Here is a 70181-nt window from a genome sequence, read left to right on the forward strand (position 1 = left end):
CTAGGGTAATGATAAAGTGGGATATCAAATCCAAACTCTTCTTCTACCAGGAGATTGAACCTTGGACTGTCTGTATGCAGAGCATGTGCTCTCTCACTGAACTACGGCTCTTTCTGAGTCATCGAGTGGCCATCAAGTAAGCATCCTTCTGAAAGCAGCTAGTCTAATGCTCGAGGCTGGTGATTTCATTCTGGTTTTCTCTTATCTGTTAGTACCAGGTTCTGAAGGCCACTGGCTATTGCTGTTTTCATGTTACATTTCAGCTTCATTGGATTTCTGTGTTATAAACTCATTTGGTTATCTGCCGTAATGAAAGCCAGTGTAGTAATTTAAAAATAAATAAATGTGCATGGGTGATCCAGGGAAGTTCTACAGTGGAACCTTGGTTGTCAAAAAGCTTGGCTCCTGAACAAATTGGCTCCCAAATGTCACAAACCCAGATGTGTTCCGGTTTGCAAACGTTTTCTGAAAGCCGAACGTCCGACACAGCTTCTAATTGAGTGCAAGAAGCTCCTGCACCCAATCAGAAGTCAAGCCTTGGTTTTCGAATGGTTCTGGGAGTCGAATGGACTCCCGGAACGGATTAAGTTCGACAACCAATGTACCACTGTATTTATCTTTGACATAATCAAGAGGGTATAGGATGAAAGTTGCCTTCTAATAATAATATAAATAGTCCACCTGTCCAGCCATGCACAGCTATACTCACCTCTATCCAGAAGTCTGTTTCGAAAACTTATCTTCTCTCATTCGTTGCTCTGAATATACAACTTCCTTCCTTAAATCTCATCTCTTCACCAGCTCCCTGTCCATTCTGAGATCATTGCAAAACTCCTTATCCTGACCTTTAATACTCCCCTCCCTGTTTTATCTCTGGTCCCATATCATGATATATCTCTGCTCAGCAGGAAATGCAGCCCCACCTACCCCTGATCTACATGATGCCACCTCTGAAAAGGCTCTCCCCTTAGTCACTACCCATCCCATTCCTCTATCACATAGATAGAATCCGCTACCCCACGATGGCTACTAACTTTAGGTGGCTTCAACTATAACTGAGAAAAAAACAGCCGTTCATAAGAACTTACATGTTTCACCTCCCATTGACTCAGACAACTTTGTGGCAGGGTTACCTCCATTCATCAACATGATCTCTGTGGACGCTATCAGTTGTGCTGATATATTCCTTTCCCTTATATTAATCTGTAATTGGCAGACAGGGTTTTTCTTGTAGTTAATGATGATGCCTTCTTTCTTATTGACCACACAATTATGAAAACTCAATAAAAACTTTATTAAGTGTGACAAGTTATCTTTCAGAAAGGAGAGGGCAGCTGATAGGGTGAAAGTTTTATTTGTCAAGACGAGGGGCTCCAGGTATTTCTTTTCTTCATCTCTGGCCATTGGCTATGTTGACTGGGGCTGATGACAGTTGGAGTCCAACAACATCTAGGGAGCCACAAATTCCCCACTCCAAAGCTCTAAGAAGAAGAGTTTGGATTTGATATCCCGCTTTATCACTACCTGAAGGAGTCTCAAAGCGGCTAACATTCTCCTTTCCCTTCCTCCCCCACAACAAACACTCTGTGAGGTGAGTGCGGCTGAGAGACTTGAAAGAAGTGTGACTAGCCCAAGGTCACCCAGCAGCTGCATGTGGAGGAGCGGGGAATCGAACCAGGTTCCCCAGATTACGAATCTACCGCTCTTAACCACTATACCACACTGGCTCTCTAAGGAAGAAACTGTACCAGTATTTCTAATTTGCTAAACAATTATCAAAAATCAGCATAAAAGATAGATACTTATAAATTGCCTTTGCATCCCAGGAGCGCAGAACTGCATAGCTGACCCCACCCCACCCCATTTTGCCCTCACAACAATCCTTTAGGCTGATAGCTAGTGATTGCTCCAAGTTCACCCAGGAGCTCCATAGCTGAGTGAAAATTTTAAGCCAGATCTTCCCAGCCTTAGTCCACAAGTCTAACCGCTACATGTGTATTGGGGTGATTTAAAAAATAAATAAACTAGTGACTTGTTTTTTAGAAAATGCTACTCTAAAAGGTTTAAAGGTTCAATTTCCAGTGATGAAACTCCCATTTCATGTGTTGCTGGACTTATGTCCCACTACGTTCAATGGGACTGTCAGTCTCACGCAAGTGTTGAAAGCCAGTGTTATAAATAAGAAAAAACTGCTCCTTTTCCCTTATGAGGTATCCAAGAGCCTGTATAGTCCTTAAGTGGGTTTCCTATTGGTAGGAGAAAATAACAGAGGCCAACCAGAGTATATTGAGAAGCAAAGCAGCTAGTAAGCCTGATCTTTATTGCAATAGAAAACAACTGTTGCAACAGGGCCCCCACTCCCCACACACAGGAGGCAGGAAAGAATCCAGAAAGAATGGTGCACAAGCCCTTATATAGACTTTTGAAATTGCCCACCCTGTAGCTCAAGACCACCTGCAAAACATCATACATACATCACAGAAGGAAGCAGTGTACAGCAGAAATCCTGTCTACCAGGATACCTGATAATGGTCACTGATTGCTTTACCTGGGCAGCCTAGCCATTGTTTTGTGATGGTAAATACTTTAGTTCCTGAATCCAGATCACAGGCTCACCCTATTCATACACAAATACGCCCTTTAAGACAGGATTTGCAAGCAAAAGACAATGCGAAGGCTTTCCCCATTTTCCTCCCTTACTGCAGAAGAATATTTGAGGTCATTGGGAGAGTCAACATGACTTCAAGATTGCTCTCCTGTACTATTTCAGACACATTGTTTATATATGTATGTGTTTGCCTTGTACATTTCTGAACATTTAATTTATATTTGAGACCTCAGAATTCTTATAACGCCAGTGTGGCATAGTGGTTGGAGTGTAGGCCTAGGACCTAGGTGACCAGGGTTCAAATGCCCACTCGGCCATGAAGCTCACCAGGGTGAGCTTAGGCAAATATCTCACCCTCAGCCTAGCCTACCTCACAGGGATGTTGTTGAGGATAAAAATGGCAAGGAGAAGTAGAAGTATGTAAGCTACCTTGAGTTCCTTAGAAGAAAGGTGGGATATAAATCAAATAAAGAATTTATTACAATTAGCATGCAGCCTTACTTGAGTGGAAAATAACCTATCTCTATCAGAACAAGCAGTCATTTCCTTATAAGTGAGCCTATATTGACATCTAGTGGTAAGAAAGAGAAAGAAACAGTAAGGCTTATTATCTCAAGGCTTATTTGCCTGACAAACTTCTACCGGTTTCATAACCGTCTTAACAGTTCTGGCATTGCTGTTCCCCCGAGATTCCTGGAAATTGATGAGAGATTAGTGAACTGACTGACCAGGACCAAGAAATTGGTTTCACAATAGGAAACACCACCATTTAACTTTAAAACAAAAACAAAACAAAAAATATATTCAGGATGGTTATTATTATCATTATTTTACTAAGAGAAGGGAGAGGGACCCAAAAAGTGGAGGGGAAAAGAGAAAGATTGTAGAAGACAAGAAGAGATAAATATGCACTGTTCAAAAATTAAAATTTGCTGTTATGTTGTAGGTTCAGGTTATAGGCGAGTCCCTGGTCCAAATAGACGGGAAACTATTGCAATGCAGTCCATCAAAGCTTATCCTACAATGCAACCCCTCCCAGAATTACAATACTAAGCACACTTGTCTGAAAGTAAGTCCAATGGAACTCGGTGGGGCTTTCTCCTGAGTAAACATTTTACAAGATTGCACTGTAATCTGCCAAGGTGGTGCAAGACCCTCTTTCTCTTTGTCCATTGCACACAGCTTTGAAGATTATAGCACTTTATCTTGGCATTACTGCCTTATAAGCTAGCAGAGATGCTCCTCTGAATACCAGTAATTGTGTGTTCTGTTTAACAAACTATCATAGTCCTTATTAGGTCAGGGCTCCTTTCCAAGAGCTTATTCTTAACAGACTCTGCTATTACTCCCCACCCACCAGTCACCTCCTTTCCCCTCCAATGCAAACTCTTTAACATTTAAATTCAAAATAACTCCGCCTACAGTCCAATCTGTGCCTCCCCATGACCAGCCAATGGGAGCTCGCGTCCCAGATCTATTGGCCAATGAAAGTGAAGCAGGAAGCTGGCCTGGGAGAGAAATACCAAAGAAATATAATGCCTAGAACAGCCTAGAGGCAAAACATTGCCAAGCAAACCGACGACCCAGTAATCTGGAGGGCCAATAACAGGGATAGAAAATTATACAGATCTTCAGTGAGGTTTGCTCCTAGGTAAGCGTGCAACTGGCACAGGCAAAACCCCCTGGGCAGCGGCACTTCCGGCCTAAGAACTGATTTTCCATAGAGAGAAGTCCAGAGCGGCAGGATTATTTTTTAGCCGGAAGTTCGGCCTCGACGTCTTCGTAGATGAAAGGGAGAAGGAATCCGCTCTTCTGCCAATCAAGGAGTTAGCCAATCAGAAGAAGCCGAGCGCTGTCGAGTAAAAGGAAGAGGAGTCCGAAGGAGCTCGCGAGAGCGGGGCGGAGCCTAGGAAGCCACCCGGGCCAATGGCGAGGGAGGCCGCGAGGCGCCTTGAAGCCAATCAGAAGAGCGGAGAGGGGAGCGCGCCAGCAGTTCGACTGAGGGATGCGCGCAGGAGATAATGGCGGCGGCTGCATAAGAAGCGGGGGGCCTGTTTTTATTCTGAAGCCGTGGAGCGGTTGACCCCGAGGGGGCTTAGAGAAGCTAGTGGGGCCCTTTTAAGAATTGAAAATAGCAGTTAACCAAGTGCTCCTTTAGTATTAAGCTGTTATTCTTGTTAAGAGCCCCTTTTTAGGGAGGGTTGGGGGGAGAAGGTGGCCGTGAGGGGCGTGAGAGGAATTCGCTGGGGAGGTTTGTTAATGCAGGAGGAGGGGTGGTGGAGGGGCAACAGGGCTTAAATCTTAAGGGAAACGTATTATTGGCGTCCCAGGCAGAATAGAAAACTCAGTTTGGCTACAAGCCTGGCCCTAAGAATGCTTGCTTGGAAGTAAGGTCCCCCAGTTGCCTCTTCAGTGGGGCTAATCTTTCTTAAGGAAGTGTATCCAGGAGCAGCCTTGGGATGCTAAGGCAAGGAGGCTGAGCTGGGTTTCTCCTTAGATTGCTGGCTGGTTTACAGTAATCTGCTGCATTTTCGTGAGCGCCGCCCTGGACTGCCGGAACGCAGGCACCATACAAAAAAAAAAGCACTTTCTGTAGCGTCATGACTTGCTCCTACAATGTGGTTTTCCTGTTGGACACTGCCAGTTCTGAGCGGAAGATTCACCTTCACCTGGGCACCTTGAGGATCTTGAACTACTTGGGCTGCAAGTTTGGCCTAGCTAAAATCCGGTGGGGCTTCAAGTTCTTTGACTCCTCAGGCGCCCGGGGCAGAACTTCGCGAGTGGGCAATTTTCGTGAGCTTGGATCCCGCAGTTGGGAAGAATTTGAGGAGGAGCTGGATGCAAAGTTTGGAAACCAGGACTGCAACCCAAAGTCATCTGGCTCGGTACCCCGAGCCACACTCACTCAGAACATACTGAAAGAATCGTTACTTGACTATCAGTGGGACCGGCCTGAAATTGCTTCTCCATCCAAACCAGTGTTGAGGAACCAGAAAAGCAAGTTAACTGTGACCCTGAACAAACCTCCAGGGAGTTATATTCCTTCTGAGGGCTTCGTGAATGCTATTTTCCTCTTCTCTCCTTGCCCTCATTCCCAGAGGGAACTGCTGCAATTTGTTTCTGGAAGTCTTACTCATTTGTCTGATGAACTGCTTGCTTCGCGTGATCTGACAGAAAAGTTCATCCCTAAGAGAATCCGGGAAATGATGGCTAGCCAGAAAATCTCATTGTATTGGGTGGACACTGCTGACTGGTTCAAGGTAATACGAGAGAATTAATCATTAGGGATGCTGCATCGCAAATGATTACCCTGCCATCTTATGTGGCATGTTGCTAATTGTGTTTGTTTCCCTCTCTTCCCCAAAGAAGCACATGGTGTCAAATGCTGGGCTTGCCATTTTATCCTCTCCCAACCTGGTAATGTAGGTTAGGCAGAGAGAGAGAGAGAGAGATTAGTGGTGCCATGGTGATGTTGTGGGCTTTATGCCTCAATTACTATTTGAACCCAGATCTCACTGGTCAGGGTCCAATAATATCTTCTACAACTCACCACAGATAGTGGTGACACTACAAGGGTGTGCTTGTATAAGTGTGCAGTCCACATTACGAGATGTGCATATAGCTTCTGTTCATGTGGATTACCCATTCTCTTCAACAGAGATGACAGCACTTGGCTACATACGCAAATATGCATGCACAGAGCTATCTCCTGCTGAACCTCAGACCCATTAGGGTGTGTAGGGAAGCAGGTGGTCTTTCAGATGCTTCCCCTGATTGCCTGGAGGTAACTTTTTAGAAGCCTGCTTTTAATATATATGCCTTGGTTCTTTGCTAAAAACAAAAACAAATCACCTGAGGCAAATGTTCAACCAGCACTGAACAGTTGTTTTCATAGCAATATTTAATAACAAAAATTGCATAATTTAAATCTCTCAGACCATAATATTTCTTTTCTCTCTGCTTGTAGACAGAATACATTTTATCATTAGCCTTTGGTCACCTTACTAATATCACTAACCTGAGCCTTTCTGTTGCCTTCTTTCAGCTTCTTGGAACATCAGACCACATTGGCTACTGGATGTTGGTTGAACTGATGCGCTTATTGGGGGGCAACATCTTGCCATCTGAGACTTTAATTCAGTGTTTGAGTCACCACTGTACAGGGGGCACCCCTGACTTTCCTATGGAGCCTGTGTCCTCTGGGCAACCATTCACACCATGGACTACAACCCTGCCTTTTGATTCAACTTTGAACTGTCTGTTTACCTCGCCTTCCTCATTGCAAGCGTCCTTCCCTCATGTAGAAGGAGTGTTGTACCTCAAATCTGATGGTAATGAAAGTCTGTTTGTTTTGGCAACCACTCGTAGCCGAGTAAGATTGTGTTCCATAAACACGGTTTTAACAGTGAGGCCATAAGTGACCGTGGAGGCCAATTCTGGATCCACACGTCCTTCCACAGTGGGGAGATAGATTTCCGGGCGGGTGTTGATCACGGTGAGGGTTTGCCAAACGTGCCTTCCTCTTAGCACGTTTTCCCCTTTTGTCCTGAGTTCGAGCGTCTTCAAAGCCCATGACACCTTTGGTAAAGGCTGTTCTCCAGTTGGAGTGCTTACAGGCCAGTGTTTCCCAGTTGTTGACCACCAGCATGACACTTTCCATTTTTAAGTTCAGAATAGAGTAGTTGCTTTAGAAGACGATAATCAATAATGATGGTGATGAAAGTTATGCCTGGTTATAGCCAGCAAGAAGTACTTTTCCCTCTCTGTACAGCTTAAGTGCTGTGAAAAGGATACATTATTCCAGTGCTGGGTAACTTGTGGTCCTCCAGAAGTTGTTGGATTCCAGCTTGCAACAGCCCCAACCAGCATGACAAGTGGCCAGAGATGAACTGTAGGATTTCCATCCCTGGTTTATTCTTTTAAGTAGTTGTACAGTGGTACCTCGGGTTACATATGCTTCAGGTTACAGACTCTGCTAACCTAGAAATAGTACCTTGGTTTAAGAACTTTGCTTCAGGATGAGAACAGAAATCGTGCTCCGGTGGCGCAGCAGCAGCGGGAGGCTCCATTAGCTAAAGTGGTGCTTCAGGTTAAGAACAGTTTCAGGTTAAGAACAGACCTCTGGAACGAATTAAGTACTTAACCCAAGGTACCACTGTATTTTCAAACAGACCAGTTAAATCGTTTCCCAGTTGCAGATGTTTCTAAATTCTTCAGCAAACAATTAGGGTAACAATGAAGTTGTACTCTGGAAAGCTGCTGTCTTGAGTCTTAAATGTGAGATTGTTAATCTTTTAGCTAAAACATGTAGCTTATTGCTGAGAGCATCCTTATAAGAAGACTGAGAGACAGCAAATGTAATACCTGCGTTAGTATTATTTTTGAAAGGGGCTTGGTGTGTTAAACTAACATTTGTCTCAACTAAAGTTGTGAGAAGCTATTCCTAGTTATAAGGATCAGTTCTATGCTTCTCAACCTAGTAAATAAAGTGTAAATCTCTTTATTTTTTTCATAGTTGCGGAGTTCTCAGTTAATTAATAATTTATTTCCTGCTTTAATTAACTATTTCTTTTTCATTTTAAAAGCTCTTAAACCTTAACGGTTGTGTTTTCCCTTAAACAGGAGTTGAAGAGGCACAAAGCTGTGGTGTGGTCTTAGAGCCTCTAACTCTAAGCCAGAGGCACCTCAAAAGTCCAGTCACTATTACTCTGAAATGCACTATGAGCAGCTGGAATGCAGTGCATGCTGGGAGCTTTCATACACAGAGCTGGATACTGCGGAGCACATTGTCAGGACTGTCAGTCCAAGAGACTTCATTGTTTCAGCAATTTGTAAAATCCCTCCAAGCACAAGGGCTACACATGGTAAGGATTGTGTCTGTTCAAAATAGCAACTCTCATTTAGCTGTGAAGAGCTAACTAGTTTTCAATATTTATTTGTCACATTTATGACTCATTCTACTTGTTGAGCGTTCAGTAGTACATGTATCACTTTTTCCAGGGGATATCTTGTATTAGCCAGAGTTGCACCTTGCAAAACCTCAGATATAGAGCTGAATCAGATATTTTGGCACCATTCTCTAGTCCAGGGATTATCATACTGTGGTCTGTGAACTGCTAGCGATCCAAGACCTTCATTCAGGTAGTGTGTGGTGTATCTATAAAAATATATTTACATATCCTACAGCATCTAGCACAGAGTGCATTACCCTTTCCACAACAGACAGAAAAGTCATTAAGTGATTTACCAAGATTCTGAACAGTTTTCAAGTGGTCCATGTTTTCTGGTCTATGCACTACAAATACTGAGGGTTGTTCTGAATACTGAATAGTGTTTCCTTTCTGAGCAAAGGTAGAGCTGCCTACATGATATATATATATTTTTCTTCCTTACCTTTTTAAAAGGTTGCTGAAGTGTCTCCATCTGGGGCCTATTGTCCCTGTACTGGGATTTTCTCTCCCACCTCGAATAGCACTGCAATTCTTTCTTTACTCTGTGCCGAGAGAGCACCAGATGTTGAGAGAGCCTTCCTTCAAACAGAAGGGAATCTTTCGAAAGAGGAGTCTAGCCTTCCAGAAATCGTGAGCAGCGTGGTAAATCAAGTTGGTGATGACTTTGATCTGGCAAATTCTGGTACGTTTACATGTTTGCTTGCTTAGAACTTTCCAGCGAACCTCACCCATATTGTTTCATCTGCTGAGGAATCCTCAGGCCTGCTGTGCCTCTTGTTTTGTTTTATTTATTTATTTAGATTTGTAGCCTACCTTTCAATCAACTGGTTTACAATGGATTACATAATAGACATAATAGACACACAACTTTTCAGCCCTGAATTCTCTCTGGCTGGAGCCAAGGCACACTTCCTTCAGCTGTTCAGTTGGAGCTAAGTGATTTCCAGGAGAGTGTGGGTGGGGAGAGAGCAAGCTCCCTACAGCTGCTCCTTCTCTGGTCAGTGGATGGGGCCAGAGTGGTCTTCCCCTTGCCATGATGTTTTTCCTGGGTGGAAGGGGATGCAGTCTCCCAATGGCCCTTGGTCCCATAGTTCCAACAGAAATCAACCAGAGTTGCTTCCCTTCAATTCTCCACTACCAGTGCCCTACCTGAATTGAGAAACATGCCCTTAAAACATAACCCACCTTCTCTTGCAGCTGCACATTGCAGGGGAAGGTTGGTAACGAGGAGAAAGGCATCTTTAATCAGAACTTCTCATTGAGAAACCCCAGATAACCATCCAAGAAACTCCAGTGTTTGCTGGAATATAGCTTTAAAGCCACTGATCTAAAACAGCAATGCCCTGCCTGTTTAAAGCAGTTTTCTGTATCTAATGTCTGTGGTGTGTTTGGGGGGGCGGGGTGTTTGAATCTTTGCTCTGGTTAGTTTGCTATAGACTCATCCATATTGTTGGAAAGTAGAATTGCATGCAGATGACTTGGAAAATAAGGTCTTTTGAACTCTGGGGGATTAATTTCTAAGTAAATGAAATAAAATACCACCTTGAAGTATTGTTTTTAAAGAAAAGAATGGTATAATAAATAGCTAAATAACTAAATAAACATGCATAACATTTGCAGCAACTTCATTCCTAACTGTGGGATAGACTGCGGCCGATATAATTCTTGGATGCTTTTATTCTGTCTTTGCAGACCCAGCAGAAACTCTGATTCCAGAGTGGGCACAGCAGGAGCTGTCCTGCACCCATCCCTGGAGTCCTGCCGTGATTGAAGGCTGGTACTCTTTCTCAAACCTCTGTGGAGCAAGTTCTCACTTGATGGAATCATTCAGGTGATTCTTTTTTGCTTTGCCTTCAAAGCCAGTTTAATTTCGGGAAGAGCAGATCTGTGGTGTGGAGGATTCTATAATCAGCCTTACAAAATATACAGTTGTACCTTGGAAGCTGAATGGAATCCATTCCAGAAGTATGTTCGACTTCCAAAACGTTCGGCTTCCAAGGCGCAGCTTCCAATTGGCTGCAGGAAGCACTGCCGGATGTTCTGCTTCCAAAAGAACCTTCACAAACCGGAACACTCACTTCCGGGTTTGCGGTGTTCGGGAGCCAAAACGTTCAACTGCTAAGGCGTTCGTCAACCAACGTATTACTGTATTTGCATTGGCTATGCCTTATCAGTTTTTTTTCTTCTTCACATGATCTTTCCATGTTAAATAAATGCAAAATTAGAATTATATAATCCTAAGCATCTAATAAAGCCTGGGCAACAGACAACATGAAGGCTTCTTAGTGAGGATCAAAACACATAGATTATTTTCTGTGTTACAGTTACGTTATAGCTTGTCTCAGTGGTTTTGAAATGAATACCTAGTTTTGAGTGGTGAAATAGACCTACTCAGTAAACAGTCCCTTTACTGCCTGGCGTCAGGCTTGGTCGTTGTCCTCTTCAGATCACCACACAAACGCTTCTTATTCTTTTATAACTTTTTATTGCGTATTAACAAAACAATCTTATAAACGGTTCTTAAATATTATTCCTCAGAGTCACTTATTTTAGATACCTTCTGAGCTCTGCTTCTCCGTGACCAGCCACTCTCAAAATGGCGAAGGCGCCCTTCCCTTCGCTTTCCTGCTCTTTTTTCTAACCTGGCTAGAGCTGGCTTGTATCTCCCCTCCTCCGAATCTGAACTAGAACTGAACCCTTGCCTTTCCTGTGAACAGCCAGTCCCTCCCTGTTGTTCCTCTTGCTCCCTTCTATTAGATTCACTGCTCTCCTTCCCCCCTTGGGGAATGCTTTCTCCCTCTGAGAAACTGAAAACTTCTAACTCTTCCCTGACACCTGGTTAGATGGGTGAGGGTACAGATATATGAGGGAGGTTCTGATGACCACTTTTTCAGGCTGAGGGAGGGTTCTTATGAGAAATGGTCCCATCCCATTCTTGCCTTGGGTTATGGCATCAAGATTGCAGGGAGTCGGAGTGGGGGGAAACATAAGGCTTTTATTATGCCTGCTCCCTGGCAAAAACTCTTCAAAGTTCCCCAGTGGCACTTGGCTGATAAGAATGGGGCTTGGGTACCTGGGTACGGGTGTCCGGTTAATTTTTTCAAAGTCTAACATGAGTCTAAATGACAATGCAGCAGCCTAGACTGAATTAGCAAGCATTCCATGAAGGTGGTCCCAACCTCGTTGTAGAGACTGAGCTATGAAGTAATGAGCAAAAATAATATTTACTCAGTAATACAGACCAAATTTAAAATTGAATAAAAAAGATACGGTTTTCAGAGCTTCACATTTCAACATGAATGAATATGTCCTATTCAGACAAGAGTTTGGCCTCAGGTCTAGAATGACTAGGAAGACTTGCAGAGTTCAGCGGAGCTAGTTAGACATGCTACATATTGCAAGCTTTCAACTGTAGTGGAAAGGAAAATCTCTGCCTTTGCTGTCAAAATAAGATTTATAAACAAGCAATCTTTCCCTACACAGGTTGCTGCAGGCAGGGTCTTCTGCTGAGGAAAAGGAGGCTCCAAATCATGAAAGGGAACTTACCCACTGTCTGTCTGAATTTTACCAGAAGAAAGCCTCTGGCATCTCTGCTACATCCCAACAGCGGGATCACAGGAAGAGACGTATGCACATTCCACTGTCACTTGTCCACCCTCTGTTCCATTCTTCAAGATAGCTGTCTCTCTTGTGCTTTAATAAACACGCTGCTTCTACTTGATTTTTTAAAAAGCTCTGCTTTATATGCATGTGGTATTCTTTTCTTCTGTTGGATGTGGTTCACTATGATTTCTCTAACTCCAAGTTATGCCTATGTCTATTGATTTGAGCAGGCGGAGTTCCCCGGACTCCCGTTAGGCAAAAAATGAAGACCATGCCTCGTTCCCTTCAAATGCTAAACGCGGCAAGGCTGAATGTAAAGGCTCAAAAGTTTCAGCCAGATGGAGAGCTGCCAGTCAGTGAGAATGTTTCCCAAAAGCTATTACCGAGAAGATTGAATGATAAAGTGGAAGAAAGGGGGGAAGCAAAGAAAACCAAGATAGGTATGTACAAGATAAAGTCCTCTGCCTGCCCTGTCTCTTGGAGAGTGCAGAGAGGCTTTGTAGGAGAAGCAATGGATTTTGCAATGGATTTGGAAGTAGAGGGGGAAGAAAAATGTTTAGGATATTCTGGCTATAAGAGCCTGAGTAGAAGGCACTGTTCTAAATGTAGTAGAATTGTGGAGTATTTCTTGCTACTGGTGGCACCAGTATGGGGACTACTGCAATCTGTGAGCCAAGGTATAAGAAACCTGCAATGGTAGAATTGCTTTTTTATTGCTCCCTCATTGGAAAAAGCATTTATGAAAGAACGTTCTTTCATGTGTGGTGGACCTGTAAAAGGGTAAAAGAGTATAGGGAAATAATTTATAATGCATTTGAAAAAATGTTTAAAAGCACCTTTCAAAAAAAAAAACCCAGAGTCAGACTGAAATTCCCAAGTGTCATAAAAGGTTATTTATGTATGCCACTACTGCAGCCCATGTTTTGTTAGCCCAAAATGGAAAACGAGCGAGGTCCCAACCAAAGAAGAATGGCAGCTTAAACTGATGCAATATGTGCAGCTTGCGGACCTAACATACAGAATAAGAGAACAAGAAGAACATGAATTTAGAAAAGATTGGAAAATGTTTATTGAATATATGGGGGGAAATTGTGTACACTTGAAAACACTGGCAGCATTAAGAAATATTCAACAGTGTAAACAAGTTTTGATGGAAGTAATAATGGAATACTGAATGGTTTAGTTTATATAAAATCTGCAGGGATTTATGCTGTGTAAAATGAAGCATGGAAAGAAAAGAAGGGAATTCACTTACGAATTAAGGTTGTATAAAAATACATTTTTTTAAAAAGGAGAAAGCATTTATGGTTGCCTACCCTGTAGGTAGTCAACACGGTGTCCTCCCGCTGTGGTCATACTTGAATTCCCTTAGCCCCAGCCAGCATGGCCCAGTGGTTGGGGTAATGGAAGTTGAAGTCCCTTCTACACCTGAACGACACCATGTGGCTACCCCTGGCCATTCCTTTCTTTTACCTACTAGAGCTATGTGTTTCAAATAATCCTTTAGCACTATTCTTTAAGTGTTTGATTGCATGAACTGTTCATGGCAAGTTCTTGATTCCCCCCCCCCCCACACACACACTTTGGTTTACCTATGTGTGCATTTGTTTTGTAGGCTTCAGGACTGAGGAGGAGATGCTTTCTTTTATATCTACAAACTACCAGAAGGCGGTGACAGGCGGAGAGAATTTGTTTGCGTATGCCCAGGAGACGGTGGCAGCTGTTAATGCGTTGCAGAAATCAAATGAGGTAGGGTAGCTAGACATGCCTGGTTTTCCATTTAAATATAAACATATAGTAAGGGGTTTGGGGGTAGGGAGAATGTACAACAGATTCTTAAAACATGAGGTGATTTCATGCCATTTTAGAGTTGGAATGGAAATGGAAGAAAATGCTGGATATTCAGGCAGCAGCACCAATGAGGCCTTTCTTTACAGATCTCTGTGTGCCTGCAATGAGCAAAACTTTGTGGGACACAGATGTCTTTTGCTGTAAAACATACAATCCATTGACCTCTTTTGGCAACATGCTTTGGGGAAATTTTGCTGTGTTTTTTTCTTTCCTTTTTTGCCGGTTTGCATTCCTTCCTCCCGCCCCTCTAATAATCAAAACAAGGAATGTGTTCTGGCTCAGTCCTAGATTATTCATCCAGAGCAGGGTTTTGGAATCTGTTGCTCGGCTACAACTCAATCAGCACCAATCAGTATGGCACACAGTTGGTGGTGATGGGATCTGTGATCCGCCAACATCTGCAGGGTCAAAGGTTCCCCACCCTAATCCAGAGCAATAAATTGCAGGAATTGTGCTTCAAGCACAGTAGCAACATTCCCAGTGTTGGGATATATTTCCTGGTGAGAATCAGTGTGTTTGCTAAGGTCAAATTAGATGGCATGTTAAATGCATGGCTCCACTTAATGTCTGATTTGGTTTGGTGCTAAATCTTGCCGGCAGTGGCAAATACACATTTTTGTGTTGTACATGCCCTTTTCTTAATAAATCAATTAAAAACCTTTAATCCTTGAACCTAGTTGTTTGTCCATTGCTATTTGAGTTTATATGCTGGGTGTAACTGCACTGAACCTAGGAAATACTTAAAAAAACTGAAGTTGGTAGGAAGCCTGAAGGTAAAGATCCAGTGTTAACATTTTATATCCTAACACAAAACCCCCTAGAAGTCTTAACCCTGTTGCTCATGAATGTCTCCTTGACACTGATCATTCTGTCCGCTCAAATATTTCATTTTGCCCTTGCAATTAAACAGTTCAGCTATTATTTCAATGCATTGCTTCTAAAGTTGCTGTCTGTCCTCGGAGCGTTACATGCTTTCTGATTTTAAATCTACAGGCAGCTGGTGTGGATACAATCCGAAGCAATCTCCTGAAAACCAGCAAAGCCCTCCGTCAGCAGCTTGGCAAGGATCCTGATAAGGAAATCAAAGTCAGAGAGTACGAGACGCTATTACTTTCCCAGATAGGTTGTTCTGATAATTGTGGAATAGATTGCTGTAGTGCTGAAGAGATTGCCTTACCAAATTCTCTTGTGCAGTAGTGGAGGAATTCACTAGTGAACGCTTTCCTACAAAAATAACAATTACCCTTTGTTTTAATTTTCAAGGATAGCTTTGTGTAGTGGTGTGTACCATCTAGATAATATGCTGAATGTGTAAACAACCTTGCAAAATTACTTTATGTTAATCTGTTTTACAATGTTTGTATACTGCTTTTGATAGGCAGATATCACCCTTGCACTAACAAACCAGAATACCAGTCAATATCCATGGTATCTTAACAATAACGTGTGGCTCCTCACTCAGCTTTTTGGAAGATGGTGGCAGCAAGGAAGGCACTGGGTGAAAACATTTGTAGCTCTTCCTGCTACTAATGTCGCTACTACTCTCAACATGTGATATAAAATTAGCAGCAGGGCATACCTTCTCTTCCATTCATATTTCCCTCTCCCTCTCTTTAATAGGTGTCAGCTTCAGGTCTATCTGCGCCTTGAAATGTGCCTGCAGTGCCCTTCTTTGCAAAACAGCACAGATGGGATGGAACAGCTTGTGGAAGAGGTAGATGAACAAACCTTGCCTCTGGGTTCCAGAAGTTGAAAACAGCAATTCTCAGCCAGCATGTGAAATCTTCACATCTCAGTTGCTGTTGAGCAGCAACTATGGTCTTGGTGACCCGGCCAGCATATAACATGGAACCAAACAATAGCTTAGCACAAATGAACAAAAGTGTTGCTTTCTGGTGTGAAGATCACTGCCATTGCACTCTTCCCCTGGTCTTGCTGCTGCTGGACTTTGCAGGGATAAGCTGTTGTTTGTCTCGGGGTTAATGTCCAAACCTGGGCTCCTGGTTTATCTCATTCCAGACAAGTCACAAGCTTGTAACCAAAGTTTGTTCTTAGTGTACCACTTCGTTTGTCTGTTAGGTTTGGGATGCACTGCTAATTTAAACATTGACGTAACCATGCCAATCGATTAAACATGTCAGTTGACATGTTTAATTGGAGATAAGTCATTGTTAACATTTGTTAAAGACTATTTTGCATGAAAAAGAAAGTGAATTAAATTTGGATTTGAGGAATGAGGATAAGGTTTGTTTTTTAGAAAGTGGCTTTGTTGGGTGTTATATTGGAGTAGATGAAGTGAAGATTGTTTATATATAGCTGACAGACGAAGTCCTCTACCTTCTGATTTATTTATTTTTTAAAAACTATTTTCTATTTCTTTTCCTTTATTTCTCTCTTTCTCTTTCTTTATTCCTTTCTCCCCTTCCCTCGCCACTTCTCTTTATGTTTTTTATTGTAAGATTTAAGTCTTAGTTTGGACATAAAGAGGAAAAAAATGATACTAAGTTTTTTATTTTTTTTCATAAGCCTCAATAAAATGTATTCAAACAAACATTGACTTAGCCCTGGATCACATGGGTCTAGGAAAGGAGCACAGCAGCCATAGTGTTCACTCCAGGAACCTGCATGTTTGCTCATTTGTGCTTAAGTCAAGGTTTGGCTTTATGTTATATCTGAACAAAGGTCAATGAGGCCATAGTGGAAACAGCAGAACTGCACATTTGTTTGTTCATGCTAAATCATGCTTTGGCCTGGCATTACATGTGAACTGGCCTGCTATCATTAACCCTTGACCAATTTTTTGCCACTCAACTTGCTTGCAGATGACAGAGATGCTGCGGATTTTGTGTTTGACTGAAGACCCAGGATACCTCGCCAGGTTTTTGGAAGAAGTTGTAGAAACGTAAGTGCACTTGTGTGCTGGCTAATTTTATTCATTCATTTACAAACCGATGAGTGGAGCAGGGAAGGCTGAACAAATTCTGTCATGCAGAGGACTTGAGAGCTGCATGACTATTAATGCAGAACATGAGCTACAGAGCTGGTTGTCTGAATTGCCAGTATTTTATGTTTACCATTCTTAGGTTCATTGCAGCCTTCCTGAACCAGAATTAAAACAAAATTGACTGTATTTCAACTTCTCACTATTTAAATAGCTGGGGATGTTTCAAATTAAGTTTAGGGTGTGTTTTTTCTTCTCTAGCTGCTACAAATTTATTTGGGGTTGCATCCAACGTTAGTCTTACTCAGAGTAGGTCCACTGAAATTAAGAGACATGACCAATTTAGGCCCATGAATTTCACTGAGTTTAATCTAAATAATACTTTGGTTTCTTTTGGTTGATGTTTGTTTGACATTTCCAAATATAGACCAGAGTACTTGGGCAGTACTGTTACTTGATAGAGTGTAGTAAATTTGTTTATTCACTTGTAAGCATATTTATATACCATCAATTCATTAGAGATATCAGAGCAGTGTGTAACAAATCTGTAGGTGGTATATTGCTTTATTTCACTGGTTAAGATTTCTACTCATCGATTTCAATTGGCCCTACTTTTGAGCAAACATACAGAAGATCTCAGGTGGCACAATGGGTCAGTGTGTCTGGCTCTTAGCCAGAAGGTTGGTGGTTCGAGCCCACCCAGGGGGTTGGACTAGATGACCCTCAGGGTCCCTTCCAACTCTATGGTTCTATGATTCCAAGATTGCACTGTTAATCCACTGAAGGCACAAGAAGTATTTTGGTTGCTCAGCTGGATACTTGGTTGTGTGAAAACTTCCTGGCTGGGCTAAATCGTCAAATGAAGGAAACATAACTCAGTTGGGAAAGGGGGATGATTTGGCTGGTAGTGAGTGAACATGCCTTCTGATTGATTTATTTTTATGGCAGATTTGTATGCTTTCCATTATTGCCACAACCACCCCTCTTCTTCAACTGAAACCATAGGCTTAAAAGCAAGAGCTTGCAAGTCGGGTGCAGAATCTGGTAACAAAATCTCACAGAGGTTAGAGTCTTTGGTAAGTAGCATGTCTGATGCCTGCTTGTGTTACGATGTCTCTGTAGGTACCTGGAATCTATGCCAAAGACCCTTGGGGATTTGTACTACAGCCTGGGGACACAGATTCCCCCAAAGCTGGCCTCTGTCCTGCCAGCAGACTTCTTCAGTGACGATTCCCTCAGTCAGGAGAGCCAAACCCCATCCCTGCCTCCTTCTGCATCCTCAGTTCCTGTTTCCAGAACAGCTTCCTTAAGTACCGATGCAGAACAACTGGAAGAACTACGCACCAGATCTGCCAAGAAAAGGTGATTGCAAGGCGTAAATGGCATTGAATTAAAATTAGACTGGGTTGCAATTTCTTTCTGAATAAGGAAATTCCTTCTGAGGTTTATCAAAGGAGATTGCAAACATTTCAAAGGTGGGTCCATGTGGGCTTCCTGTTGGTGTTAGATTACCTTGAGGGCAGCGTGGGAGAATGTCACTTCGTGTTAAAAACAATGAACCTTCCTTCAAGGTGGCCGCATGAAAAGCCCCAACTTTTTTAAAAAATTGTTGAAATGTATTGTGCGCCTTGCTCAAGATTTTACTTTGTACTTCTAGAAAGAATACGCTGGCCAGACACCGGAGTGTAACAGAAGCATCGCAGAACTTGCGCCAAATAGAGATTCCTCAAGTACCCAGAAACCGTACTAGGAAGGTAACGCCCCCCACCCCCACCCCCGCAATATCTTTCTGGAAAACCAGAAAATGCATGTAGCAGCTGTAAAACTCCTGCATCTCTATGCCTGTTTGAATAGCCTTTCTGAAATTCAGTTGTTAAACACCTTTATATGGAAAGCTGTTGCAGTAATTTAGTTTTCACTGGAACGAAGGGAAATCCTTTTCTAAATAAATGGATTTCTGTTTCCGGCATTATATTTTCCCCATTACCTATAAATAGATGTAATTTTGAAATCATTCTAATACTATATTCTAATAATTTAGGACAGCTCTCATGTGTGCCTTGATGTGAAATCAGTACCATCTGTACAGAAAGTGGCAGTGCAAGGTAAGCTGCTTCTTCCTTCCTTATTAGAGAACTAGATGGTAGGGGTGTGATCTGATTCCGATTAACCCCTTGGAGGGATTTCCGGCTTGTCAAGAGGTGAAGCAAGAGGTCTGTATAAAGTGGCATTTATCCACCTACTAGTGGACCTATTAGTTTGCAATTTGGTGAGTTTCTTCCCCAGAGGCATCTCTCCTGCAGTGGCGTAGCGTGGGTTGTCAGCACCCGGGGCAAGGCAAGTAATTTGCACCCCCTAACCCGTGGATTTGCGCCCCCTAACCCTAACCCCCAGATGTTGCGCCCGGTGCGGCCGGCCCCCCCTGTTTATATGTGTCCTTAATCTGTTTATATGAGTCCTTGGATTTTGAACGGCACAAAAAGATCATATTTTCTCCAGAGTGTTTTGTCTTGTGAACAGCAATCAAAACTTCTTTTGGCTTTTTGATGCTTCCAGAAGTGACAAAGGTACGAAGGAACCTCTTCAATGAAGAAATGCTTCCTCCAGGCAAAAGATCCCTATCAAAGATTCCTCGAAGCCAGTCAGTATCAGCTGTAGAAGGTTTAAAAAACAGGCGGAAACCAGCTAAGGAGTGTGCAAGAGGTGAGAGGTTAGATAGATAGGTAATTTATTACGGTCAGAGACCAGCTTATAAAACACACTTGGGGTACAGTCACAGAAGGAAAACAAGCAATTAAAACAATGTACAACAATAAATTTAAAAACAATGTACAACAATAAACTAAGTTCATAAAAGGGACATCTAAAGAACAGGTGGCCTGGGCTTCCTATCTCCCCCAATGAACAGGCGCAAAATCTCTGAGCATATGGGACTTTTTAAAAGGCTCCTTCCAGGACCGACGAGGGCAGGGCCAAGATTCTGGTGAGTGTAAAGGCCCTTCTTGAATTTTTAGATATGAGAAAGAAGAGATATGCTGCCGGTGCGGCTATAGATCTCTCGATTTCTCCAATTTTATAGTTGGGGCACCTTGAGCAGTCCCATTGTCTCTCGGTGTCAGTGATTCTTTAGGTGAGAGGTTACTTAAATGAGTGCTTTGCTGTACAGGCAGCGACTGTTGTGCGTGTGTCTGATCTGTGGGCAACACATGCATTGCTCCAAACCCAGAAGTAACCCAAAAACATCACAAAAGGGGATGAGGCAGGGGCAGAACAGGGTGTTTGCAGGCTTTTTCAATAGTGTTTCAGATATACACAATTTCACTTAAATGTGTGGTGCCTTGGAAAGCAACTCCCACTGCTTGTCTTGGCTTATGTAGGATGGCTGGGGCAAAAGGATTAAGTGGGAAAGTATGGGACACCAGGGAAGGTGTCTACTATACTATGGAAGGGATTAAGTGAATGAGGAGCCAGGAGGACTTCCCACCCCAGAGAGTCAAAGGGGATTTGGGAAGTGATGGGAAGGGAAAAACTTAGAGGCGGGGGGAGCTGAAGCTGTTTGCAATCTGAAAAAGTACTTGCTTCTAAACTTCTAAACGTTCAATATGTTATCCTCACCTGGTTTACACAATGCAAGTCATTGTGCAGACTTGCTACCTTGTGATAATTATTCTTTGGTCTTTTCCAGATAATCTCAAACTGCTGACCAAGAGTGTGGCAGAAACACCGTTGCACAAGCAGATCTCCAGGCGGCTGCTGCACAAGCAGATTAAAGGCCGGTGAGTGAAGGCACCAGATTCACTGATCAAGCAACTTACTGTTTTTGGTAGAAAGTGGAACTGTTTTAGGTAGCTTTCTGCACTTAGATGTCCTTTGCCATTGCGCTTGAACTTCTAAAGCGGTGTTTCATTCATAGGAATTCAGACCCTGGATCTGAAGTTGGCATTGTAGAAGAATCTCCTGAAAAAGCCATACCATGTAGGTGTTGATTTTATGTGACCTTTTTATTTGCATGTTTGGGGAGCTCCAGCTCCTTTCGCCGTAGCTTAAATTCACTTGTTAACAGAGCAGAAGGTGGCAAGAATTCAGATTTTTATTTCATTTTTATCCTACCTTTTGTTCAAGGAGTTCCAGACAGTTTACAGTGAGTATGGGGAACATGTTGGATTCCAACATCAGTCACAGCCATCCAGCATGGCCAATGGTAGTCCAGCAATATCTGGGAAGATCACTGGTTCTCCCTCCATTTTATCATCTCGACACTCGGACGTGACTAAATGACTAAACAACAACAACAACAAAATGCTGAGTTGCAGCACCAGTTCTTAGGTTCCCCTTTATTGGTGGCACTGACTTGGTACTATATGGCTGTGAGTTTAAAGGCAAACCTTGTTTCTCCCACATACAAACCCAAAGGTGGATTAAGAAGAAGCCCACGGATCAAGCAACTTTTACAGGATAGAGCAGTCTCTGGTTCCTTCTACTGCTCTCAACCCAGCAAGAAGAGTGCACAGCAAATGCAGTCGGAAGCACCTGATGTACAAGACAATTTAACAGGTATGGAAGCAAGCAATGGATTGCTTTTGGTTCCAGGGATTGAAAACACATGAGAGTTCAGTCAGAGGCAAAGTAGATGCTGCTTTATTTTACCTGAGTGTTCTTACTTTGCTATTTACTCTACCTGCAACTTTTCTATTGTTTATTTGTCTGGGAGATTTTGCCTTGGAGGCAGACAGCCCCACTTCTCAGTGGTAGATGGATTGGTACAGAAAATGACTGTCTATCTACCAATCACCTGGGTCCTTCTCCTACTTTCATTCCTTCTACAGGCCTCCTTGTCCGCTAGTGATATTCATATGTCTGCCATAAGACCAGTTGTACCTCGGGTTAAGAATGTAATTCGTTCTGGAGGTCTGTTCTTAACCTGAAATAGTTCTTAACCTGAGGTACCACTTTAGCTAAAGGGGCCTGCCACTGCCGCACAATTTCTGTTCTCATCCTGGAGCAAAGACCTGAGGTACTATTTCTGGGTTAGCAGAGTCTGTAATCTGAAGCGTCTGTAACCCAAGATACCACTGTACATGATAGAGGGCAATTTGAAACAGATAGTAAAAGGGAGGTCTAATTTGTCCCTCCAGTTGCAGTTGTAAGAGATACCTGCCACTTGTTGCTGCTGAAAGTAATTATTCCACTTTATCACTGCAGAGACCAAGGTTTGTATGGCACGGTCTCTCAGCGTAGCAAGTCAGTCATACATTTCGTCAGACATCTACAAGTTGGAAATGTTTGGTTTGTAGTTACTAACTAGTTCATGCCAATGTGGGTAGCCAGGAACATGCTGCCTTAAAAGCTTGAGCCTACAGCAGCTGACACTTGTGTGGACTGTTTGCTATTTTTTTGTTTTACAGGCTTGGCATCTCCTCTTGTGAAAAAAGCCATCCAGTCCCCAAAGAGCCTTCTCTTTGGAGCAGTTCTTGATGTGTTTGGTTCTGAAGGGATGGACTCACCCAGAACAAGAAGAAAAACATTAGCTTCCAGTGAGCTTGTTTATCAGGTAAAATTGCTGCCTTATGTTTCTTTCCATACCTACTTATCTAGTCTACATATTAAGGCTGTACACTAGAAGTGGGAAATTAAGAAGGCATGTAATGTCAATAGTCAAATACATAAGTGATTCTGTAAGTAGAAATGATATTAAGCTCCATATGTAGCCTGTTCTGTTGCTGTAGTCATAGACAAAAGCAGTTACCCATTTTCACTCTCCTTCCACAGACACCAAGAAAAGCATCCCTTCGGTCTTCCCCGAAGCTCTTAAGTCCCCCTAATAACACACCGACAAGAACTCTTCTGGAGAAGCTACAGCAGACCCCCCAAAAGAGCCAAGCCCCAAAGCATAGTGCAGCCAAAAGTTTGGGAAATCTCTTCTCACCTTCTAGACAGAAGAGCAAGTCCTTGCCTGGAGCCACTGAAAAGAAAGGGGATTGTTTTGCACGCACAGCTCTGATGAAGGAAATATTTTCTTCCCCGCACAAGGCAGCACAGCTGCAAACTTCTGGAATGCAGGCAGGGGATGAGGTGCCTGATGATGTATTTGCTTCTCCTGCAAGTGGTTCCTGTTCGGCAGCTGCTCTGCTCTCTCCAGTCCCATCAAATTCACCAGGAACGTGGCTCTCACAACTGCAGTCCCCAAGGCGCTCTTTGAGAGTTGCCTGGAGAATTTCCTCTCCCGCTTCTGCTCAGAAACAGCCTCTTGAGGCAGAACAACTTCCAGAGCCACTTTCAGCATTGGAGCTGGACTCTGCGGTTTCAGAAGTGATACCTACAGTATTCAGAGGCAGACTTTCAGAACCGTCTTCAAGTCCAAAGAACACCAAGCTTAGTGAAACCTTTTCCCCACCTGGTGATCCTGTTTTGATGCCCGATGTTAACTCATTGGCGTATAGCCCACCCCCAAATGCCATAGCCACATCCACACTTTCTCCTGCTGGGACTTGGGATCTGCGCAGGAAGTCTTGTACTCCCCAAAAGACTCCTTTGAAACACCAGAGGGTCACAAACATGTACCCAGCCAAAGCCCTCCAGTCACCTGCCTGCCTGCCTGCCGAGCAGCATCCGTGCTATACCAACTTGAATCTTTCTGCTAAAACCAAAGCAGAGAGCACCCCCTCTGTGAAGAGACGTGGAGTGAGGACTCCAAGTAAGAGGAGGGGGTTAGAAAGACACCTGCCTCCTGAGCTCTCCACAAAGGACCACATGCTTCTCCCAGATGCTGTGGTTCTGTGCGAGCGCCTAGATGCTTCCTCTCTAACCAATGTGTTCGCCACTGGCAGTTCTGAAGCAGAAGGTGGCCGAGGTACAGTTTTGCCAGGGGAGAAGGCAGTAAGTCTGCAGCCTCTGCTCCTCCAGAGCCCTCCTGCGTGTGACCAGGCCTCCTTGCCTGAAACCCCAAAGTCTGGTTCGAGTGCCTATTCACTGCGTCACACCCCAGACAGAAGGCAGCGGGAGGCTGCAGCGCGGCTGGGGAAGCCCGAGAAGGGGGCAACATTCAGCACACCTAGGACTTCTCACACTCTGCCTCTTGCAACGAGCCCACAAACTTACGAGATTGAGCTCGAGATGCAAGCTTCTGGCCTGCCCAAGCTCCGAATTAAAAGGGTTGGCTCTGGGCCGGCTTTGGATCCTCAGTCTGGAAAGCCCAAAGGAGATGAAAGTGATCTTGCTGCAGGGGATCTTTCCGTGACCTGGTGCAGCAGGCACTCTGGGAAACTGGAAACCGTCTCCATCTCGCCATCTTGTAATCGATCCGCTCACAGTACCCCTGCGAAGTTTGGGGGCGGGGGGCAAACCTATATATGTCAGTCGTACACTCCAACTCATTGCACCCCCAACTCCACTTCCCCATCCCAGGGCAATGTTGGCCTTCCCTGGACACCTTCTCCAAAGCATAAAGGGAAAGTGACCCCGGAAGCAATCAAGGACTGGCCGCGAAGGAAAAGGGCCACTGTGGGCTGCAGCAAAAGCGAGAGGCATGTGGAGGGGGCTGGGGAAACTAGAGCTTCCGACCTCCTTGGCGTCAATAAAACACTGCCCTTGGGGGACTTTGAACTTGAAGGCATCTATAGGCTTGAGGACCAGTCGCCTTGCAGCGATGCAGAGCCCAGTGGAGACGAGAGCACCTGCAGAGGGACCCCTGGCCTTAAGTTCAAAAAAAGGCCCTTTGGCCATATGTCTCCTGAGGAGGAAGTCAGCCAGGAAGTGAAAAAAAGGCACTGTGCAAAGAGAGGCAACCCAAACACGGCAGTGTATGCAGCCGAACTGCTGAGTACAGGAAAAGGTGTAGCATCCTTAAACAAGACAATACTGGAAGAGCAAGAGGAGGTCTTCAGCATTTCAGGTAATTTTGGAGTGAAATTCAGCTACAGTGAAAAGGAAGAGTAGAGGATACAAACAGAGAAAAGGCTCCTTTGCATCTTTCCACACATACCTTTATTGCTCTAGAATTACCCTCTGGCCAGCCCTACCAACACACCAAGCATGGCTCAGTCTTTAAAAAATCCCAGCTGCAGGAGCCATTCAACAGTGTACCTGCTTGGTTGTGGCATGGTAGATCCAAAGGTCATGCCTTTGAGAAGGGCCTTGAATCAAAACTTAATCTCTTCCAGCTCTGCTTTTATGAACTTTCAACTTACTTACTACTAAAAAAAATTCCTTCCAGTAGCACCTTAAAGACCAACTAAGTTAGTTCTTGGTATGAGCTTTCGTGTGTATGCACACTTCTTCAGATACACTGAAACAGAAGTTACCAGACCTTTCTATATAGTGAGAAGGTGGGGAGGGGTATTACTCAGAAGGGTGGTGGGAATGGGTGATTGGCAGATAGCTGTGATGAGCCTGTTGACGACTCTTAACGACTGTAATAGGTCTTACAGGAAAAAGCAAGGGGTGAGAAGGTGAAAAATGGCTTTGTCATGTATAATGAGATAAGAATCCAATGTCTTTGTTCAGACCAGGTCTCTCCATGGTTTTAAGTTTGGTGATAAGTTGCAATTCAGCAGCTTCTCTTTCCAGTCTATTTCTGAAATTCCTTTGTAGTAAAACAGCTACTTTGAGATCTTGTATAGAATGTCCTGGGAGATTGAAGTGTTCTCCTACTGGTTGGTTTCTCTGTCTTGTGGTTCCTGATGTCAGATTTGGCATCACCATCACCATCAGCTTCCCCCGACCCCAGCCCCCAAACAGGCAGCTCTCTGCAAGCCGTGGGAGCACTCCCGCTGCTTGCGGAGAGGTGTGCGAAGCTTGGAGAGCGTGAGGGGTCGATGCGCACCGACCCCTCTCACTCTCCAGGCTTCAGCGAAAGCCTGCATTCGCACCATAGGATGCACACACATTTCCCCTTCATTTTTGGAGGGGAAAAGTGCGTCCTATGGTGCGAAAAATACGGTATTTTAGAATTTAGTAAACAGAAGGTTGCACTTACATGCTCAAAGGAAGGATCAAGCTGTAGTTGATTAATCTATTCACCTTAACCCAAGCCCTGTTTTTGCCATTTTGCACATATGAATACTACATAGCTACCAGAAGTGTTGGAACCTCCGACCAGGGTTTGTGTCTAATACCTTTTGTCATGTCCCCTAGGTATGACTCCACCAACGTCTTCAGGGAAGAGCACAATCTCTGCTACTGGACTTCGGGCACTGACGCAGTCCCCACTGCTCTATCAAGGCCACACCACATCCCTGAGGAAATGGCCCACAGGTAAATGCAGTTTATTTGAACCCCTGAGTGGTGTTTCAAAAGAAGCCTGAACTGCAAAGAGCCAAATTGCCCACACATATATAGTCCAATGGTTCTTGTAAGACTTTCCTGTAGCAATGAAATACCCAGTTCCCTTTATAGCCTTCATGTCCTGTTCTGTGAGAACCTATTCTTAAACTGCTTTGGGTTCTTTCACCATCTATTTGATATTTTGCTCTCTCACGGAAAGTTGCTGTTCCACGGAGGGAAATAGCTGACTTACAACTGCTTGCCTCTCCTGTCTATGCCTGCCAGTATTTTTCATATTATTGCTTTCCTCCACAGGAGACAACAGCGATGCATTTGGAGCTGCAGCTGAAGACCTCTCGCCCTTTCACAGTACAACCATGAGACAACATTCCATCAGGAGGACCTACTCACGGAAAAGGCTGCTCAGCTGAGCCTGCGGAAAAGATGGTGAAAATACTTGGCAGCCTGATGACAAAGCCATTTTAGATGACTTTAAAACCAAAATGAAGATAATATTGCCGGCCACAATGGAAGCACCTCTTGCTCATGAACTCACAGTTGTGTTCTGTGAGGAAAAGCTGTACTGTCTCCATATAAATTTAAGCTATGAGCGTGTCGTCATAGGGCTCTTCCCAGGGTTTAAGCACTAAAGGATATAAATGATGGGTGAAACTGACTGCTTTTAAAAAGTACTTTTGTAAAATAAATTAATATGATAAGTTGCTTTTATGGTACCGAAAGAATGTTCTTTATTTGTGCTAGCTAAATACTAGGGAACTGAATATCTTTTATGCACCACGCAAAAAGCAATTTCACATCTTCCTTGCCATGAAACGAAGGAAACTAATATTTATTGTTAGGTTTTAAAGCTCATAAATTAACTGAAAGTAATTAGCATCAGTCTACCCTCCAAAGCTCTATGGTACTTGAATACTGCTAGGAAGAGAGTATAAATAGTAATATTTTTGTGAACAGGAAGGAAACAATGTATTTCAAGCCCTTATAAAAGTTACTCTAGTTTATTAGAAGCTACAGTATAAAAGGCTAGTTAAACTATTTACATGTTTCTAGGCCTACAGCATCAAATATTTCTGACTTTCCTATCTCTCCAGAGACAGGCATTTTGCCAGAGCTAGTGGTCTTCCCTCTGGGAGGTACTGCAGCTAAATACAAAGGTCACTGCTGTAGAGGAAAAAGTCTGACATACTGCTTTTCTGTCCTCCAAAAAACCCCTCTAAGTGTATGACAGAAGGCTAATTTGCACCTTAAGTTAAGCATAGCCATCAATTACTACTTGTAGCAACTTGTAACAATACACTTGTTCTAGGCAATACCCCTCAAGCTTTGAGCAAGAGTAGCAGGCAGAAGCTGGGACCTAGAATGGGTTTTTCCTGACATCAATGATTTCTGGGTATGACAGCCCAGTCCTGTACAGCTCCATGTGAGACTTCAGCAGAGGAGCTAGGCTCAGTGGCAGAGATGCTTCCTTGATCTGGCCACCTCTGGATAAGAAGTCTGTCTCTTTCTGGCAAAAGTCTTCCGGTACTAAGGTGTTGGCACTGGATAATGAAGATCGCCTCCAGGTGGATGGCAAGGCTGCATGCACCAGGTCCCGGGGTTCATCCCCGCTTCTGTGGGTTCTTTCAGAGAGCTCTATCTGCACGGGATCCAACATGCTACTTGCACTAAAGTCACCATGTATTCTAATCGAACCAGGTCTGTCCTCGGCTGCACAAGTGATTCTTTCCATACCTATATGAGAAGAGAAGAACATTTTAGACAGTAATTTCCTGTGTAATGAACAAAAATGGCCCGAAAAATTGGCAATTCCCTGTACAGAGAAAACCAACAGGAGTATAGTAAAATTAAGCCATTTGGTCATTGAGCTCAACACTGCCTGCTTTCTGCCCACCTTTGGTACTGCAGGAGAGACCTCTGGGTGATTTGAAGTAGATCAGCAAGGGTTTCCAAATCCCACTTTTTTGTTACTACAATTAAACAACACACCCAAATTATACTTAAGCAAAGAAAGCTTGACCTAACCAGGGACAATCATCGTGCCAGGGACCATTCCTGGGCTTAGAATTCTTTTGATTTTTAGTGCATGTCTTTTTGCATTTGCCTCTGGATTGTGGATCTTGGGAGCTAATAAAAGACCCAAAGTGAGCCTGAAGTCTGTCCACCTCTGCAATCTCTGTTCACGTGCTCAGAGAAAAAGCTGTGGAGCAGACAAGAGCATACATATATTTTTTTCTGAAGGCAGAGATTGATAATGTGGCCCTGGTCAATATGGCTTCAGAGAGACTGGACCCTATCTCTTTCATAAATACAGTGCTGGTGAGCTCAACTGGTTTCCCCCTGCAAATGGCTTTCATAACAATGCTGGTTTTGAGAATGCCAGGGCTGAAGGGGAAAAAATATATTAAAATGGGTTGTGTTGATTTCACCTTTTCCTTACCCGGAGATTAAAGCTGAGCATTTTCCCATGCTGGGCATATATGCTACAGCCCTTCCAACATCAGTGTACATCTCTCTACAAAGCAGGTTCTAAAACATTTTAAGATTGATGGCCCACAACAACCACGTAGAGCCACCATCTGAGCAACTTGCCTTCAAAAGCTGCTCCAGTCCATAACTCCATTGTTCTCCAAAGCCTAATGATCATTTCCAACTGTAACCAAGTAGGTGTTACAGCAATGGTCCCCATTCATTCACCTCTACTTCCCTGTTTTCAGGTTTAAATTTTTTTGGGGGGGGCAGCAGGCACCAGTCTATTTTGGCCTCTGTTACTTTTAAGACACGGGTAGGTCTAAGGTCCAAATACAGCCCTCCTAAGCCACACCACACAGTGGCTTAGCTTCACATTGTGTTTTTGCCCGGCTGGCATGTGTCCTTGAATTCTGATAATTTATCTTGTTTGGATGGAGAGCGGAAAAGGGCACGTGAGAATGTCTGCAGAAACTAGTTTACGGTGCTAAGGTGAAATTTACTCCAAATGCCCTGCCCACTTTTGCCTGACTCCACTCAGCACAGGAATTTGGCCCTCTGAATGAAAAAGGTTGCTCATCCCTGTTCTAAGGAACCCAGTCCACCGCTTTGCCTTTCAAGACATGTTTGGGACTGTGTGCTTGGCTTGCTGTGTAGAATAGTCACATCTGAACCGTCATCAGTGGCGGTGATAAAAATACTTAAGCCTCCAGAGCCGAGGTTATCCTCACCTTTGCCTTGTCCCTCCAAATCGCTCGTGCTCAGCTTCTGAGTCAGCTCGTGGTTGGCCCACTTGTAATGCGCCAATTCTTTTTCCAATGCCTGGATCCTTCCTTGGTACTGAAGCCTGCTGTTTGCCTGCCCCTCTTCCATGTGCTCTGTTGTGAGAGAAGGGAATTAAATACGCAGTCTGCTGCACAGTCCAACTGGAGATTTAACATGCCAAGTGATGCGCCAATGACTACAAAGGCCCTTTGTTACCCCGGCTCTGCTGGAGCAGAAGCTGAATGTTCTGCTCATGCTCCTTCTGCTGCAAGGTGAGCTGGCGGTCCATTTCCAAGCACTGGCGCTCCAGTGCTACTTCCAGCCAAAATACCAGCTGCAGCTGCTCCTCCAGCTGCATCTCCAGTTCGGAAAAGGCAATGTGCTGCCTGTGTTGATCCTCTCGCAGAGTCACCACCTGGCCAAAAACACAAACTTTCTGCATGGTCTTCTCGCAACTAAGGCACCATCTTGTTAAGAGAACTGAAACAACGTATGCGTATGGCACTGACAGATTCATGAAGGTGAAAAAGGTGACCCAGTGACAATGTGGGAAGCTATGTAATCCTACTTTACTTGGGTCTGGATTGGACAGCCACTGCAGATGGAGGTTGGAAGCTCCTCTGTGCAAAACATAGATGAAAAATCCCCTCACACAGAAAATGGGTATTTCAAGGAGAAGGGTTCCAGTCTAACCCCCGACATCCTAGTTTTCTATGCATAGGGATGCCTTCTTGCTCCCTTCCTAAGCAACCTACTGCCCAAAATGGTGGCAGTCCAAATGCAGGTTTACGGTATTGTGCTTGTTTTCACATCTACCTCCCTGAAGCTCAGCACTGGTACCCCACAGGAATGTGTGCTGAGTCCCTACCTGTACTCGTTGTATATATATGACTGTATTTCATCTGATCTATCTACTGCAATTATTAAGTTTGCAGATGATACTACCATAATGAGTCCAATTACAGGTGGAGATGAATCAGCGTACGGGGGGAGGTTCAAAAAGTATCTACATGGTGCCTAGAGAAAAACTTGCACCTAAATATTAGCAAGACAAAGGAGATGGTGTTGGACTTTTGGAGGAAGAGAGGGGAACTAGTCCCGTTGTATATCGGGGGGTTGTGTGGAGAGTGTCTTTCCCTTTAAATTCCTGGGAGTTTACCTTAGTGAGGACCTCACTTGGAAAATCAATGTAACTCAGGTGGTCAGAAAGGCCCAACAGAGACTCCATTTGCTCAGGGTCTTGTGAAAGAACAATGTTAAACAACAACTGAACTCCTTCTACCGGTCCACAATAGAAAGTGTCCTCTCATATTGTATCACATTGTGGTACGTTGGCTTGACAGCCATGGACAGAAAGTCTTTACAGAGGGTGGTTAATACAGCACATGATATCATGGGCTGTCCCCTGAGCCCACTAGATGACATTGCAAGGGATCGATGCCTTAGGAGAGAGAAAAATTCTCAGGCGATTCACACCCCGGCCAGCACCTCTTTAATCTTCTACCCTCGGGCAAGAGATATAGAAGTATAATCAGTTGTACCAACAGGCTGAAAAACAGTTTCTATCCATGGGCTGTTAGGCTGCTGAATGGAAAATAATATAGTGCAACTGACTTTCTGGGTTGGTGTGTTGTGCGACAAGCACACAATGAGATTAAGTGTTTGTGGGGAGGGGGGAAGGAGGCTCGGTTAATTTCATTGTACACAGGTTGTACATTGACAATAAAGGTATTATATTTATTATATTTTAAGAACCAGGAAAACCACTGAGACAGACCTAAGCTTGACTAAAAGTTTTGCACCCCTGGGTAAGGGCCTGGGCCTCTGATGTGCTCATACTGGACAGTGCATTGCCACAATTCGACACCTGCCTTATCAAAATACTTGCAAAGCAGTGCCCGGGTCTCAGAGGATGAGAGGTAGCTGAGTTTGGCCATCAGATTCATCTCGCATTGGGATAGGAGACTGGCTGAGGACCGCAAAACACGTTGCCGGCAAGTGATTGACTCGTTTTTGTATTCAATGGCAGCATCTAGAGCCTCAATGGCTTCATCTAGCTGGAAAAGGATTCGTTCCTCCTGAATGGAGAGGAAGAAAGGAAAAAAAAAACAACTGAGAGGGAAAGGATAACTTTAGTTGTTTTGCAACTAATAACGTTTAGTTCTGCTGGGCAGAGAGGTTCCCAGTCCTTGCATTTAGCTTCTCTCATAAACCTGAAATATAGTTTAGTGTGACTCCCACTTGGCGTACAAAGGCTGATCATAATTTGCTCGAAGCCTTTTTGCTCAAGTCCTTGGCCAAGCAGGGACCTGAGTTTAAAATGTAGCATCTAGGAAAGAAATAGGATGGCACTCAGGGACACAGTGCCCCAAGAGTCAAAACACCAGATATATTTTCATTTTATTAAACTTACATCCCACACTTCCTCCCAAATGAACCCAGGGTGTCATGTCCCAGTTCCACTAATGACCTAGTTTTAAGATTCCCGCACTCCACGGAGGCTCGTTTGTTCCACCTTATTGAGCAGTTGTGTTCTGCACTCATGGCAATCACGCCCTTGTTTAAAGATGAGAGGAACTGTACAGCATAAATTAATGAATAAACCAAGATGCTCACAGGTCATTTTCAAAGCACTTTAAGAGAAAGTTCCCTCTGAAATATACCTGTGTAGACTGTTTATAGTAAGAACCTACAAATCACAGAAAAAGAAACAAATCATCAACTATACTTGCAACAAGAAAAAACTGCCAATTAACCTCTGGGGACAGCAAGGTGCCCTGGCGTAGCTTGTTGTCTATCTCCAGCCTTTGTTTGAGCAACTGGTCCTTCTCTTGCCGCAAGTTGTTAATTTCTTGCCGGATCTGTTGTTGATCATGCGTGCTGCTGTGGCAAAGCTGCCCATTCTTCTGCGTCAGTTCCTTTTCCAGGTACTCCAGGCGGCTGGAGACCCGCATGATGTCATCATTCAGGGCCTAAGCCAGAAAGAATCAAGGGATGGAGAATTCGGGGGGGGGGGTAGAGATCCTTAGGATGGCAAGTCCACCGGTTGTAGCTTATGTCCTTGTGGTTTACCAAACATTGCTTGGTTTTAATTCCTCAGGGAAGGGAGCTAACAGAGCTAACCCTCTTCAAAGAAGGAATAGCATAGCAACTATAAGGGAAAAGAGGGGACACATCTTGGCATAGCATAAAACAATTACAGTGGTACCTCGGTTTACGAACTTAATCCGTTCCGGAAGTCCGTTCTTAAACCGAAACCGTTCTTAAACTCAGGCACACTTTCCCTAATGAGGCCTCCCGCCACAGGTGCCCTTCCACCGTTCAGATTCCGTTCTTAGACCGAGGTAAAGTTTGCAAACCGGGACACTACTTCCGTTTTGCTGAGTTCATAAACCGAATCCCTTGTAAACAGTACTGTTCTTAAACTGAGGTCCCACTGTATCTTCTTGAAGGGAGGATGGCAGCTAGCATTGACTGAGTCCCCTGTACCCGAAGGAGGACCCAATTTATTTATCCTAAGAGGGAGGGTCACCTCCCTTCAACCCTCAGGCAATTTTCTGCTTTCATGCAGATTTCAGCAGAGAATTCTGTGTGTCACCCCCCCCCCCACCGTCAAGTGGAATGAGTTGTAAAAGGCAAAAACCAAGGAGGAACTCTCTCCTCAGGTCTCGTCCCCAGCAGCCACTATACACTGTAATGGGGAGGAGTCTCTGCACAGGCCTCATTCTGCTAGGTGGGCGCCAAACAATGACCAAGGGAGTGAACTGGGCTGCTTCCACCACACAGCCACCTTTCCCCACTGCACCTCTCCTAAGCAGCAACCCCTACCCCTCTCTTCCTTCAGCTTCCTTCTGCCAACAGCACATTTTGGTTGTTACAGCCCAATCCTATAAATAAAGGTAAAGTGATCCCTGACCATTAGGTCCAGTTGTGACCGACTCTGGGGTTGCGGCACTCATCTCACTTTATTAGCCGAGGGAGCCAGAGTACAGCTTCCGGGTCATGTGGCCAGCATGACTAAGCCGCTTCTGGAGAATCAGAGCAGCGCACGGAAACGCCGTTTACCTTCCCGCCAGAGTGGTACCTATTTATCTACTTGCACTTTGACGTGCTTTCGAACTGCTAGGTTGGCAGGAGCAGGGACTGAGCAACAGGAGCTCACCCCATCGCGGGGATTCGAACTGCCGACCTTCTGATCGGCAAGTCCTAGGCTCTGTGGTTTAACCCACAGCACCACCCGCGTCCCCTAATCCTATAAATATTGACTTGTAAATTAAGCCCCCCCCCCAAAAAAAGTCAATGAGCTTTAATTTTGCAATGAAGTGTTTCCTCCTCTTTTCGTTTACACCTTCTCCATGAACAGATTCGTTAATGTAAGCTTCATTTTTGTACTCCCCCACCCCAGATTTACTAAGAAAAAACATTCAGAATGGATTATGTTATACTTGCCACAAAGAAAACAATGACAACAAGGACCTCACCTTCCACACCCAAAGCTCACCTGGCTAGAGCGGAGCCTCTTGTTTTCAAGGCCATTCTTCTCCTGAAGGAGCGCTTCCTTTTTGGCCACTATGGCTTCCCGTTTGGTCAGCTCGTCTTCCAGCTCATCCAAGGCACGGCGTTGCTCAAGGACTTTTTCCATCTCGAGGTCCAGCCATTTCTTCTGCTCTTCGATTTTCTGATGGGAAGGCAAGGCAGAGGGAGAGAGTGTCAGAGGGACTCAGGCTGTCAGAGGGCCCAATCCCTGGCATCTCCCAAAAGGGCTGGGAAAGGGGGACTCCTGCCTGAAGCCCTAAACAGCCACTGCCAGCCAGAGTAGGCAATACTAAATGAAGCTATGGTCTAATTCAGTGTAATGTAGCTTCCTGTGTTCCCCCAATTTCAGGACATAACACAACTGAATAAAATAAAGACAAGACTTGTAAACCCAGGAAACGATTCAACTATTATACAGTCGTACCTTGGAAGTCGAAGGGAATTCATTGTGGAAGTATGTTCGACTTCCAAAACATTTGAAAACCAAAGCGGGGCTTCTTCATTGGCTGCAGGAAGCTCCTGCAGCCAATCGGAAGCCCCATGGGACGTTCGGCTTCCAAAAATAGTTCGCAAATGAGGGCAGTCACTTCCGGGGTTTGGAAGCCAAACCGTTCCACTCACAAGGCGTTCGCCAACCACCGTACAACTGTATTAACTCTTCAAAAAGCACCATCTCTTATTGCTCCCAATCCTGCCCTTTTGAAGGGCATTTCACACACCAGCCTCAAGCTGCTGAAGATGAAAGGCACGTCAGCCCTTGCCCCATTACCTGCTGCTGTTCTAAACTGATCATGGAGTCGTTGCTGCCACTCCTGCGCTTCCTTTGGAATGCTGCTATCTCCTCGGTCTTGATGCGCAAGATCTTCTGGTGCTGCTCATGCTGCAGCTCCAACTCCTGAAGGTGAGTGGAGGGGAAATTCTCAGACCCGCAAGGTATCATTTATTTAAAGGCATTTCTATGCACAACCCTTCATAGCAACATATCCCAGGGTGGATCATGGCACAAAATGAGACTATGCAATTAAGATGCAACACCAAACAACAGACCACCTCCTAAAGACTCCATAACATCAAAACATACTCAGAAAGCCAAATGGGTAACTCAGTTCCAGGTAGTTATATTTATTATGTATATTGTTCTCCAGCGCTGTTTTTCTAGAAAAAGAGGTGCCAGAAAAAGCCTGGTTCGTCTCCATTAAAACTAGAACTTCAATTGATTTAAAATGCCCCCGAGAATAAAAAAAAAGTCTTAACCTGGTGACAAAGATAACATGGGTACCAAATTATAATTGGGTACCAAATGGGACGCAGGTGGAGCTGTGGTCTAGACTACTGAGCCTCTTGGGCTTGCCAGGTGGAAGGTCAGCAGTTCAAATCTGCGTGACAGGGTAAGCTCCCATTGCTCTGTCCCAGCTTCTGCCAACCTAGCAGTCCGAAAGCACACCAGTGCAGGTAGATAAATAAGTACCGCTGCAGCAGGAAGGTAAACAGCGTTTCTGTGCCCTCTGGAACTCATCATGGTCCTCTGTGTGCCAGTAGCGGTTTCATCATGCTGGCCACATGACCTGGAAAGCTGTCTGTAGACAAACACCGGCTCCCTCAGCCTGAAGCGAGATGATCGCCGCACCCCACAGGTGCCTTTGACTGGACATAACCGTCCAGGTGGTCCTTTACCTTACCTTTATATTACCTTTTATGGGTACCAAATGAATGGATTACATGGCCAATGAAGGAGCCCTCTCTTGTTTCCACCTGCTTGATTACTGGTTGCGGCAGAGGAGCCTCAGTGGAAAATGTTATTCTCCCACAGGTTGATACAAGGGGGCCCTGGATCCCAAAGCCTTGAAGGGTTTTCAAGGTTAAAACTAGCCTCTTTAACCTGAGGTAGAATATGCCAGCAACCAGTGTAGTTCTCTTTAAAAGGGTCCCTTCCGACTCTACAATTCTGTGAACAGCTAGGGCCATCGCTGCTCCTGAATACTCTTTGGCCTTGGCACTGAAGCCCAGCCACCCCTACCTTGACACGGTGCTGCCCTTTGTGCATCTCTGTCTCCAAGCGCCGCTTCTGGTCCACCTCCTCCCGCAGCCGCCTCTGCAGCTGCCCCTGTTGCTGCCGCATCAGCTGCACGTTCCTCTCAAGCTCCTGCAAGCGCTTCTCGTTCTGAGCGGAGAGAGAGGCCAGCTTCTCCGTCGCTCGCTTCTTCTCTTGCAGGATCTGTTGCAGGACGGACAATAAGGCAGGACAGCCAATGCCAGGGACTGAAAGGAGGCTCTCAAAATGGAAGAGGCCTTTTTGAGACACCCTGGCACTCTGCCACCCCACCCCCCAATATAAGTAGTGCTCCGGGGTTCACCTTTGCCTTGCTCTGAGCTGCTGCCACTTTGGTACGGTATTCCTGGAGCTTCCGCTTCTCTGCGGGGTTTCGGGGCTCCTTGCCCTCCAGCTCCCAAAGCTGCCTTTGGCCATCGTTTAATTCCACTCGCACCAGCTCTGCTTCCTGCTCCAAGTCGCGGATTTTCTGACAATACTGCTTGTTCATCGTCTGCGCATGCTTCCCTGAAAGACACAGACACTTGGCATCACCACAAAAGGCCAGTCTGGCACCTGGGGTGGTCTTTGGGGGGGCGGGGAGTCAGTGGTGGTGGGGAGTGGAGCAGCAAAAAGAACATCATTTTAAGGAGGGGGGGGGGACTTCATGGAGATCAATTGCAGGTCAAAATCAAGACACTCCAAGACAGACTTCAGTCTCTTCTTCCACTAGCAATTAGGAAGAGGAAGACATGACAGCAGCAGTCTTATCAGCTCAGTGTTTGGTAAGGATGTAATAGTAACTGTAAGCCAGGATGGGAATAAGAGAGAAGGAATAACTCTTGCAATGTTACAAAGACTTTGGATACTTTGGAGGATTGTAATTTGGATGAACTATAATATGCAGTTGATTAAGCTATACAAAGGACCCACGGAGGGGAGGGGAGGAGGGATGTCCTATGATTCAGAAGAATACCTTTTATTTTATAATTTAATTTTATTAATTGTGAGATTAATTTTGTAAAACCAATAAAAATCAATTTTTAAAAAAGGGAATAATAGAAATTAAAATTAGACCAGAAAAAAAGAGGACAAGCAGAAGTTGTGCTGGGGAACAGGAAAGGAAAGGAATAAGAAGGCTGAATGGCAGTAAATATTTGTTATTGCAGCATGACACAGATAATAATTAATTATCCCTTTACCACAGGGGGTGGGCAACCTTTTTTTTCTTATGGGGGCTGCATGCTGGAAGGGGCAGAGCCAGAGGCAAAAGTGTTCTGGATAAAACCAGAGTATTTTAAAAACTTGCGCACCACTTTTCATGTATAAAATATTGACACACACACACAAAAACGACCTTGTCTTGCTTCAATTTTCACTAAGAATACCTCAGATAAGAATTTCCAGTTCATTGCAAGCCTGTTCAGAAGTTAGTCCCTCTGGGTTTGATGGAGAGGCTCTCAAGTAAGTATACAGAGGATGCATTTATTTTGGGAACACAAAACAATACAGCTACTACTCTTGAAAGAAAACCCAAGTAATTCCTTTCTGGCTTTATGTGCTGTACACATACACACGGCAGAAGACTGCCAAATGGCTCTCATTCGGCTTGGAGAGAGGTGAATGCTTTTCCTCAAGCCATACAACCAAGATTTTTATATATATATATTTTTAATCAAATATAACATTGCCGCTTCCAGTTGTTCTGAGAATATATAAAGGGGGAAATGCTTTCAAAGTAAATAAAAATATGGAGGACACAGGAAAGAAGGGTCTCTGCTGGGATACAAAGATGCAGTAGCTTCCTGAGGCCCTGGGGTTGGCCAGGCAGAGCCCCAAAACTCCCCTATCCTCAAGTCAATCACCCAAGCTACATCTCTACTTAAAAGTCCTCCTCACCTGTCTTGATGAGTTCCACAATCAGGTCTTCCTTCATGCGGATGTTGATTGCCAATTCACGGATCTTCTGGTGGGCTTGAAGCAGCCGCCACTCTGAATCCTTCCCTGAAAAGCCTTCTCCAAGGCTGCTCAGCTCTGGCCTCCTGCAGTCCTCTGCGGAAAAAAGAAGCAAAAAATGGAAGTGCCCTGGCAAGAATCCAATCCATATAGGTAAAGGGAGAGAAGGCACCAAGGCAAGAGTTGCTTAAAAGAGATATTGGGAATAATATCCAATTTTCATATTAGGAAAAGTTATGAAAGAAGGACTTAAAATTTTGGTTGAAAGAGAAGTATATTAAAATGATGTGTCGTTGGTATTGATTTTATGCTGGAGAAGAAAGGCACGTTCTACCATATGCAGTGGATGTGCAAAATAACAAAGCTTTCTGGGAAATGATATATAGTGAGTTGAAAGAAATGTTTAAAATAACGTTTGTGGGGAGGAAGAAGCATTTTTTTACTAGGAATTTTAGATGCAGAGATACCAAAGGGGCAGAAACTATTATTTATGCATGCGACGACAGCAGTGCTGATACTACTGACCAGAGATGGAAAAAGGATAAAGTCCCGATGAGACGATTGATTGATGAAGATGATGGACTATGCAGAAATGGCAAAAATTGCCAGGAAAATCAGAAACCAGGTAGAAATTTTAATAAGGAATGGGAAAAAATTACAATTTACTTAAGAGAACACTGTAAACAACTAAAACCTTTGGCAGGATTTGAGTAACACTTGTTAATGTATTGAAAACTAAAGTAAATAGGGATTATTTTAAGAAAAATTGAGAAAATATATGATGCAGCAGAAAAAGTTTCATACTGGAAACCACAAAAGGGTGAAGGGAAATCTAAGGATTCAGGGAATCCTAAATGTTGATGATTATGATTAATTTTTGAAGTCAAATGTATAGCGTAAAATTGAATTTAATAAAAATAATAATAACAACAAAGAGTTGCTTAGTCCAGGTACAGCTTGAAGCATCAAGGGTGTCCTGGTTTTATATTGCTATCAGGAGGAGGAGGAGGAGGAGGAGGAGGAGGAGGAGGAAGAAGAAGAGGAGGAGTTTGGATTTGATATCCTGCTTTATCACTACCCTAAGGAGTCTCAAAGCGGCTAACAATCTTTTTTCCCTTCTTCCCCCACAACAAACACTCTGCAAGGTGAGTGAGGCTGAGAGACTTCAGAGAAGTGTGACTAGCCCAAGGTCACCCAGCAGCTGCATGTGGAGGAGTGGAGACACGAACCCAGTTCACCAGATCACAGGACTACCGCTCTTAACCACTACACTACAATGGGTCCCCATTAGAGTTTTGAGAGGAGCAACTGAATCTCCTCTTACCTCTCAAGGGTTCTGGAGGCTCCTCCTGGATCAGGGCTGGATTGCTCTTGTTCCATTGTCTGCTGCTCCTCTTCTCCGAAACCTCCTCCTGGCTGCAGCTGTAGATCCCATTTCTAGAACGGCAACCAAATTGGTCACTTTATCCAGAGGGCTTGCATAAGCAATGCGGGAGAGAAAAGTTGCAATTATAAAGCACACACCCCACCCTGAGTCCAGACAGAAGTAAAGCTGGTGCCATCTCACTCAGTTTCCCCTTCATTGTACGGAATTCATCACCTTTGATGAATTAAAGTGAAGGGATCACACAAGAAATAGAATCAGGCAGGTAGCCGTGTTGGTCCGACATAGTCAAAATACATATTAAAAAAATAATTGTCCAGTGGCACCTTAGAGACGAACTAAGTTTGTTCTTGGTATAAGCTTTCGTGTGCATGCACACAAAAGCTTATACCAAGAACAAACTTAGTTGGTCTCTAAAGTGCCACTGGACATTTTTTAAATATATTTTGACAAGAAATAGAAGATTTTGTGCACAGAGCAGCATCCTTTCTGCAACGGGACTAATGTTCTATTTTATCATCTGAACTGCCCTGTCCCAAGCTGACAGCATTTGCATACCTGCTCAGCCAGTCAGTAACGTTCCCCTATATTGTTAAGGGCAGTTCGTGCATAAAATGTTCTCCCACTTGTGTTAGCTGGGTGTTTGCAAGAGGTGGGCCTCAGACATTCCAATTTCAGACACTGATACAAGTAAGTCGCTGAGTCTGGCAGAAAGGCAAGGTACCCCACACAAGCAGTATCCCTCCCAAACAGTGTTTCCCAAACTTGGGTCTCTAGCTTTTTGAACTACATTTCTTTTATATATATTTATATTTATTAAATTCTGTTTTACAATTTAGAATACTCATTTAAACATCCTTAAAATATCAATGACTTCCCTTCTTCTCTTTCCATGGTTCATTTTTCATATCATAAATCCCTGCATATTTTAAAACTTAAACCATTCAGTAGTCTATTATTACATCCATCATAACTTATTTACGCGGTTGAATTTATCTTAATGCTGCCAACATTTTCATGTGTACACAATTCCCCCCCCCCATATATTCAAGAAACATTTTCCAATCTTCTCTAAACGTATGTTCTTTTTGTTCTCTTATTCTATATGTTAAGTCTGCAAGCTGCGCATATTCCAAGTTGCCATTCTTCTTTAGTTGGGACCTCACTCGTTTTCCCTTTGGGGGCTGCAGTAGAGGCATACATAAATAACCTTTTTTGACACCTGGGAATTTCCATCTGAAAAAAAGAACTCTGGTTGTTTTTTTTAGTAAGTATATTTAAACATTTTCCCCAAACTCATTATGAATTATTTCCAATTCATTATGGATTATTTCCCCAAACTCTTTTACCCTTTTACAGGTCCAACACATAAGAAAGAACGTTCCCCCAACTTCATCGCATCTCCTAGCAATGAACTACAATTCCCATCATCCCTGACCACTGGCCCTGCTGGTTAGGAATGATGGGAGTTGGTAGTCCAAAAACCACTGGGGACCCAAGTTTGGGAAACACTGCTCCAAAGTCTCAGGAAGAGACAGCCAGGTGGAGATGCTAGAGACTGAACCAGAGTTATGCGAAGTAGGTGGGTCTGTAAGTCCAGCATCAGGCTTTTCACTCACCTGCGTCGGTAAAGGGACCTTATCTGTTCATGGTCTCCCTTCTCCACAGATGGCTCTGCTGCCTGCTCTGGAGTCCTGTCAATCTCCTGTGTTTGTATCGTATTGTTAGCCTCCAAGCTGCTCATCAAGCCACAAGGCAGTCTTTGGCGGTACACCAACAAGTTCTTACCATTGAGGGTTGGGGCACTGCACAGCTGTTCAGAGAGAGAGAAAGGAACACTAAGTGAAATACCCCTGACGTGTTGCCTGCACCCTGAAATTATTTGTCCTCTGAAGGGGAAACTTCAGATCCTTAGCTCTAGCTCCTTCAAGGAAGTCTGAAAGAGTAACAGGTTCACCAGATTAACTAACCCGTTTTCTACCCCTCACTCCCTTACCTGAAGATGCAATTGTGGCAGATATATCCAGTAAAAGTACACACAAAATACCTGTGATCCGCAAATAGCTTCTTAATATTTCTAGGCAAAAAAGTAAAAGGTAAAGGACCCCTGGGTGGTTAAGTTCAGTCAAAGGTGACTTTGGGGTTGTGGCGCTCACCTCGCTTTCAGGTCGAGGGAGCCGGCGTTTGTCCACAGCTTTCCGAGTCATGTGGCCAGCATGACTAAACCGCTTCTGGTATAATGGGACACCGTGACAGAAACCAGAGTGCATGGAAATGCCATTTACCTTCCCGCCACAGCAGTACTTATTTATCTACTTGTAGTGGCGTGCTTTCAAACTGCTAGGCTGGCAGGAGCAGGGACAGAGCAACAGGAGCTCAGCCCGTCGTGGGGATTCGAACCACCAACCTTCAGATCAGCAAACCCAAGAGGCTCAGTGGTTCAGACTACAGCGCCACCCACATTGTCTTACATTAGACTGACTGTTCTGTTAATTCTTTTCAGTGGGTGGACATATGATCTACTGGGTGGCTCCTCCCACTCACTCCAGAGTTGTGCTAAAACTGTGTGAGGAAGCACCTCCCGATTTTACACGAAAAGTTGTTGAGAGAAGAAAAGTAATGAAGGAAAAGCATCAGAAATATTTCCTACACACAAAGTCTAAGTTGTCTTCTCTGCCTCACCTCGAATAAAAGCAATATGATATTTACATCACTCACCACTTTAAATTCATATCTCCAGGACATCCAGCTTGCTTAAATTGATGGGCTGGGGGAAGGTGAAATAGGTTGTTCCTAGACAACACTCAAGAGGAAGCAAAACTCAATGTATCATGATAGAATACCCCAGGGCAGCTCACAAACCTTGCTGTGCTTATCACGGGCATGCCTAAGCCGGTGGTGAGACTGGGCAGCATCCACAGGAGCTGTGTGAGGCCTCTGGTCAAGCTGTACCAAGAAGACGTTCTGCAGCAATTCAGGAACACCAAGTCTGGGCATCTCCGTCTGCAGGTATGTTTGTAGTTTGCAGATGATGTCATGTTGCTCCTGCAGCTTGTCACTCTGTGGGGGAAGGGAGAAACAAGTTTTGGTTGCCTCACAGGGTAGTCAATGTGGTGCCCTCCAGAAGATGTTGAACTGCAGCTCTCATCATCCCGGGCTGCTGGCTAGGCTGGATTCCAACAGCATCTGGATAGACCTACCTTAGAGTAAAGGTAAAGGACCCCTGACCATTAGGTCCAATCGTGGCCGACTCTGAGGTTGCGGCGCTCATCTCGCTTTATTGGCCATGGGAGCCGGCGTACAGCTTCCGGGTCATGTGGCCAGCGTGAATAAGCCGCTTCTGGCAAACCAGAGCAGCACACAGAAATGCCGTTTACCTTCCCGCCGGAGTGGTACCTATTTATCTACTTGCACTTTGATGTGCTTTCAAACTGCTAGGTTGGCAGGAGCAGGGACCGAGCAATGGGAGCTCACACTGTCGCGGGGATTCGAACTGCCGACCTTCTGATCGGCAAGTCCTAGACTCTGTGGTTTAACCCACAGCGACACCCACGTCCCTTTACCTTAGAGTAACAATACGCAAGATGATAGAAGATGGACTCTTCCATGTATTAAGAGCCCAGCAGATACTGCTGACTACCCCATCCAGTGACAGCTTAGCTGAACGAAGACTGCAAGCAAAAATCCCAAAACTCTAAGGTTGGAAAGGTGACCTGTAAAAATGCTAGTGTGGGCTCATTTTCAAAAGATGAACCAATTGTCTTCCCAATGGAGCGAAGGAAAGAAGAGAGCACAAAACTTTAATAAAAGTAAAAGGGAGGACAAGAAGAATCTGGCTGCAAATAGGGATTTCTCTGTCTGAAGATCACCACTGTGCCCACAAGAGAGGAAGTCTGCACATGGCCTAAGTGATACCTGCAGCTTGTACTGTTCCATGGCATCCTCAAGGGCAGCTAGAAAATCCCGATTCTCCTCCTCTAAACGCTCCACCTGCCTCTCCAATCTTGTCATGTGTTCTTCTCTCACAGCTTCAGATCCTTCCATGTGGTCTTCTTGCTTCTGCCAAAGAGAAAGGAGGGTGACACTTGCTACCTAAGGTACTGGAGTCCTGAGGTTTTATAGGTCAAAAACAGCACTTGGAATTGAATCAGGAAGTTAGAAGGCAGCCACCATTACATGATTGGTGTTATATGTTACATAGATCGGTGTTATATGATCAAACCTCCTACTTCCAGCCAACAATCTGGCCACTGAACTCTGCAATAGTTTCTGGCCTATCTTCAAAGGCATGCATGTGTATAATGCATTGCTGTAATCTAACCTAGAGGTTACTAGGATGTAGACAACAGAAGGTAGCCTATCCCTGGCCAGAGAGGGTTGCAGCTGAGCCACAACTGATGGAAAGAATTCTGTGCCACCAAGGCCATTTGTGCCTCCAGGAACAGTCATAGATCCAGAAGTATCCCCAAAACTGTGCATTTGCTCCTTTAGGGAGAGTGCAACCCCAACCAGGACTGGTTGAACCCCACCTATCCGGTTAAAGGATCTACCCACCATCAGTGCCTCAGTCGTATCCCCATTGAGGATCAGTTTATGGGCTCCCATCCAGTCCATCACTGAGGCCCTACACACCTACTGCCACATCTGCCAACGTAAAGGAGAACAGAGTGTTCTACCACTAAGCATCACTCTTCATTGGCAATGTCAACAAATTGTACTGAAGTCTGTCCTGGATCTGGCATCTTTGCATACCCTAAAAGGGGTCCAGATTAAGAGAACTACATGACCAGCTGACAACCTTTGCAGAAGAATCTCATCTCCCATGTGAACCCCACCACCCCAAAGGACCTGCGGATTCTTGCCCGCAGTAGTATCCTTTCTTTGTAATAAATAAATATTTAGAACCTACTTTGCTTTCTTGATTGTAATCTATTTTAAGGTGTGTGTTGTTGTTGTTTTTTTAAATGGTTGTGGCTCACCCTTGTGGCTAAGAAATCTGAAAAAATAATAGCAGCGAATAATAGTACCTGAGACTTAGTTGGCTTGGAACTTGCCGCCTTATGGTTTGGATCTTCCACTGAAGTGCTCTCAATGCCACTGTCTAAGCCAGAGGCTGAGCTCAGCTCGCTCCTCTCGCTCTCCACAGCACACAACCACTCCTTCACCCGCAGGATCTGGTCCACAGTCAGATTGCCTTCCCCTTGCAATTCCATGAAGAGCTGGTACGCGGCGTCCGTACAGGTCCTGTAGCGGCTGCACTCTGCATGCAAGCGGGTGGCATTATCCTGCGAAGGCCGCTTGACGGGAGCTTCGGAACGGTTGATGATACGTGTCTCGGAGCGGTGTCGCTGCTCTAGCGCCCTCTGCAGGCTCTTTATCTGCAGCTGCAGCTGCTCCATGTGCTCCGTCTCCTTGCAGCAGTTCACCACTGCCCTGTTCTTGATATTCTGTGCACGGTTGGCGTAATTCAGCGTGGTCAAGCTTTCGTCAAAGTCAGAGGAGGAAGGGCTGAGGCAGGCAATCATCACGGTCTTGGCATTCCCACCAAGAGAATCTTTCAGGATCCTGAGGAATATGACAGGAATCAGTACAGTGGTACCTTGGTTGTCAAACGGCTTGGCTCCCGAACGCCGCAAACCCGGAAGTAAGTGTTCCAGTTTGCAAACATTTTTTGGAAGCCAAATGTCCAACATGGCTTCTGATTGAGTGCAGGAAGCTCCTGCAGCCAATCGGAAGCTGCACCTTGGTTTTCGAATGGTTTCGGGACAGAATGGACTCCCGGAATGGATTAAGTTTGAGAACCAAGGTACCACTATACATCCATTAGCAAGGCTGAAGCTGAACAGACAAGGAGAACAATAAAACTGAACATTCCGACTACTGAGCCTGCCTCAGAAGCAGCAATCAGGACAAAAGTAGCAGAGATTCCAAGTGGCAAGTCCAAGTTAGGAAACACAGAAAGAGAAGAACCCCCACCCCCAAGTGGAACGATAGCACAGTCAAGACATGAGAAAACAGGACTGTGCCCTAATGCATGCCACTGTGGATAAAAAGAACAGCATACTACTTACCTGGTAATTTTGGAATCCCGGTAAGGAATGTGGCTGCCTTTCCGGCGTGGGTCTCCTAATGCGCTGATTACGTTGCCCAGAGCCAGAAGACTGCTGTTGATCTGGATGCTCTCCTTGAGCCTCTCCCCAGTGTTCCCCGTCTTCACCACCCTCTCAGAGCCTGCCAGATCCACAAAGTGAAATTTGGAGGAAAGAACCTGGCCAGAGGCTGGAACCAAGACCTTTTCTTGAAGGGTGAGGCGAGTAAGACGCCCGGCACTGCGGCGCTGCTCCATGGTCACGGTGAAGATGGAGTGCGAGCGGCTTGACTTTCTGTTAATGTGGGTGGCTCCAGTGTGCTTGGCCATGTTGCCCATTTCCAGTAGGCTCAGGACCTCATCCAGGCCTTCCACTTCGGTCTCCTTCACCCCATGCAGCACTGCAACAAGAGCGATAGCAAAGAGGGAAAATCAAGAGCTAAAGTGAGCTCCAGCTGATGAAGCTTTTCTGCCCCAGCTGATGAAAGCATCAAGGTGAGTTAAACAGCTGAGAAACAAGAGGGTAAGTAAAACCCATTTGATTAATTAAGTAATGAAAGCAATAACTCAGGCTAATAATGGCATAGGAAGGTCACTGTGTACAGGGAGCCAAATCCTGAAATAATGTATGATTCAAGAGGTAAATCCTGGGGCAAGATGCCTGTACAAGCCTAGTTTTCAGCCATACCAGGGAAGCTGGAGGGAACTAAACTCCAGTTTTGGAGAAGAGGTAAACAGGGAAGTGCTAGATTGTTAAATCCACAAAATGCAGACCAGGCAAACTAAAGTGCTATCTGCTCAATTTGCCAACTAGGAATGGCAAGGAAAAGGAGCAATTCCAACTACAACGAGAAGTCAGGCTTTTAAAGGTGCAGGGAGCAATAGCAGCAACAGTTTGTTCGTTTTTACCAATATTGCCCTTGTCATCTTCCCGGATCTGTATGTCCTTGCTAGCTGTCTCCACCTGCAGCAGGTCCCGAAACTCCTCCTTGTACACTTCTAGATAAGAAATGCGGACCGTGTAATCCAGCAAGTCATTCTCATCCATGATCTTGAAGGCTTCAGCCATGGCTCGTGGGATTATGCCCTGCTCATCCTCATTGATGGAAGCTGGAAGCAACAAAGAAAACACATTTGTTGGGAGGAAATTGCAGGCTGTACAGTGGTGCCTCGCAAGACGAAATTAATCCGTTCCGTGAGGCTCTTCGTATAGCGGTTTTTCCGTCTTGCAAAGCAAGTCCATCGACAGCTTAGCGGATTAGCTGTTTATCAGCGGATCAGCTGATAAGCGGCTTAGCGGCTTAGGAAAAGGGGGGGAAAGGGGGGAAAACCCGCAGGAACTCGCAAGACATTTTCGCCTTGCGAAGCAAGCCCATAGGGAAATTCGTTTTGCGAAGCGCCTCCAAAACGGAAAACCCTTTCGTCTAGCGGGTTTTCCGTCTTGCGAGGCGTTCGTTTTGTGGGGCACCACTGTAATGGATGTGTGGGAAAGTAATTTAATCACCAGGAAGAAAGTTATTATACCAAAGGTGGTTATTATTTGCTTTTAACCAAACTGATTCAGAAGGCAACTTTGCTGCAGAACACAGGTTTCAATAACAGTTCAGCATGAATTTAGCAATCCACTTCTTAAAGTGTGTCCCACACACTTTAAGGGGACACACATCTACTCAATAAACCAGACAGCCAAAACCCAGCAGATATTACACTGATTATCCAAGAGTCCCCAGTTGTCTCAAGTAAGGCATGAAGCTGAAAAATGCTTCTGTCCCCACCTGAGACTTGCAAAAGGAATCCACAAAAGTTACTAACCCACAAAGTACAGTCATACCTTGGATCTCAAACACCTTTGCTCCCGAACAAATTGGCTCCCGAATGATCAAAACCTGGAAGTGAGTGTTTGTTTCTGAAAAATTTTCAGAAGCCAAGTCTGACGGGGTTTCCTGCAGCCAATCAGAAACCGCGTTTTGGTTTCCAAACATTGTGGAAGACAAACGGACTTCTGGAACGGATGCTGTTTGACTTCCAAGGTACGACTGTACTTTATTAGCCCACTTGTCACAAACACACATATAATGGCACAGTGGTATGGGTGTCGAGGAACCAAGCTTCTTCCAAAATTTACCCTCTTAGCTCCCTTGGAGTGATTCATTCTTACAAAAGCTTTTTTAGAAACCTGACTGAAAATTTCCCCCCAAACACTGGGTGCTTTAAAGTCTCAACTTCATTACTTGAAAGCACGCAATCACTTGCCACCACTGTGTCATCAAGTGATTGACAGGTGGCAGCTCCACCCACCTATGAAATCCGGCCCTTGAGGCTGGATCCTTTTGTGAACTACACTTGCTCAGATGCAGGTTATGATTTACCTTATTTGTTTAAAGAGTGGGTTACATACAATACAGTCCCTGCCTTTACAATAAAAAGTAATAGGGCTACATGTACCCTGGGTAGAGAGGAGAGGAGGATACAGGACATGCTATTCATGCAAAAGATGGAACTCACAGATACTAGCTTCTCCAATGGTGTAGGTCTTCCCTGAGCCTGTCTGGCCATAGGCAAACACAGTAACATTGAAACCTTCAAAGAAAGCTTCCACCAGTGGCTGTACACAAGCAGCATACACAGACTCCTGGTCCGAAGATTCGGTGAAGACTGTGTCAAAGTGGAAATGGCGGCTGCGCCCAAGAGTAACTTCCTTAGTCTCTGGGTCACCTTGTAAGCAGGTCTGGTGCCCATGCAGTCGTTCCTTGGGAAGTAAAGGTCGAATGCGTACAGCCACCCTGACAGGAACCTCCACTGTTGGTGGTTGGAGTTTGGCTTTCAGACCCATGACTGGTAGCAAATGAAGAGTCAGGACATCTGAAAACCAAGTAGGAGCATCATCTCTTTGCCTGACATGCTATGAAAAGAGGAAAAGCCAAGTGAGAGTAGAGAGCACAAGCAAAAATAAAATAAAGTACTGGTTAAGGCATCTGTTATGTATTTTTGGATATCTAGGTCACCTTTCAGCTAAAGTTTCCAAAGCAGTTAACAATACAAATACAATACAGAATATAAAACGAGCCCTGCTGGATCAGGCCGAAGACTTAAATAGTCCAGAACCATGTTCTGAGTGGCCAAAAATGCAACAGAAATCTCCCCACTTGCTATTCCCAGAAGCTGGTTGAATAACATTGCATCAAAGCAAGTGTTATCATCCCACACCTTCCAGTGCATCTTCCTGTCACTTTTCCTACTGCAAAATGTCAAGACCTCTCAATCAACTAAAATTGCGCAACCTAAATTGGCTGGTACGTGATTGAATCCCACCTGAAAATAGTGACAGCTTGAAAGCACCCATAAACAGCAGCCAGTTTCAAAGAAATCTAACAGGTTTTTAAATAAATTTCATCATTTTAACCCTTCTCCCTTACCCCAGCTTTGCCCACCTGCAGCTCAGCACCTGTTTTTAAAGGAAGGCATTATAGTCAGTGTGATGTAATGGTTAGTGTGTCATACTAGGACCCTAGGAGACCAGGGTTCAAGTCCCCATGCAGCCGCTTCGCGGCTGAACTTGGGACAGTCAGCCTAACCTACCTCGCAGGGTTGTTGTGGGGATGAAATGAGGGGGCAGGAACAACGTATGCCTCATTTGGAGAGAAAAAAGGTGGGCTAGAAACACAATAAATGAATAATAAGAAGTGGTAACTTTAATTGCCCTATAAAAAAAATTGCACTAGCCGCAGAACACGTAGAAATTGCAACTTCCAAATGCATAACTTTTTTCTAATAACTTGGCCCCAAAGTCTTTCCCAAAGAGAAGCATCAGGCGTGTGGCTAGCTGGAGTCACCCTTGAGAACCCCACGAGAAAATGTGGGGTGGGCACAGGTCGCATAGGCAAAAAAGGGGGGTGTTGAGAGGGTTTTCTGTGGGGGAGACAGTCAGGCACCGAGAAATCCCCCTACAATGGGAGGGTCGAGGAAATTAAGGGGGGGAACCTGCAAGGGAGATGCGGAGGGACAAACGGCTCCATGCCCCCTGCAGGGAAATAAGCCTTGAGCACACCAAGCCCGAGGGAGCGGGACACCGCGAACTCCCTGCACATGCTCAGAGGCACCCTTCCCAGGGAAGCAGCTGACGAAGCGCTGTGCACCTTCCCACCTCACCTCGCCGCCGCCGCCGCCTCCTTTTGAGCCTTGGCGCGGCGATACCTACCCAGAGTCGAGGCGTCGGCGCTGGGCGGGCCCGACTAGGCCGGCGCGGGGAAATGGCGTCGGCAGGCGGCTCCGCCTCTTTCCTTGGCGAGGGAGCCGTCGAGTGAGGGAGGCTTTTGGAGAGGAGAAGGAGGCGGCGGCGGCGGGAGATGTGGCTTTTAAAAATGAGGGAGGAGGAGCCGCCGCCGCTGCCTTCTTTCTCCTCAGGGCGCCGTCGAGGAGGCCTCGTTTCAGGCCCTGCCAGGGAAGCTGGTGCTCCCTGTGTGGTTTTGTTTTTCTCTGCAGAGGATGCTATGTTGTGTGGATGTTTGCAACCCACAGAAGTCCAACGACCCACGCACCAGAAATAGTTAAAAAAAATAAAATCAGTCAATACATGCTTTGCAGAAGATAAGACATAACATTTTGCAAGCACAGGAAGAAACGCCACAGACAGAATAAATGTCACACACAGGAAGATCAAGGATATATAGTTCGAGATCTTCACTCCTAAAATCATAAATCCAGTGCTTTTTTCTAAAAAAAAAATAATGTTTGGAGATACTTTCCTTTTGACTCAAGGAAATCTCCATTTTATAGTTCAAATCAGGGGAAATAGTTAATGGATGGACAAAAGTACAAAGATTCACAAAATGTTTAGGGGTGTGCGTACCCCTGCACCCCCCCCCCAAAAAAGCCCTGCATAAATCACTTAATGTGTCAACACGAATAGAAGTTGTAAATATTGCAGCTGTTGTATAAGGGATTATGATGATGACTGGAACGTAATTGAAATCAATAAATGTTTTGGAACGCAGAAACAAAATAATCAATTCTTGCACGGGGGGGGGTCACCTTATCTAAATTATATAATTTGGTTCTATGATTGATATTGGTAATTGTATTATAAATTGGTATTGTTATAATGAGGCTATTATTGGATTATAATTTAAAATAAAGATTATTATATAAATAAAGAAGTCACATCATTTTGCACTCAGGGTGACGCCTGCTTCAACATCCCAAACAACGAAAGAGCCTTGTTCACCTCTTGAATGCATTTTCTTTTATTCTTTATGAATGGTAATCAAATTTCTGACATGCCAACCACATGTTTTCGGTTGCACCTTGAAGCCTTATTTTACAGAGTCTTGTGGTTCCTTAAATACTGTTTTAGAGCCCAAAAACAGCAGTGGGGTTTTTGTGATACCACAAAAAAGACTTTTATGTTTTAAAAAAGCAACTGGAAAGTGCTTGTTTTTATTGCATCGTATTTGCTTACGAAAAAAGACACTGCCTTTCCAGCAACATGTTAAACAAAGCAAACCCAGCAGCAACATGATTCCAAAATGAAAAGGCAACAATGTAGCAGCAGCAGAGATGAAAATCATTGGTGCTTCCAGATAGGGACTTAATACTGCAAATGGGTCATTCAGATACATTTGATGTTGCAAGCAGGTCATTGGCAATAGTTTTTTTTAATGTGTTTTTCCCCCCCAAAGTTTCCAGTCCGGAGGAGCTAGTACAACCAAAGGGGGACAAAAATAAATCAGAACATTTGTGACATTAGAAGTTACGGGATTTCAATGGGAAGTTCTGAAATAGGCACTAATTGGAAATGAAGCTGTGTGATTGCCCCAAAACTTTAGCGGGTGCAAATGGTGTTAAGAGCAGGATAATATATGGCTGCCCCAATAGCAAAATAGAAAAATGTGACCCATGGAGTCAGGATTTTGAAAATGCACTAAAGTGGAAAAAAATGCACAATAACTTGAACTGTGGAGTCAGGATTCTGAACAATGCAGAAAAAATGGTCCATCGTTAAAGATTCTGAAAAACACATAAAACTGTGACTAACAAATTGGGTTTCCAAAAAAATGCAAAAAAGGTGACCCATGTGTCAAGATTCAGAGTGGTACAGATTGTGAACACAATATGATCTGCTGGAATTGCATGCAGATGAGAAGAAACGCACCACAAGAGAAGCAAATTTGCTGTATCCCTAAAAGCCTGCAAATAAATACTTGGTGGCGATAATGGGCAATACAGTGGTATTTCGGGTTACATATGCTTCAGGTTACAGACGCTTCAGGTTACAGACTCCGCTAACCCAGAAATAGTACCTTGGGTTAAGAACTTTGCTTCAGGATGAGAACAGAAATCGTGCTCCGGCGGCACGGCGGCAGTGGGAGGCCCCATTAGTTAAAAGGGTGCTTCAGGTTAAGAACAGTTTCAGGTTAAGAACAGACCTCCAGAACGAATTAAGTTCTTAACCCGAGGTACCACTGTAATTAACAGTAGCAGAACTGTAAGTAGTGCTAGTAGTGCACAAGGAGTTCTGGCAAGCCAGTCTAAAGAACAAAAATCAATTATGGGATTCTCACAAGTGGAGAGGACAGGCCGAGCTCAGATAGGTTTATGAACAGTTTTACTTAACTAATTGATTTTGTGCTTGGGAATTGTGGAAAACAAGTGACTGGGTCAGTTACTGCAAAGCCCATCCCTAATCACCCGCTGAAGACTCATTTGCTTTTACAGGTCTTTGTAAAGGCAGGGATAGGTAACCTTTACTCAGCCTGAGGGTCTCATTATCCGATGGCCCCTTCTAGGGTCCGCATGCCAGGGCTGAGGCGATCATAAATGGAGCAACAGATGTGACTCCTACCTTTGTACATTAGATTACATTCCAGCCACACAAAAGCCAGAAGTTTCTGCACATCACTTTCTCCAGTTTCTCCAGCTTTGAGACAACCTGTTTCATGAGCATTCATCTTGATTTGCTTGTGGGGAGATTAGTCAACATCATATCAAACAAATGTCATCTCACACTTTCTAGTACACATCGCCGTCTCTTTTCTTATCGCCCGAAGTCCTGTCTGTGCCGGGAAGTTGGTTTGTTTCGTAAGAGCTCTGCATTAGCTTGAATTGTGCAGCCCAAATTTGCTGGGATGTGATTAAATCTCACCTGAAAATAATGATGGTATAGGTGTGCCCTCCATCCTGACGAGTGTGTGCTTCCAAATTGAATTCAAAATTAAGGCTACTGAATTCAAAATTAAGGCTAATTGGTATGGCTTGAAATCAGAACAACATCGTTGGCAATACATTAATCTTTACCACTGATATTCGGCCCATTAATAACAATTTAAAATTTGACTAAATCTCAAGATCTCTCTTGATTTCATTCCATAATTTCTCATAATTATCCTTGCATAAATTCAAATTTTTCACCGATAAATTCACCTCCAGATATTTAACTTTTTTCACAGAAACCAGGCCTGTCTTCTCTTGAAGGGTTTTTCTCTCTTCATAACCTTATATCTTCTGAGGCAGGTGCCATTCTGGATGCTGTGGCCTAAACCACTGAGCCTCTTGAACTTGCCAATCAAAAGGTCGGCAATTTGAATCCCAGAGATAGGGTAAGCTCCTGTTGCTCCATCCCAGCTCCTGCCAACTTGGCAGTTCGAAAGCATGCCAAGGCAAGTAGATAAATAGGTACCGCTGTGGCAGGAAGGTAAATGGTGTTTCTGTGCACTCTGGCTTCTGTCATGGTGTCCCATTGCACCAGAAATGGTTTAGTCCTGCTGGCCACATAACCAGAAAAGCTGTCTGTGGACAAACACTGGCTTCCTTGGCCTGAAAGCGAGATAAGCGCCTCAACCCCATAGTTGCCTTTGACTGGACTCAACCATCCAGGGGTCAGTTACCTTTACTTTTTTACCTATTCTGGAACATGCCATGCTTAAAGTGGCCTGCTATATGTTGCCGAAAAAGAGGACAAAAGAGGGCATAATATGAAATTATTATTAATTTGCATAGCCCAATTTATATGTTGAGATGCAGATTTAGAAATAATTACTGTCATTGTTATGTACTGAGTCGAATAGGATCCAAACTGCAGCAGTCTGATTGGTCCTAGAACAATAGGCTCCAAAAGGCAGCAGTCTGATTGGTCCTAGAACAATGCAGCAGTATGATTGGTTAGCAGGAACCACCCAATCATGCTCCAGATAGAAGTGAATCCACAACCTGATTGGCTTACAGTAGAATTCCGGAATTAGCCAATCATGTGCAGCCCATTGTGTAAATAATGTATATAAAGCAGATACTCTGAGGGGACATTCATTCATTCCTCCTCACCACTATGAGCTGAATAAAGAGCATGAAATCACTTTGCGACTCTGAGTATATTTCACTGGCGACGAGGATGGGATCCCGCTGAGCTGACTGCCACACACAGCACCGCAGCACCGCCACCTGCCGCACCGCTGCCTCGCACCGTGTATCCAGGCTTCAGCTCCGGGACCCAAGGAACTCAGAATGGCAACCGACAGCAGCTTCTCGCCGTTCAACCCAGCATCTGGAGACTGGGAAGCGTACGCCTCCCGTTTCACCTTCCTCCTAGAAGCCAAAGGGATCACCGATGAAGAAGACGCCAAGAAGAGGGAAATATTCTTCAGCGTCTGCGGAGAGGAGACGTTTGAAATCGTCCGGGCTCTCCTTGCACCTGAAGACGTCGCCACTGTTCCATACAAAACCATAATGGAACAGCTGAAGGGGCACTTTTCGCCACAGCCCTCAGTGGTGGCTCGTCGAAATGCCTTCTACGCAAAGCGGCAAGCCCCTGGGGAAACCATAACTGGGTTTGTGACCTCTCTCCGCCAAGCTGCCCGGTTCTGCAACTTCTCAGAGCTGGAGAACATGCTTCGTGACCGCCTCGTCGGTGGCCTGAAGGATGAGAAGCTGCAACGATGCCTCTACGCTAAGAAGAACCTAACTTTCCAGGTCGCTCTGGAGGAGGCCCTGGCAACGGAAGCTGCCGAGAGGTCGACGCAAGAGGCACGGCCGAGCCAGCCGTCCAAACCGAGGGTCCACCACGAAGACCTCACCAACAACTCAGGATCCGACAGAGAGGAGGTGCACCGAGTACAGCAGCGCACTCAAGCAGCCCACATACCACAGCTGCCTCGACGAGAAGGAGGGAACTGTGCAAGCTGTGGAGAAGGTCACGAGAGGAGGACCTGTCGTTTCCGCAACGCAGAGTGCAGGCAGTGCAGAAAATTGGGACACATCGCCCGGGTGTGTCGGGCTCGGCCCACCCGACACCAGGCATCAGATGACCAATCCAGGAGCTCCAGGTCCCAGGGCCCAACGCACCAAGGCAACTCAACGGAGCTCACGGACTTCCAGGTATACCAGTTGCCCCACCCCAACGTAGAGAAAATTTATGTAGAGGTACGGATAGAGGGGGCCCCATGCCGCATGGAGCTTGACACGGGTTCAACTCTATCCATAATCTCGGCAAGGACCTTAAGGAAACTGTGCCCTACTGGGGGTCCCAAACTCAGACCGGCCCCATTCACCCTCCGGGACTTCCAGAAACGTAAGGTCCCCACAATGGGGGTGGGGACCTTCAGGGTGCAATACCAAGGGCGGACGCGGCAACTGGACTTGCTTGTGGTCAAGGGCCCCTACATTAGCTTACTGGGATTGGCATGGTTTGGACCACTGGGGCTAGCCATCACCGGGGTAAACCACATGAGCTTACAAGTGGATGTGGACGCCATATGCAAGGAATTTCCGGGGGTTTTCGATGGGAAATTGGGACAGTATACGGGCCCCCCCATTGCTCTACAGCTTGACCCTGCAGTACGACCGGTCAGGCTCAAGGCCCGCCGGGTCCCGTTCGCCCTGAAACCCCGTATAGATGAGGAATTGGACCGACTCGTGGAGCAAGGAGTGCTGGAGCCGGTGCCTAATGCCCCCTGGGAAACCCCAATCGTCACACCCGTCAAGCCTAATGGTTCGGTCCGCATCTGCGCAGACTACAAATGTACCATAAACAAGGCCCTCACGGCCCATGCATACCCAGTGCCAGTGGTCAGCCATGTCCTTGCCACCCTGGCTGGGTCGAAAATTTTTGGCAAGCTGGACTTGGCCCAAGCATATCAACAGCTGCCAGTAGATGAGGCTACAGCAGAGGTACAGACGATTGTGACGCACAGAGGAGCGTTCAGGGTAAAGTGGCTGCAATTCGGGGTCAGCGTGGCACCAGGCATATTCCAGAATCTAATGGACTCTCTCCTTAAAGGGATTCCTGGTGTCACCCCCTTCTTCGATGATGTGTTGATTGCTGGGCCCACACCCGAGGAGTTTGAGGACCGCCTCCGCACCGTTCTGCACCGTTTCCAGACGGCGGGTCTCAAGGTGAAGCGGGAAAAATGTCTACTAGGAGTGCCTCAGGTGGACTTTCTGGGATTTATGGTGGATGCAGAAGGGGTCCACCCAACTGGGGACAAGGTACGGGCCATTTGTGATGCTCCAGCGCCCAAGAACAAGACTGAACTTCAGGCCTTCTTGGGACTATTGAACTTTTACCATTCCTTCTGTGCTGGTCCCAGGGGGGATGAGGTATTATTACCGTAGGCCAAGATCAACAGGGAGCCGGGCAGGTCAGCAGGAACGGAGGTAGGGCAGAAGCAGGAGTCTAGGTGGGGAAGCAGGAACACTGGTAAGGCAGAAGCAGGAATCCAGGCGGGGAAGCAGGAACACTGGTAAGGCAGAAGCAGGAATCCAGGCGGGGAAGCAGGAACACTGGTAAGGCAGAAGCAGGAATCCAGGCGGGGAATAGGCACACTGGGAGTGCCAAACAAGGACTGGGTAAAGCAGATACTTCACAACGACGTTGCTCCCGCAACCTGAGACCGAGCTGCCTGACCTTTATCTTCTTCTAAGGCCGGGGGCGGTCCCGGCCCCCAGAAGCCCCGCCTCTCTTGGCCTTAAGGCGAGCACTCCTCCTGGGAGACACCAGTTCCCTTCGCCTCTCTGCCCTAAGCCTCTGCAGATCAGGAGAGGCCGAAGGGTTACTGGGTCCTGGAGGAGGCTCACCTGTAGCCACTGAGTCTTCCAGCACCTCTGGGGCCTGAATGATTTCACCTGGTGCCTGCTCTTGAGTTTCCTCAGCAACTAGGCCTTGCCCAGGTTCAGCCGGCCCTGGAGGCGGGGACTCCTGTGCCGGCTGGGGTTCCTCCGGATCGCTCTCAGACTCGGAATCCCAGGCCATCACACCATCCCCCCTCCCAGGCCCCCCCTCACTTGAGGGCCCGGACCCGGCTTGCTGGGGTACGCTGCATGAAACTCCCGGATGCAGGCAGGTGCGTGGACATTGACCGCTGGTTCCCAGGAGCGGTCCTCTGGCCCATACCCCTTCCAGTCAATGAGATACTGCAGCCTTCCCCTGCGGTATCGGGAGTCCAGAATGCGTTCCACCTCGTACTCTGGCTCTCCCTGCACCAAAACTGGCTGCGGTCGGGGACGGTCTGGGTGGAACTCGTCGGGTGGGGCCACCGGACTCAGAAGGGACCTGTGGAATACCGGGTGAACCTTCAGGGTTGCTGGCAACTGGAGACGGAATGCCACAGGCGAGACCTGGTCCACAATAGGGAACGGGCCGGTGAACCGGGCGTCCAGCTTCCGCGAAGGTCGAGAAGGGTGGAGGTGGCGAGTGGAAAGCCATACCAAGTCACCGACGTGAAGTTCCGGCCCCACCTGGCGGTGGCGGTCGGCCTGGACCTTGTACGCCTCCTTGGCCTGGTGCAGCTGCTCCATCAACAGCTGTTGCTGGGACTGGAGCTCCTGAAGCCACTCTGTCACCGCAGGGACCGCAGATGCCGGCAGCACATCCGGAAACAACCGTGGGTGAAGGCCATAACTGGCTTGGAACGGGGTCTGCTGGGTGGACGCATTCACCGCGTTGTTATACGCGAACTCCGCCAATGCTAGGTGGTCGACCCAGTCGTCCTGCTGGTAGCTGCAGTAACACCGGAGGTACTGTTCCAGTACCGCGTTCGCCCGTTCTGTCTGGCCATCAGTCTGTGGGTGGTAAGCAGATGAGAGACAGACCTCTGTTCCGAGGGCCTGGTGCAAAGCACGCCAAAACCGGGACGTGAACTGAACGCCGCGGTCGGATACTACACGCTCAGGTAGGCCATGCAGGCGGAAGACATGCTGAAGGTACAGCTGCGCGGTTTCCTTAGCTGAGGGTATGGATGGGCAGGGGGCACAGTGCACCATCTTCGTGAAGTGGTCAGAGAAAACTAGAAGGCAGGTGCAGCCACGAGACGGGGGTAACTCCACTACAAAGTCTAGAGAAACTGTGTGCCAAGGACGTGGTGGAACCGGCAACGGCTGAAGAAGGCCGGGGGGTCGCCCGGTAGGCCCCTTGGCCCGCCTGCAGACGTCACAACCAGCGACGTAGCGAGCCACGTCAGCCTTCAAGCGGGGCCACCAAAACTCACGGCTTACCAGATGGGTGGTCCGATACCGCCCAAAGTGCCCCGCCGCTGGAGCGTCATGGGTCATCCGGAGAACCTCAGCCCGCAGCGGCCCTGGTGGGATGTACAGGCGCCCGTGGTGCAGCAGGAGACCCTGATGCGAAACCAGCCCTGGATACTGAGGGCATGATCCTTCGGCCAGTTCCCGGAGTCGTTCCTGGGCCCAAGCGTCGACCCGTTGCTGCTCCCGCACCCGAGCCTGCAGTGGCTCAACCTCCTGGGTGGCCAGGAATGCAGCTGGTGGTAGGATCGTGGTGGGTGCTGCTTGCTGAACCGTGTCTGCGTTGTCTTCAGGTTTCCGGGACAGGGCATCCGCCTTCTGGTTTTGGGAGCTAGGGATGTAGCGGATCCGGAACTGGAACCGGGAAAAGAACAACGCCCACCGGATCTGCCTTTGGTTCAGCTTGCGGGTGGTCTGGAGGTATTCCAGGTTCCGGTGGTCGGTTCTCACCTCCACCGGGTGTCTTGCTCCTTCAAGATGGTGGCGCCAAACCTCAAAGGCCACCTTGATGGCCAGCAGTTCCCGCTCCCACACGGTATAGTTACGCTCCGCTGGAAGGAGCTGGCGGGAATAGAAGGCGCAGGGTAAGAGTGGCGCTTCCGGTTCGTGCTGCTGAGACAAGACGGCACCGAGAGCCGTACTGGAGGCGTCAGTCTCTACCACAAAGGGTCGAGAAGGATCCGGATGCTGCAAGATTGGCGCTCTCTGGAAACAGGCCTTCAACCCTTGAAATGCCTCCTCCGCCTCCTTGTCCCAGGAAAACGGCGTCTTTGGGCGCAGAAGCCGGGTCAACGGGGTGGTGCGGTGAGCATAATCCGCAATGAAGGTCCGATAATAGTTGGCGAACCCCAGGAAACGCTGTAGGTCCTTGCGGTTCCGAGGTGCCGCCCATTCTCGAACCGCTGCCACCTTCCCAGGATCCATCTGCACCCCACCTGGTGAGAGTCGATGACCCAGGAAGTCCACTGACTGCTGATGGAACTCGCACTTGCTGAGCTTTGCATACAGACGATGCTCGCGCAAGCGCTGCAGCACGGTCCGGACATGGCCCTCGTGGCACGCCGGGTCACGAGAGTAAACCAGAATGTCATCCAAGTACACCACCACGTACTTGTCTAGCAAGTCCTGAAATACGTGGTTGATGTACCGTTGAAACACAGCAGGCGCGTTGCACAAACCAAAGGGCATAACCAGGTATTCAAACTGTCCGTACCGGGTCCCGAATGCTGTCTTCCACTCATCCCCGGCGCGGATCCGAATCAAATTGTAGGCTCCCCGGAGGTCTAGCTTGGTGAACACCTGCGCCCCTTGCACCCGCTCCAGTAACTCCGAAATAAGGGGCAAGGGGTACCGGTCCGGGATGGTAATCTTGTTCAGGGCCCGGTAATCATGGCAAAGGCGGAGCTCCCCACATTTCTTCTTAACAAAGAGCACTGGCGCAGCAGTGGGCGAGGTAGAAGGTCTAATGAACCCTCGCTCCAGGTTCTTGCGCAAGAAGTCCTGCAAAGCCTCGCGCTCTGGCTCTGTTAACGAGTATAAGCGACTCACCGGTAGAGGCGCTCCGGGCTGGAGGTCTATGCCGCAGTCAAAGGACCGATGCGGCGGCAGCTGGTCTGCCCCCCGTTCCTCGAACACGTCGTGATAGTCCCGGTACTCAGCGGGGAGCGTTGCAGCAGCCTCCTCAGTGGGCGCAGCTGCTAACATCTCAGTCTCAGCAGACGAACTGGGGTCTGGGAAGTGTACAGTCCGTTTGACCCAATCAATCTGCACATTGTGATCCTCTAGCCAGTCCATCCCAAGCACCAGGGGGAACCGGGGCATGGAGGCAATATCCAGAGTTCGCATCTCACGGTGCTGCTGGAGGCACAGGACCAGGGGCTGGGTCTCTCGAGTGACGGTGCCCGAACGCAGTGGCCGTCCGTCGATTGCCTCCACCTGTACCGGTTCTGGCTTGTTCCGAAGTGGCACCCGATGCTGGGCAGCAAAAGCAGCGTCCATATAAGAGCGGGTTGCCCCTGAATCCACCAGGGCATGGGTAAGAATCCATGGCCCTCCTGGAGGGTATAGATGTACCGGAACCATAAGGTGTTGTAATTCGATTGGTGCGGTCCCATTCTGTGCTGTTTGGGACCCCAGGGAGCCAGGGCCATCAGCTACTGGGGTTGGCGGTTTCTCAGGACAGGATCGTGCATAGTGTCCGCTTCCGCCACAATAGAGACATAGATTCCCCTCCCGACGCCGCGACTTCTCTGCGGGGGAGAGGCGTGGCCGCACTGCCCCAAGCTGCATGGGTTCCTCCAATGACTCAGCTGGGCCTGTGGGGCTGCTGGTGGACCCCGGGGCCGAGAACTGGAGGTGCCGGCGGCCCCGAGCCTGACGCCGATCCTCTAGCCGATCGTCTATCTGTAGACTCCGCTGAATAAGAGCGTCTAGCGTGGTGGGGCGTTCCATTGTGGCCAGCTGGTCCAGTATCTCATCTGAAAGCCCCTCGAGATACTGGTCCCGAAGAGCAGAGTCGTTCCAGGTCAAGTCCTGTGCCAGCAGCCGGAATTCTGTGGTGTATGCGGCCACCTTGGACTTGCCCTGTCTCAACCGCCGAATCGCCCGGTTGGCTTGACTCCCCTTCAAAGGGTTGCCGAACGCGGCCTCCAACAGATTGCAAAACCCCCCGTAGTCTGCCAACAAGGGGGAGTCTTGCCTGAGCAGCGGCAACGCCCACTTGGCCGCCTGGTCCTTTAACAAACTAATCAAAAAATGCACCTTGGTGCGGTCGTCGGGGAAGTTCCGGGCGCGCCCCTGAATATACAGCTTGGCCTGGGCAAGGAACATGGGAAAGCTGGCCGGAGCCCCATCAAACTTCTCAGGCAAGGCCACTGGGTACTTGCCAGAAGCCGGGGCGTCGGCCCCAGGAGCCGGTAGGGCGTCCAAACGCTGCTGTAGTGCCGCAACCACGTTACTGAGCTGCTGCACGGTGTGCGTCAAGGCCTGGTTCTCCTGGGCTATTGCCAACAATGTAGCCGCTTGGTCAGCCATGGCCTCTGAATCTTCCCGAACGCACCCCAACAAAGAGGGAGTGCGGGTGTGGCGGGAGCAAACTGTGCTGGTCCCAGGGGGGATGAGGTATTATTACCGTAGGCCAAGATCAACAGGGAGCCGGGCAGGTCAGCAGGAACGGAGGTAGGGCAGAAGCAGGAGTCTAGGTGGGGAAGCAGGAACACTGGTAAGGCAGAAGCAGGAATCCAGGCGGGGAAGCAGGAACACTGGTAAGGCAGAAGCAGGAATCCAGGCGGGGAAGCAGGAACACTGGTAAGGCAGAAGCAGGAATCCAGGCGGGGAATAGGCACACTGGGAGTGCCAAACAAGGACTGGGTAAAGCAGATACTTCACAACGACGTTGCTCCCGCAACCTGAGACCGGGCTGCCTGACCTTTATCTTCTTCTAAGGCCGGGGGCGGTCCCGGCCCCCAGAAGCCCCGCCTCTCTTGGCCTTAAGGCGAGCACTCCTCCTGGGAGACACCAGTTCCCTTCGCCTCTCTGCCCTAAGCCTCTGCAGATCAGGAGAGGCCGAAGGGTTACTGGGTCCTGGAGGAGGCTCACCTGTAGCCACTGAGTCTTCCAGCACCTCTGGGGCCTGAATGATTTCACCTGGTGCCTGCTCTTGAGTTTCCTCAGCAACTAGGCCTTGCCCAGGTTCAGCCGGCCCTGGAGGCGGGGACTCCTGTGCCGGCTGGGGTTCCTCCGGATCGCTCTCAGACTCGGAATCCCAGGCCATCACACCTTCCTTCCCCACAAGGCGGCGGTAGCGGAGCCCCTACACAGACTCCTGGACAAGCGGGCTCCTTGGGTGTGGGGCCAGCGCCAGGAGGCCGCATTCCAGGCAGTCAAGGACTTGCTTGTCTCAAACTCGGTCTTGGCACACTTCGACGAGAGGCTGCCAGTTGTGCTAGCATGCGACGCCTCACCCTATGGCATTGGCGCTGTCCTGGGACACCAACTCCCGGATGGAAGAGAGGTACCGGTAGCATACTTTTCCCAGACACTCAACGAAACCGAGCGGAACTACTCGCAAATCGACAAGGAGGGTCTGGCAATCGTGAAGGGAGTAAAAAAAATCCATGATTTCTTGTACGGGCGGCCCTTCACCGTGGTGACTGACCACAAGCCGTTGCTTGGCTTGTTTGCCCCCGAAAAGCAGACCCCCCAAGTGCTGTCTCCTCGCGTCCTCAGGTGGTCAATTTTCCTTGCCAGCTACCAGTATGCACTGATTCACCGCCCTGGAAAGGCGATGGGCCATGCAGACGCCCTCAGCAGGCTACCACTACCGGAAACAGGCCCCGACCCAGCACCTGCACAAGAGGTTATGAGCCTGGAGCTGCTTCCCGACCGCCCCATTCAGGCACAAGAAGTTGCACACCATTCGAAGAAAGATAGGGTCATCTCCCGGGTCCTGGACTGGGTGTGGAGGGGATGGCCCAGCAGCAGCCCCGGGCCAGAATTCGCCAGCTACACAACCCGCAAACATGAACTGTCAGCCCACAAGGGGTGCCTGTTATGGGGAAGCAGGGTCGTTGTTCCCCAGCCCCTCCGCAAAAGGGTCCTCACAGCCCTACACGAGACACACCCAGGGGTAGTAAGAATGAAGGCCCTTGCCAGGAGTTACGTGTGGTGGCCGGGGATCGACGGAGAGATAGAGGCCTGGGTCAAACACTGCCAGGCCTGCCATGAATCCCGCCCAGATCCCCCAAGGGCCCCAGTCCAGTCATGGGAGTCCACCCGAGCACCATGGTCACGCCTGCATGTGTACTTCGCTGGCCCCTTTCAGGGGAAAACATTCTTCATAGTGGTGGACTCCTACACCAAATGGCTGGAAGTCGCACTGGTACCGTCCACTTCTACGTCCGCAGCCATCCGGGTACTACGCCGGCTGTTTGCAACCCACGGGCTCCCTGACACTCTCGTCTCAGACAACGGGACTGCATTTACGTCAGGAGAATTTCAAACCTTCACAGTGCAGAACGCCATCCGCCACATCCGTTCGGCGCCATTCCACCCGGCCACCAATGGCCAAGCAGAACGCATGGTGCGGACCACCAAGGACACCCTTCGCCGCATGACGCAAGGGGATTGGGAGTACCGCCTTGCCACATTCCTTCTAGCACAGCACAGCACCCCCAGCTCAACGACTGGCCGGAGCCCCGCTGAACTACTAATGGGTCGGCGCCTTGCAATCAGATTGGACCGCCTTCACCCCGATAGAGCTCAGGATGAGGTAGTGGTGGGGGAAGGCAGGAACCCCCGGACCTTCACGGCCCAGGACCCAGTGTACGCAAAGAATTTTGGGGCAGGCCCTGCATGGGTACCTGCCACAGTCACCAGGGTCACTGGCCCCGTGTCGTACGAGGTGCTAACAGATGGGGGGCAATGCTGGCGCCGCCACTGCGACCAGATACGGCGACGATTCCCGGGAGAAAACCAGGAGGAGGAGGACAGGTCAGAGGAGTCCCAAGGGAACAGTGGGGCAGTGAGGCCCATAGAGCAGCAGGGGCAAGCAGGAGAGGCAGAATCAGTAAATACAGAGAGGACCCGTGAGGCCGAAAGGACACCGGAACCAGAACCACGACTGAGCGAGCCGGTTGCACCAGACCAAACAGCCCCATCACAGCCAGCATCTGTGGAACACGAGCCAGAACCCGAACCCCGGACCAGGGAACACCACAGGCCGCAACGCACACGTAGGCCGCCGGCGTACCATGAGGACTATGAATGCGACCTCCCAGGCAGGACTGGAACTTAGAGGGGAGGGGTGTTATGTACTGAGTCAAATAGGATCCAAACTGCAGCAGTCTGATTGGTCCTAGAACAATAGGCTCCAAAAGGCAGCAGTCTGATTGGTCCTAGAACAATAGGCTCCAAAAGGCAGCAGTCTGATTGGTCCTAGAACAATGCAGCAGTATGATTGGTTAGCAGGAACCACCCAATCATGCTCCAGATAGAAGTGAATCCACAACCTGATTGGCTTACAGTAGAATTCCGGAATTAGCCAATCATGTGCAGCCCATTGTGTAAATAATGTATATAAAGCAGATACTCTGAGGGGACATTCATTCATTCCTCCTCACCACTATGAGCTGAATAAAGAGCATGAAATCACTTTGCGACTCTGAGTATATTTCAGTCATTTAAACAGAAATACAACAGATTATACCAGAGTGCAAAACAAGACTGTGCCCAGGTGACCTGGGTGCTGGCCTGCTCAGTCTACTGTTAATGTTGTTGTTTAGTCGTGTCCAACTCTTCGTGACCCCCTGGACCAGAGCCTGCCAGGCACTCCTGTCTTCCAGTCTACTGTTAGGTGCTGTTAACTGCTGATGGGCAACTTCAAGTCGCCTGCTCTCCCTTCTTAAGGTTCATAGGGTGGTGTCCAGTGCTAGTTCTCCTCAGAGTAAACCCACTGGAGTTAATGAACAACATGAAGTTAGGTGCACTCATTTCAATAAGTCCACTCTTGAGTAGAACTTAGCTGGACACACAACCCTAAATTTTTTAAACCACAAGTGGTTCGCAAACTTTCCCCACCATGGACAACATGAAAATGGTTGAAGACCCCAGAGGACCACTTCACGATTTTCCTGCTTGCTGCAACAACTGCAATGCACTGTGCTAGATGCTGTGCGATTTTTGATTGCAATGTTATTGGTTCTCTTCTTCCTTGTATTGCAGTATGATTTGAATTCTGTAGAATTCATATTGTAAATGTTCTTTACAGACATGCCGGGGGTCACCTGGATGAAGTTTGCGAACCTCTGCTTGGAAACCCCTGGAACAGACAGCTCTTCAAACAGAAAACACCTTCAAACAGAGGCCTTCATATGCACTTTGTTTTTGTTTTTTATAATTTTTTATTGGGTTTTTATAATTTTATACATATAAAACATAACCATTTCAAACATTAAAATACAAGGTTCTTTTAACCTTCGGACCTCCTTGCCTCCCTCCATGGGTTCCATGTTTAAGTTAAAAATAGCTGCATCTTTTACCATTATCCATCTATTTTATAACCATAACTACCATAAGTAAATCCACATTACAAGTATCATTACATCCCTGCCAAAGGTTTTAACTGTTTACAGCGGTCTTTTAAATAAATTACAAATTTACTCCAGTCTTTAAAAAATACATGATCTTCCTGGTTTCGGATCTTCCCCTTCATCGCCATCTCTGCATACTCCCACCAGTTTCATCTGCCATTCTTCTTATGTTGGTATTTCTCCTTCCTTCCATCTCTGGGCTAGTAGCATTCTCACTGCCGTCGTTGCAGACATAAAAAGTCTTTTATCCTCTCTTGGTATGTCTTCACCTATTATTCCTAAAGGAAAGGCTTCTGGGTTTTTTTGTTAACGAATGTATTTTTAAACATTTTATTTAGTTCATTATATACTATTTCCCAGAAAGCCTTTACCAATGTACATGTCCACCACATCTGGTAAAAAGTACCCTCCTTCTCTTTAGATTTCCAACACAAATTGAACTTGTTTTGGACATTTTTACTCAGTTTTACTCAGTGTTAGATACCAGTCATATGCACTTTGAACACATGATGTGGTTCATCTTATCCCATATTGGGCTGTGCGTATGATAAATGGAAAATACTGGAGGTGAAATCTATATAGAAAGAATGAGACCCACCCGGATTCTCCCACTACTCCAATGCCGGGGGGGGGGGGTCAATCTCACCACTAGTTCCTCTTGACAATTTTATTGTGAATAAAATTAGCCTGCTACATTGCTGTCATAGTCTGTTTTTTAATAGCTGGGGATCTGTTCACCTAGCAGCTCCCCTGAGTGAAACCCCTCCCGTTCATTAGGAATGGTATGATCCATGCAAATCACTCCTCCAGCTGCAGTGAGAAAGGGAGTCATTCTCCTTCTGACTGAACAGAGAGAGGAAAGCAGCAAAGAGACAAGTCAGTGGTTGACAGATTGGGTGAGAACAGATCCACCAATGGTCCTCCGAATCCCTCTGCGTAGAAGTGCCAGCTTCACCCCAGACCACCAGTCTGGGGTGGAGGCACCCACTCCTTCACCACTGAAAGTGGAAGCCAATGTGGTGGTCCTTGGAGCAGACAGCGTGGGAAAATCAGGTGAGTTCTGTCACTGGGAGAAAGTAAACGAAAGGTGAGCCAAACGATGGAAACCTGGAAACTTGATGCTGCGAAACACCCCCTCAAAGACAGAAACCCTCTATTTTGGGGACTTCTCAACTTGATCTTCATGCAAAACTTAAATTTAACGTGTGGAGAGTTCTCTTTTGCCTTTCACAAAAGGTAGCTAGGGTGGAAATCAACTCAGCAATGTTTTGTGAGTTTGATATTTACAGTACACAAGAAAAGTTGCATGATCCACTATGATCCAGTTGTATGAGCCAATTGCTAACCTCTCATCAGATTTGCTAAATGATATGAAGTGCAGAGGGAAGATTGCAGTATTTCACAGCTCACTCAAATGTCTTTTTTAAAATTATTTTTTGTTTCTTAACTCTTTCGCAGTATATATTTCCAGTGGACCTCTGTGCATGTTTGCTCAGAAGTAGATCCTGCTGATTTCAATGGGACTTACTCTCAAGTAGACGTACAAACGATTGCAGCCTTACTTTAAAGAAACTCAAATCTGAAGCATAATGATTGCATCCATACATGAAATATATTCTATAATTTGTCAATAGCTGCATCTTTTTTGTGTGTGAGTTTTTGCATACTAACTTGGATGTTAATTGAGGCATTGCTAGCAAATGGCCTGTAGGCAAACAAAGTGACCATCTTGTCGTAGCTAAGCAGGCTTGAGTCTGGTTAATGCCTGGATGGGTGACTGTGTGGGAATTATATTTATGTCACCTTGGGTTCTATGGTGGAAGAAAGGTGAAGCAGAAATGTAAGAAATAAAGAAAAAATAACAGCCCAGTCATATGCTTCCCCAAGTGTTACGGAACTCGGTATGAAGGAAATTCCACAAAAATTCAATTGAACTTAGAAATAAGGCTGCTCTCCTGAATACAATTATTAGGGAGCAAGCTCCACAGAGTGCAGTAAGCTGGTGTGCATGTAACTCTAAACCAAACCATGGTTTAGTGCAAATGCACAAGTGTGAAGATTCCCAGAAAGAAGATCGTGTGTGCTCCTTGCCCATTTCTCCTCCTTCTGCATTTATGTGAGCAAAGCCATAATTTGGCTTACTGTATCATTTGAGCCGCGATTCTTGATTTGTCTCCTCCAAACAGTGAGCTGCAAACGAATGAACAAACCTTAGCTATAAATGGTCTGTCTAGATTCAGTTACAGATAGGTAGCCGTGTTGGTCTGCCATAGTCAAAACAAAAAAAATTCCTTCCAGTAGCACCTTAAAGACCAACTAAGTTAGTTCTTGGTATGAGCTTTCTGTGTATCTGAAGAAGTGTGCATGCACACGAAAGCTCATACCAAGAACTAACTTAGTTGGTCTTTAAGGTGCTACTGGAAGGAATTTTTTTTGGTCTGTCTAGAATGAGACAAACCACAAGCTCGGGTTCAAATGGAAAGCTAAACCAAACCATGGCTTAGGCCCAGGTCGTATGGTGGCAACAATACCAGGAGAGGAGTTCCGCAGGTTGCAATTCTCCTCAGGTGTTCATGCTAAGCCATGGTTTGGCACAGCATTACATGCAAACCAGCTCAGTGGAACTAAACATGATTGGGATTGTGCTATAATTATAGATGTTTACAGGGGTAGCGACCTACAACTGTGCAAACATCTTTAATTGGAAACGGCCATTAGCACATGGTTATAAACCATGTGCAAAATTATGCTTTTGGCTCTGTAAAACTTAAGATTTTCTCCTCGGGGAAAAAAAAATAGCTGTCAGATCAGCTACAAATCCAGCAAACTTAATTTTGATAACTTTCATATTTGCCGGTTTGAGTTTGTGTCTGGGGTGGTGTGGTTTTGTTTTGTTTTTCTGAGAATAGAACAAAGGTCCCCCCCCCCCCATCTCAAGATCTGTCCTACATAACAGCTACAACTCCCACTCTTTTTCACAGCTTTGACAGTGCGCTTTCTCACTAGAAGGTTCATCGGGGAATATGGAGACATGGGTGAGTGTCATAATTGCATCATTGCACGGACAGATTTGTGCCTGTTAATTTCATGCCACCCTTGGGGAGGCTGGATGGTTGGAAAAAACAAGAAAAAATCCCAATTGCAAAAATTGGATGCTGTGCAAAGGGCTGGGTTGTTTCCTTCTGCCGTGAAATGTGGAGCAGGAAGGGATGGGTAGATCGGAATACCATCCAGTGAGGGGATTCTATGAAAAACCAGTGCCAGCATATGGGATTCTCAGGCAGCTGCCAGAGTCTGTCTCTGCGCTGATGCCTGCTTCTCCAAACTTGAAACCAGCCCTGGGACCTCCGTGCTGGAGCACATCTTCTTTGCATGCAGAAAGTTCCAGATTCAATCTCCTGACATCTCTAGGTAGGGCTTGGACACCCTAGTCCAGGGGGTCAGCAACCTTTTTCAGCTGTGGGCTGGTCCACCGTCCCTCAGACCATGTGGTAGGCCGGACTATATTTTGGAGAGAGAAAAATGAACTAATTCCTATGCCCCACAAATAACCCAGGGGTGCATTTTAAATAGAAGCAGACATTCTACTCATGTAAAAACACCAGGCAGGCCCCACAAATAACCTAGAGATGCATTTTAAATAAAAGGACACATTCTACTCATGTAAAAACACGCTGATTTCTGGACCGTCCGCAGGTCGGATTGAGAAGGCGATTGGGCCGGATCTGGCCCACGGGCCTTAGGTTGCCTACCCATGCCCTAGTCTGCCAGTCAGTGTGGGCAGCACTGAGCTAGGTGGGCCAATAAAGGAACTTCCTATGACCTCTACCATTTTAACATCACATGGTGGCTCCAACATAGCACTACTCCTGGGCACTATGGAAAATTAAAATGGTAGCTCTAAGCTATCCAGCACTGGTTGTAGCATTATCAACAAAGCCAGAGACGTCCATCCAGGCCCTCCAGGACCTGGATGCTGCTTTCCCCAGGGCCTTTTCAGTCCTCCAGCTGGTCCAGATTCTTAGCCTTTTGCTCAGCTGCCACAAGGAGGCCACTTATAACTAACACTGCATAGTAGCTGCCTCCACACAGTGCACCATTTTGTGTGTACAATCAAACCTTGGTTGTTGAACATAATCCGTTCTGGAAGCCCATTCAGCTGCCGAAATGTTCAACAACCGAGGCACGGCTTCCGATTGGCTGCAAGAGCTTCCTGCACTCAAGTGGAAGCCGTGTCAGATGTTCGGCTTCCGAAAAGCATTAGAAAACCGGAACACTTACTTCTGGGTTTTTGTCTTTCGGGAGCCAAAACGTTCCAAAATGGAGGTGTTTGGGAACTGAGGTTTGGCTGTATAAAGTTGCCACTAAGGAGGAAGGAGAAATCTTGATTCATAGAATTGTTGAGTTAGAAGGTACCCTGAGGATTATCTCGCCCAACCGCCTGCAGTGCAAGAATATGCCGCTGTCCCATAGAGGGATCGAAACTGTATAAAACTTTTCAGTTCTCGTTTCTTGCTTTACGAGGCTGCCAGTTGCTAACACCTGGAGAGGTTGGAAAGGGAGTGGCAGAGGAGCAGACACAGAGAGGGGAAGTGAGAGAACAGAACTATCGGGAGTGGCTTTTTGGCAAACCTGAAATGTATGCTTTTCCCCCACCCAGAGTCTATCTACACCCACACTTTGGCAGCGGAAGGCAGAGAGATCCTCTTCCACATCTGGGATTTCCCTTGCTCGCAGGTGAGGGGGTTATCCTACACTATCACTGATCAGAAGGTTGGCGTTTCAAATCCCTGCAACGGGGTGAGCTCCCGTTGCTCTGTCTCACCTCCTGCGAGCCTAGCAGTTTGAAAGCACGGCAGCGCAAGTAGATAAACAGGTACCACTGTGGCAGGAAGGTAAACGGTGTTTCCGTGCGCTCTGGTTTCCATCACGGTGTTCCGTTGTGCCAGAAGCAGTTTAGTCATGCTGGCCTGGAAAGCTGTCTGTGGACAAACGCCAGCTCCCTCGACCTGAAAGCGAGATGAGTGCTGCAATCCCATAGTCACCTTTGACTGGACTTAACCATCCACACTATCACCTTCATTTGACTTCCAGTACTTATGCTCTGCCTTTGAACAGCTATG

At 46.5% G+C, this 70181-nt stretch overlaps 3 protein-coding genes across 3 annotated transcripts in view; 2 read left to right on the forward strand and 1 right to left on the reverse strand.

Moving 5' to 3' along the window:
• The first annotated feature begins 4928 nt into the window (after positions 1-4928).
• TICRR (TOPBP1 interacting checkpoint and replication regulator) lies at positions 4929-26939 on the forward strand. Its single transcript, XM_081888357.1, has 22 exons — positions 4929-5868; positions 6654-6939; positions 8231-8472; positions 9013-9241; positions 10252-10390; positions 12043-12185; positions 12393-12602; positions 13778-13911; positions 15007-15107; positions 15634-15727; positions 16836-16915; positions 18077-18316; positions 18612-18708; positions 18996-19059; positions 19511-19657; positions 20640-20730; positions 20868-20929; positions 21368-21508; positions 22360-22505; positions 22724-24845; positions 26087-26206; positions 26531-26939. The coding sequence occupies exons 1-22, from the start codon at positions 5209-5211 to the stop codon at positions 26644-26646; spliced, it is 5664 nt and encodes a 1887-aa protein (XP_081744483.1). The 5' UTR covers positions 4929-5208; the 3' UTR covers positions 26647-26939.
• Positions 26940-27215: 276 nt separating this feature from the next.
• Positions 27216-48362, reverse strand: KIF7 (kinesin family member 7). The gene is made up of 18 exons (XM_081888385.1): positions 47966-48362; positions 46370-46570; positions 45444-45861; positions 44400-44937; positions 43288-43431; positions 42235-42432; positions 40992-41185; positions 39313-39425; positions 37932-38084; positions 36358-36560; positions 36021-36218; positions 34773-34898; positions 33969-34145; positions 32224-32439; positions 31339-31545; positions 29684-29882; positions 29434-29580; positions 27216-27967 (listed from the first exon to the last, which is right to left on the reverse strand). The coding sequence occupies exons 1-18, from the start codon at positions 48291-48293 to the stop codon at positions 27591-27593; spliced, it is 4137 nt and encodes a 1378-aa protein (XP_081744511.1). The 5' UTR covers positions 48294-48362; the 3' UTR covers positions 27216-27590.
• Positions 48363-65873: 17511 nt separating this feature from the next.
• LOC309356652 (ras-related and estrogen-regulated growth inhibitor-like protein) overlaps positions 65874-70181 on the forward strand; it is a 6157-nt gene continuing 1849 nt past the window's right edge. Inside the window, exons 1-3 of the mRNA XM_081888207.1 lie at positions 65874-66111; positions 68040-68093; positions 69719-69795. Of these exons, the coding sequence (XP_081744333.1) occupies positions 65973-66111; positions 68040-68093; positions 69719-69795 (270 nt within the window). The 5' untranslated portion in view covers positions 65874-65972. The remainder of the gene's footprint in view (positions 66112-68039; positions 68094-69718; positions 69796-70181) is intronic.

This window comes from Podarcis melisellensis (assembly GCF_964234715.1).
Source record: "Podarcis melisellensis genome assembly, chromosome: 14".
NCBI classification, from domain to species: domain Eukaryota; kingdom Metazoa; phylum Chordata; class Lepidosauria; order Squamata; family Lacertidae; genus Podarcis; species Podarcis melisellensis.

Bases quoted from the DNA above. Each gene is read 5' to 3' on its own strand.
- TICRR (XM_081888357.1), top strand. From the start codon at position 5,209: ATGACTTGCTCCTACAATGTGGTTTTCCTGTTGGACACTGCCAGTTCT. The intron at 5,869-6,653 runs GTAATACGAGAG...GCCTTCTTTCAG, and splicing joins ACACTGCTGACTGGTTCAAG to CTTCTTGGAACATCAGACCA. The intron at 26,207-26,530 runs GTAAATGCAGTT...TTTCCTCCACAG, and splicing joins CCTGAGGAAATGGCCCACAG to GAGACAACAGCGATGCATTT.
- KIF7 (XM_081888385.1), bottom strand. From the start codon at position 48,293: ATGGGTCTGAAAGCCAAACTCCAACCACCAACAGTGGAGGTTCCTGTC. The intron at 43,432-44,399 runs GTACTATTATTC...TCTCTTTGGCAG, and splicing joins CCAAGCCAACTAAGTCTCAG to AAGCAAGAAGACCACATGGA. The intron at 34,899-36,020 runs GTAGGGGTGGCT...ACTCACCTTCAG, and splicing joins AAGGGCAGCACCGTGTCAAG to GAGTTGGAGCTGCAGCATGA.